Here is a 72089-nt window from a genome sequence, read left to right as displayed (position 1 = left end):
GGTATTCACCCACGAAAGCTCATGCTGCAAAACGTCTGTTAGTCTATAAGGTGCCACAGGATTCTTTGCTGCTTTTACAGAACCAGACTAACACGGCTACCCCTCTGATACTTGTTTTTACTACAGTACTTTTATGATTCAATATTGGTTGTGATTTAGACAATTATAACAATAAGTTACTGGGCACATATGTGACTAAGTTTTTCATTACAGGATATCATAATTTAAATCCCCAGAGTTTACTAGTATATGGTTTAGAGCACTGGAGACTAGAAATTACTGTATGGATTAATGGGATGAACATTGGTGAGTATAATTGTTGGAATCCACATGTTAAGGAACATATTTGACTGTAGATGTAAGTTGGCTTTGCAGACTTACATCCATCTATCCAGATACTTAAATGGTTCTTCTCTATATCCCTCTCATCATTGTATCTCAGGCTGAGATCCACAAAGGTACGTAGGTGCCTAAACCCCAGATTTAGGCACCTAATCCTAGTTTTAGGCACCACTGCAATCCATAGAACTCCTGCGCAGCTGCTGCTGAGCTCTATAAGGGCCTAAACTCACATGGCACCTATGTTTTCAGAGTAAAAGTTCCCTATGTGCCTAAGTTTCTGCCTCTTGGCATCTGCACTGCTGCCCCACTCTAGGTGACTGGACACCTATCTCCTGCCTAAGCCCAAGAGCGATCCATGAACTTGGGTAAGATAGGTGCTCCTCTGCCTAGCTCACCTGTGGGGCCCGATCAGTAAGTGTGCACAGAAACTACCTACCGGATCAGGTCCCATTCATAATCTGGCCAGGGGAGGTAGTGGTGCCACCCACCTTATAACTTTTAGCATTCATCTGGGATGTAGAAGACCCAGGTTCAGTTTCACCCTCCAGCAGAGAGGGAGACAGGATTTGAACAGGGGTCTCCCATCTTTTCAGAGGATGCGCTAATGACTGAGCTATGAGATATTCTAATGGGGTGGGGAGTAGGGCAGGAGCTGTCTCAGTCTCTCCTGTTGAAGCTGTTTCATAGAATCATAGAACTTAAGATCAGAAGGGACCATTATGATCGTCTAGTCTGACCTCCCGCAAAATGAAGGCCACAAAAGCTGACCCACCCACTCCTGAAATAATTCTCTCCCTTGACTCAGCTGTTGAAGTCCCCAAATCCTGATTTAAAGACTTCAAGTAGCAGATAATCCTCCAGCAAGCGACCCCTGCCCCATGCTGCGGAGGAAGGCGAAAAACCTCCAGGGCCACTGCCAATCTACCCTGGAGGAAAATTCCTTCCCGACCCCACATATGGTGATCAGCTGAACCCTGAGCATGCGGGCAAGACTCTCCAGCCAGACACTCGGGAAAAAGACTTTCAATATCCCAATGTTGACCCTCGGTACTAATTACCAGTGGCGGCACGTTATTGACCTATTGACTAAATCACGTTATCCTATCAAACCATTCCCTCCATAAACTTATCAAGCTTAATCTTAAAGCCAGAGAGGTCCTTCACCCCCACTGTTTCCCTCGGTAGGCTGTTCCAGAATTTCACTCCCCTGATGGTTAGAAACCTTCGTCTAATTTCAAGCCTAAACTTCCTGACTGCCAATTTATATCCATTTGTTCTCGTGTCCACATTAGTACTGAGCTGAAATAATTCCTCTCCCTCCCTGATATTTATCCCTCTGATATATTTAAAGAGAGCAATCATATCTCTTCTCAACCTTCTTTTGGTTAAGGAAAACAAACCGAGCTCCTCAAGTTTCTTTTCATATGACAGGCTTTCCATTCCTCGGATCATTCTAGTGGCCCTTCTTTGTACCCGTTCCAGTTTGAATTCATCCTTCTTATACATGGGAGACCAAAACTGCACACAGTACTCCAAATGAGGTCTCACCAATGCCTTGTATAACGGGACTAGCACCTCCTTATCTCTACTAGAAATACCTCGCCTAATGCATCCCAAGACCGCATTAGCTTTTTTAACGGCCACATCACATTGCCGACTCATAGTCATCCTGCGATCAACCAGGACTCCGAGGTCCTTCCCCTCTTCCGTTACTTCCAACTGGTGCGTCCCCAGCTTATAACTAAAATTCCTGTTAGTCATCCCTAAATGCATAACCTTACACTTCTCACTATTGAATTTCATCCTATTACTAATACTCCAGTTTACAAGGTCATCCAAATCTCCCTGGAGGATATCCCGATCCTTCTCTGAATTGGCAATACCTCCCAACTTTGTGTCATCCGCAAACTTTATCAGCCCACTCCTACTTTTGGTTCCGAGGTCAGTGATAAATAGATTGAATAAGATCGGACCCAAAACCGAACTTTGAGGAACTCCACTGGTAACCTCCCTCCAACCTGACAGATCACCTTTCAATACGACCCGCTGCAGTCTCCCCTTTAACCAGTTCCTTATCCACCTCTGGATTTTCATTTCAATCCCCATCTTTTCCAATTTAACCAGTAATTCTTCATGCGGTACCATATCAAACGCCTTACTGAAATCAAGATATATTAGATCCACCGCATTTCCCTTGTCTAAAAAATCTGTTACTTTCTCAAAGAAGGAGATCACTGTCTATAAATAATTAGATAGACATTGAATCAGGGGGATTGGGCCCTGGGTAGGGTGACCAGATAGCAAGTGTGAAAAATAAGGATGCGGGGAGGGAGAGGACTTGACTTTGGTCAATTCACTTCTTAACCTTCTCTTGGATAAAACGAAGTATCTCACTATAAGGCATGAGTTTTTTTCAGATTGTGAATAACTTTTATAGCATTTTTCTGATCCCTTCTGATTTTTCAACATTATTTGGACACGTAGCAGTCAGGACTATATTCTGCTTGCACATAACAAATGAACCTGGATAATGAGCACTGGCACCTTGCTAGCCATCAGTTTTTAGTGCCTTGAACAATACGTCTTTATCTGTTAGAATGAGATCTATTATAGAATTGCCCCAAGTTGGCTGCAATATTTTTTGTCTTAGAAAGTTATCTATAATTTTTAGAAAGTGCAAGGATGTTTTACTAATGGAAGCTTGAGACCTCCAACATGTGTCCCTCAGATTGAAATCCTCCATAATGCAATTTTTCTTTCTACACATTATAGATTGATGTTTAAGATGTTACTCATCCTGTTTCATTATCTGAGTTGGTGGCCTATAACACACCTCCACCAGTAGTGCATCTTGTGACTTATCACTTTAAACACTGATGAATAAGCGTTTCCAGTTCTCTTCTGAATTGTCAGCAACTCGAAAGCAATTCATTGTGTCTTGAATGTAGTGTGTCACCCATCACCCCCCTTCTGCCCACTCTCTTCCCTAAACAGAGTGGGGTATCCAGAGACTTTAACAGACTTCCCAGACGTATGACATATCCCACTAGGTTTCAACAAAGTCAATCCTATCAAATTTCCTTTAATAGATGAAATTCTTTTGAAATTCCTCATGTCTATTCCCCAGGCTTCGAGCTTTGGTATATAGCAACTGAAGAAATTCTTCTAATCTCATCCTTTAACATTCATGCTACCTTGAATCTGAATTTTATGTTTAAGCATATGTAGTGTGTTTGTCCCCTCCTTTAGATGCTAGTTTTAAACCCTCTGGTCACCCAGAATTGGTGACCCTTCTACTGAGATGGAGGTGGTCCAAACCACATCCTCCTTCCTCATAGAAGGTCTCCAGATGTTCCACAGAACCAAACCCCTCAACTTTATACCACTTATCTAGCTAACAACTTACCTCCAGTATCTATCTTCTCTCTTGTGTGGGACAGGAAGTATATCTAAGAAGATCAACTGTATTTTTCTTTCATCTCCCTTCTGAGATCCCTGAAGACTTTGCTCTCCAAAGAGTCTTCTGAAGCAATCTCATTTGTGCCAATCTATATCAAAACCAATGGATCCTTTCCCATAGTCTTTAGAATCCTGACCAGTCTTTTTGTGACATGTCTTGTCTTCACTCCAGGAAGACAGCACACAGTTCTGTTGTCCTTTTGTCCCCTGCAGAATGTTTTGTCCACTCTTCTTAAAATTTGATTACCCGGTGAAGATTGGCTGTCATCTTTGGACTCTGTGGGGTTTTTTTTGGTTGTGCTTGACATTTTGAAGGATTCGTCTGAACTTCAATCCTGAGGCGTGTCCTGTGTAGATCCCTTTTCCTTCCTTTCAGCTGAACCTTCCAAAGCATTCTCTGTAGCTGCTGCAACAAACACCTGAAAGTAATAGGATACATCCAGATGTATATACTATTTCCTGATTCTTTTTCCTTGTTTAGTCATGTATTACCAGTCCTCTATTTTTCACCATCTCTTGTTTGCTTGAAACTAATATATCCTCTGGTTGGATCTGGGGTGGTGCTGCTCAGATCTGATTGTCCAAGAACTCTTCAGACTCTGATGCTACACAAGGCCAATAGCTGTCCTTTGAGACTACAGATCTTTCCTTCAGTACTTGTACTTCATACACAGGAAGTCTCTCCTCTCGGGCAGGAAAGAGAATATGGCACATGCTGGAATGATAACTGTTCCATCACTGGCCATCATATTTGGTTGTGTAGAACTGTACCTACAGACAAAGCTCTCCCTCTTGCAAATTCTTTCAGAAACTCTGTTAGCCTCTACTGGCTGCCTGCTAAGGACTGTGTTTCTGAATGGGTGCTTATAGTTAGCCTCACTGGTGATCACAGCCCCTCACTGATAAGGAATGGATAACCAAGCAGTGACTTCAAACCTCAGGCCTGATCAAAGGCTAAAGAGTCTCACAGTGACTCAACACTCACAGAGACATAAACAGATACAGAACAATCATACAAGAAAGGATTCACCCATGGTTTATCCCTAAGTCCTTCAGCATAAACAAAGCTGCTGATGTAAAGGTATTGCAATCTACCCTCCACTGGGAGGTCTGCAAGAGCCTAAAAAGATAGGTGGTGGCTGGCACGAGGGCATGGCTTGGGTGGCCAATGATGCTCTGATTCAGGGCATCACTTTGGTAGTCTCCACATGTGAACCCCAGGTGGATACTAAAGCTCCCTTCCTGACAGAACCAGAGTGAGTCTCTTTCCTCATGTGGCAGGCATTGTTGGCACCAGGAAATGCAGTTTGCACATCATTGTGCCAGTAGGTGAATCTGGCAGGGACACCCGTGGGGGGGGGAAGTGGGGCAATTTGCCCCAGGCCCCGGGCCCCGCAGGGGCCCCCCACAAGAGTTTTTGGGGCCCCTGGAGCAGGGTCCTTCACTCGCTCCAGGGGACCCGGAAAACTCTCGTGGGGCCCGGGCCCCCGGAGCGTCTTCCGCTCCGGGTCTTCGGCGGTAATTTGGCGGCGGGGGGTCCTTCCGCTCTGGGACCTGCCACCGAAGTGCCACGAGGCCCCGCGGTGGAGCGTCCTTCCACCCTGGGACCCACTGCCGAAGTGCTGGGTCTTTGGCAGAAGACCCCAGGCCCCTATAATCCTCTGGGCGGCCCTGGAATCTGGCCCTATAGAGCAGGGGTCCCCAACGTGGTGCCTAAATGCGCCCATGTCCTAGCCCGAATTTCTTCGGCATTTCGGCGGTGCCGCCTCTGGATGACGTCGCTTGTCGGCGGCAAGCAGCGTCATCAAGAGGCGTCGCCGCCGAAATACTGCAGAAATTCGGCGGCGACACCTCTCGATGACGCCGCTTGCCACTGACAAGCAACGTTATCGTGAGGCGTTGCCACAGAAATGCTGCGGAAATTCGGCGGCATTTCAGCGGATGCTCCAGCGCCGCCACGGGACCACTGCAGGCATAGAGTAAGCAACATTCCATGCCACAGAAAGCTTACAGTACAGTCTGTCTGAAATGGAATGCTTATCAGACGAAGCAAGTGTTCAAACAGCAGCAACGTAAGAACCATGAAGTTGTGGTAATAATGCTGGTTCACTCTCTTTTTTTCTCATTCCATGAAGGGAACTATGGCAATCTGCTCTAACCCTTCAAGCAGACAAAATCTTACCCAAAAAAAAAAAAAAAAAAAAAAAAAAGCCTGTCCTGAAGGTGCAGTATTTTCAATTTGGACCCCAGTGGTGACAGCACTGAGTTTCTAAGCCAAAAGGGGATAATTGCAGCCTGCAACAGCTCTACAGAGATAAGATAAAAGAGCTGGTGTCAGTCAGAGAAAGGTTATATAATTATATGAAAACCTGGGGAAAGCTTTCCTCTGGTATAATTTAGATCAATGAGGCATGACAGATATATGGAGACTTGCAGACAACTCTATTTTGAATTAGAAATATAGATATGAAGATAAGCAGTGATTAATCTTATTTTTTGTAGCAGCAGTAACACTGAAGTAAGTCATGTGGATGGAGGGAGTTTATTTTCATGAGAAATATTACTTCGTATGTTGTCATTACTCCGGATAGTATAAAAAAAGAGAGATGAACACAAAAATTACCATACTGAATTAGACCAATGACTAATCTAGCCCAGTAGCTTGTTTCTGAGAGTGGCCAGTGCTTCAAAGGAAGGTGTAATCCCCCACCCCCACCAAAACAAACAAACAAACAAACCTAAGTGGGCAATTATGACATAACCTGTCCCTCAGGGGAACTTCTTTCCAGTGTTCCCAGGGAGTTAGTGTTTGGATTATATCCAGTACATATCCCTTTCATTTTTTTTTGCCAATTTAATGTAACTTTGGATGTCCTTGGTATCCCTATAAATATCTAATCCACTTTTAAACCTTGACTGGTGATTGGATTGCATGCTGCCTAGAGGCAGTGAGATGGATACCATCAGGTTATGGGCTATTCTGGAGCATATTGTTCTCAATCTCTCTTGTTGAAGCTTTTCCACTTTTACAAATACTTAAATATTTATTGGGGCAAAGAGAGAAAGAGAGAATGAGACCGACTTTATGGCCTGTGATTAAGCTGTTCACCTGGGAGGTGAGAGATGTGGATTCAAATCCTCATGCTGATGCAGGCAGAGCAAAGATTTTATAGCCTGATGGTTAGGATGCTCAATTGGGAAGCAGGGAGATCTGAGTTCAAATCCTTGCTCCTAAGTAAGGATTCAAATCTGGGTCTACCACATCTGAAGCTGGCCCTCAAAACATTGTTCCCAGTCAAAACTAGTCAGGCCAAATTAATGAATATTTTCGGATCGACTGAAACAGATTTTTTTTGGTCCATTCTTTATACATCCCCACATTTTGTTTTCTTTTTTGACCACTGCTGAACACCAAGTGGAGATTTTGATCGAGATGTGCACATGATCCCTCAGGCCTCTTCCTGAGTGGCTGCATTTAATTTAGTGCCCTGTGGTGTGTTTGAGCAATTCTAATGTTATTCCTTTCCAGCGTACATTACCTTGCATTGGTCAGCAAATGTAACCTAGCTGGCAAGCTAGCTCCCTTGCTATTTTTAAAGTTTTAAGGAGGATGTTTCATTCCACCTTATATGCATCAAAAATGTAAAAAGGGCTTTTCTTTGTTGTCATACCTTTAAATATCACTAGCTAAACATGTACAGAAAATACCACAGCTTTGAACACTCCAAAGGTCTCCTTTTAAATTCCCGCTTTCCCAGAAGAAGAGACCGTTGTGGCGTTAGACTGGGCCATATTCTGGCTTTTGACGCACACATGGAGGTCCCATTTCACTTTAATGGCAGCTATGCACACAAATCCCAAACCGCCTTATGGCCACTTTAAGTGATATTTTTAAAGTGTTACAGAGAGGACGAAAAAACATTATTACTTTCTTTTTAATGTTTTACTATACTGTCTGCATAATTGTAATGGGGAGATTGTTAAATAGTCACAGTGAGGTTTGAGAACCTCCAAAAAGGATTCATAGAATGGAACACACAGACAGGGGATATTTATACATACAGAGAACATGAAAAGGTGGAAGTATGCATACCAACAGGCAGAGTCTAATCAATTGAGATGAGCTATCATTAGCAGGAGGAAAAAAACTTTTTGAAGTGATAATTAAGATGGCCCATAGAAGGTGTGAGGAGAACTTAACAAAGGGAAATAGATTCAATTGGTGTAATGACCCAACCATTCCATTACACCAATTGAATCTATTTCCCTATGTTAAGTTCTCCTCATACCTTCTATGGGCCATCTTAATTATCACTTCAAAAAGTTTTTTTCCTCCTGCTAAAGATAGCTCATCTCAATTGATTAGACTCTGCCTGTTGGTATGCATACTTCCACCTTTTCATGTTCTCTGTATGTATAAATATCCCCTGTCTGTGTGTTCCATTCTATGCATCCGAAGAAGTGAGCTGTAGCTCACGAAAGCTCATGCTTAAATAAATTTGTTAGTCTTTAAGGTGCCACAAGTACTCCTGTTTTTTTTGCGGATACAGACTAACATGGCTGCTACTCTGAAATCCATCCAAAAAGGATGTTTTCTTACTTTGATTGTGATTCATATTCACAAAAGTATTGAAGTTTTGAAGACAAACGCACAAATAGGACCAATTTTTAAAAAGATTTCTACATTTTTTGAAATTTGAAATTCTGAAACTTAGAATTTTGGTCAAAGTTCCATTCTTTTATCCAAAGATGAAGACATTTGAAATGTTTCATTCAGTGCAAAAAATTATATTGTGAAATTTCCAGTGGAAATCAATGGGGTTTCCAGATGGATCCTATGGCAGGACTGGGGCCTGCATGACAATGGCAGATTTCTTCTTTATGATGTGCCAGGTTCTCCGCCCTGCTGGCATGTGGCGAGTTGTGTAAAATAGCTGAAAAAGATTTCTGTAAGAAAGAGGTATCCCCAGGTAGCCATGCCAGCTCTGTGGATCTGACTTCTCCCATCTCTCCCTGTAACTGTATGCTGGGGACAGGAGAGTATGGGGTAGAACACATGGCATTCTGCCTGACCCTTGGACCATGCAGTAGTCCCTGCAGCTCATTTAATTTAAAATAGCCCTTAGGACCGAGGTCTGGGGCACAGAAAGGTGGCTTACATTCACTTTTTCTCCCTAGGCTCTCCTCATTTTCACTGAATCCCAACTCTGGACAGCTGAGAATCTGGTCCAATGTCTCAGTATACAGGCCTGATCCTGGAAACTCTCACTACTACAGACATTCCCATTCAAATTAATCAGACTACCTGTGTGAGTAAGAACTTCTTACTTGAGTAAGGATCTGTCCAATCATTTCATGACTTTTTGGAAACATTTTGCTAACTGCCTTTTTTAATATTCCCCAAGGAAATTCTCTCCATGAAAAGAAGTACACGTATAATATGTTCACTGTATATTTGAATAAGTTCCTTTTTTTCTATAGTCCATTTTCTTCTCCTTGTTTACACATATAGTAAAGTGTCTATCTGACTTTCTAGGTGTCCTGATGACACACCAGATATTATTTTTCTGCATTCTTCTTTAAAATAAATCAAATTGTTTAAGTGATTGTGCATGAGTATTTAAATTTGGGTTATATTGCCTTAGAAGTGAAGAAAAATTTTAGGCTCTGTTTGGACTTGATCAAAGAATTTCAAGTTTTCTTTGTGAATTAATTCACAAAGACCTCCCTGCAGCCACAGTCGATCTTTACTGCACAACCTGGCTTGTACCATGGGTCCACAGAAAAATCAATTGATCTTGAGAGAGAGAAAAATCACCTCTTTTTACTCTGTTCCTCCCAAATGTTCAGTTTAATTTTCACCTAAGGGCAAACCATTTTTATTTCATTTAACTTGTCTTTTCTAATAAATTGACACGTTAACAATGCCCACTAATAGATTATCATTTTTTCTATTTTAATCTGAGCGGCTTCTTGGCAATTTATTCTCTAATCAGAAATCAATTTTAAAGAGGGCATGTAGTAATTTCATTGGGAGTTTGATAGTTTCAGTTTTTTCCAAAATTCTGTGTTCTGTCTTCAGGGATAAAATCATTGGAGCACAAACACTGTAGGAGTCAGGGTGAAACATTAGTTTTTAACATGTCTGTTCTTTCTGCTAAGAATACTAGTAAGATGCAACATTTATCCAAAATGTTTTTCAAACACCTTTAATAATAATAATTTACACTCTTCCTCTGAAGCTCTCAAAGTGTTAGCAGTGTTTGAATGCAAGACCTCACCCTGTTAGCAAGTGTGCATCCTGCTGAGAAAGTGTTACATGGATTTTGCTGACTCATTGGTGCAACTGGTTCATTACCCAACTCATATATAAAGGAGGGGGGAGTAGCCCAGAGGATGTCAGGTCCCAAATGATGGAATGAGAACGCTAGGACTTTAGGCTAGTATAAAGTAACTGTGGGGGCAGCCATGTCTGAGAATGCTTAGGTTGGGGTTTCATAGAGTACAAATTTTAAATTATCTGTGGTTATAATCCAGACCTATGGAAATATTATTATTAATACAGGATACCACCATGACACAAATTCAACCATAAATTCCCTTATTAAATCTGAGGACCAGATGGCCTTTATATAGCTGCTCCAAATATGCCTTAAATGCCTGGGCAATCATCACACCCATAGAGTAACATACAATCCAAAGTAGTGATCAAACACTTACAACAGTACTAGGCCCGGGACACTCACACCCATGTTGGCTGGCTCCAGATTGGGTAGGCAGGCACTAGCAATGAACCTTCAAAGAGATTTGCCTTTTATTTCTTGTCTATAGGCAGGGGGTGGGGTGGAGTGTGACAGGGAGCGTGCGGGAGAGAGAGAGAGTGGATTTTTGGAGCCAACACTGTGTCAGCTCCCTGCCTTGCAAATTCTGACCACTTCTCCGACCCCTCATTCACTCTTAAATGCAAATAGCCTGCAGACCAGATAAGCAGCTGCTCCGACGGACTCCCTGCCCCCCTCCCCCGCCGTGCTGTTTCTCTCCTCAAGCAAACACTAGGCTGTGGACATTCATCCCCCTGCCTGCCTCATTCACAGCAAACAGTAGCTGTGTTTGTTTTTTAGATAAGCAGCTCCGGGAGCCCCGAGTTCACAACAAAACAAAGAGAGGCATCATAACAAAACAAAGAGAGTTTTTTAGTTAAAAGCATTATGGGAAAATTCCAGAGGTCAGTTACAGCGTAGTAAGATTAATCACTGTTTACACTGGCACTCCAGCACTGCAGCACCAGCGCTGCAGTCGTTATTCCCCAGGCCAAGGTGGAGTACAGCCAGCGCTGTAGCCAGGGAGATACAGCGCTGTATGTGCCTTGCAAGGGTGGATGGTGAGTGAGTTGCAGTGCTGTAAAGCTACCACCAGCGCTGCAACTCTCCACTGTAGCCAAGCCCTTAATCTTTTCTTTCTGAATGAAAGGCCATTTCTAGTACTCCTTTCTTATTACCTGATATGATCCATGTCTCCTACTTATACATCCAATTTGATATGGGTATATTAAGTGTCCCTTTTAGAAATTCTTTTTGCTGTAATTTTTGTGACTAATTAATAATCTCTATTACTTGTGAAATAGTTCTAATATAAACTGCACTGGTGGGACTCTTATCACTCATATCAGTCAAGGTGAGATTACTACTCTGATTTATCAGTGATAACAATGCCATTTGCTATGCACTGGGCAGGATTTTTGTTCAAATGTTTGGCCTGTTTGTCTACATACATTTTGTGGATAAAATGCTTAAAGAGCAAGAGATTTAAAAAACTAAATATTTAACCTGGAGAGGAGCGTGATGCCAGGGGACTGAACTAAGGTATTAAAAATTATGAAGGTCACATAGAAAACTGCCCAGTCCACTCTTTTCCACCTGTTCCATAATATAAGGAGTCATTCAATGAAATAAATGGCTGGTAAAATTAGACCAGATAAAAAGCAGTGCTTTCTATAACTTGACAAGGAGGATGAGCCAGAGATTACAAAACTCCACTAGGGACTTTGCATTGCCAGTCTATTTTATGTGGAAGTGATGAGTGGCAGAACAAACCCAGAAATCTGGTAGAACTAGAGGGGTAGGAACTGTTATAGCTGAAATATTCTGTTTTGTCAAAGTTGAAATGTTTCATAGAGGCGTATCTGTTTTGATGAACATTTCACCAAGAAGCTTTGTACGAGCAAGGAAGAGACGCTATAGGCTGGTGGTCAGGGCACTTGCATGGTTCAAGTTTCTGCTTTGCCTGATTTGGCATTATCTGGGATGAAAAACTCTTGAACCTGGCCCCGCCACATCCCAACCACCAGGCTATCGAACAAAGAACTTTCCATTTTTGTTCAAAGGTTTGTTCTTTTTTTTTCTCCCCAGTGTGGAATGAAAACAAAATTCTAAACCTGGAAGTTGCTGTGAAATGGAATTGTTGCTCTCTGGACAGCTGTAAGAAGGTGTTCCGTAATTTGCAATGATGTTTCGAAGACCCAGATTTAAAGATCTGAATATGAATGATGCAAGTACCTAAGATACTTTGTCCCCTTCCTTCTTTCCTAGTGTAAGTGATGTTCTACACCAGAAAGGCAGGCAGGCTACTGGAGACTCATGCTGACACGCTGCTCCATTGAGGGCCCATGGCATGTAGCTGCAGAGAAGTTAACAAGAATCATAGAAATGTAGGGCTGGAAGGGACCTTGAGAAGTCATCAAGTCTAGCCTCCTGTGCTGTGGCAGAACCAAAATAAACCTAGACCATACCAGACAGGTATTTGTTCAACTTGTTTTTAAAAGCTTCAAATGATGGGAACTTCCCTTGTAAGCCTAGTCCAGAGCTTATCTACCCTTATAGTTAGAAAGTTTTTCCTAACATCTAACCAAAATCTCCCTGGCTGCAGATTAAGACCATTACTTCTTGTCCTACCTTCAGTCGACACAGAGAACAATTGATCACAATCCTCTTTATAACAGCCCTTAACATATTGGAAGGCCGTTATCAGGTACCCCCTCAGTCTTCTTTTCTCAAGACTAAACATGCCCAGTTTTTCTAACCTTTCTGCATATGTCAGGTGTTCTAAACCTTTTATCATTTTTGTTGCTCTCCTCTGAACTCTTTCCAATTTGTCCACATCCTTCCTAAATTACGGTGCCCAGAATTGGACCCAGTACTTCAGTTGAGGCCTCAGCAATGCCAAGTAGACTTGTACAATTGCTCCCTGTGTCTTAACTGCAACACTCTTGTTAATACACCCCAGAATCATATTAGCCTTTTTGCAGCTGCATTACATTGATGACTTACATTTAATTTATGATCCACTATCACGCCTGGATCCTTTTCAGTTGTACTACCACCTAGACAGTAATTCCTGATTTTGTAGTTGTCTATTTGATTTTTCCTTCCTAAGTGAAGTACTTTGCACTTGTCTTTATTGAATTTCATCTTGTTGATTTCTGACCAATCCTCTAATTTGTCAAAGTCATTTTGAATTTTAAACCTGTCCTCCACAGTGTTTGCAATCCCTCCCATCTTGGTAAATATTATAAGCATACTCTCCACTCTATTATCCAAGTCATTAATGAAAATATTGAATAGTACTGGACCCAAAACTGACCCCTGCAGGGCTCCACTAGGTACATCTTCACAAGTAGATATTGGACAAGACATTTGCCTTGTTTATGAAATAGTATGCTTTCTTAGCAGTACCACAGTTTTTCTATTTGGCAGTTCCCTACTGTTTCTTGTTTTTGTCATTCCAGTTATTCCAGTAAACTGGAGTTAAAATGGCAGTCTAATGCTTTCCATGGTTTTATTGTTAGTGAATAATCTATTGTTAAATGGTCAGAGATGGCTCTCGATAAAATGACAGATATCCATTGTATACTACTGACCAATTCCTAGAGACTACAAATAAATCTATGCAGGAATGGGAATTATCTGAGTCAAAGTAGAACACTGAATTTATGCCAAAGCTGCTCTTTTACATTCTGAAACTGCTATCCCTCCACAATACCTCCCAAGCGGATATATAAATAGAGTATACAAACTGGCTATGAGCTGTGTAATTGTTCATGTTCTTCTTTCTTACATAAGTTCTTCTTTTTAAGAGGGTCACGTCACAATTCTAGGTTTTTAAGGAATTCAGGACTCTCTTTAAGAGGCAAAACTATCCCTTTTCTGGCTATCAAAGTCAAAACCTGGGAGATATGTAGTTGAGGGCATGGTAGAGGAAGCAATGTCACCTCCATGGAACCTTTCCTCCACTCTCCAGAACACCATCCTCCACTGATCTTGCAGATATTCTTATGGAAATCAAAGTAGGAGTTAACACAGCTTACAACAGCATTAAGTCTTGCTCTAACCTTTCTGTGGCTAGTACTGCATGAGTTGAGAGGAGGAAGTTTTGTTTTGGTAGGATTATTTTCCCCCAAACTTCTTCCTGCGGGGAGAGCATGAGAACAAGCAACATGTTAGTAATGTCACTTAATTCACTACTGGAAGGTACTCAGATAGTATGGTGATGAGGGTAATATAAGAACATATATAGGCTAGAATAGATATTGCCAATGGTTCCTGTAGAAGCAGCATTGGTAGGGTGTACAGGAACCCAGAGGAGCCACATAGGTGAACAGGCCCACTACTGAACAAGATGTTCCCTTCCCAAGGATAGAAAGTTTGTCTAGCTCATGAGTAAATGGAGAACTAGAAACACTGACCTGTATTCCTTTCCAGTGTTCTTTGCAGGCCAAGCTCCAAAACTTTACAATCCATTTTGGGTGCTCAGTTCATCTGTCCAACCATCTAATTACTTATAGGTTACAGAGTATTTTTTTAAAAAAGTCTGTTCCAATTGGGTTTGCAGTGTACAATAGAAGCATCAAATGGGGGAAAAATATATTTTTGTAGTTATTCAGGCATACTATGGTCCTAGACAGCTGAGCTAAGAAAGACCACCTCCTGGGCTTTAAAGTGTTCTCATTTCTTTTATAGTTTTGGGGGGGTTAAAACGTCTGTTAAACTAAAGGTGATTTTTAAACCCCTTCAATCCTGCTGTTACTATAGGGTGGACACTGGTCATATGTGCACTAGGAAAATTAGATAATTCCAAGAAGAATTCATGTTTGCTTGGGGGAGAGATTATGAAACAAAAAACTCTGTCATCTAAATTAGTAGCCCAAATTAGATGGCCAGCATCCTAGATTGTGGCTACTCAGCTCCCTAAATATAATGGGGATCTAAATATCTAATGGGCATTTGGGCACCTGCCTTAGGTGGACAAGTTTGAAAAGAGACTTTGGGTTCCCTTGATCCAAAACCCTTTTGAAATGGCTTTTCAAATTTAAACATTTTTACTGTGCTTCCAATCAGCACTTTTTGGAACTGCAGAATCAGTAGCAGCAGGAGGACTTAGCATTAGAAACATTTTATTTGAGGTTTCTGTTCAAGTGAGACAGAAAGGTTCTTTACATTAGATTGTATTTCTGTTCTCTCTGGGAAATCTTTTACCTTTCATTTATCTTTTCATCCCCATGAGTTTTTACATTGCTCCCCCAATAATGAAACAGCTAGACCACCCCTCTACAAAAAAGAAATGAAACATTTAAACGATATTGAGCACTGAAGTTTCACAGTGGATCAGTAAAAAGTCATTTGTCATGTTTCTGTAATTGTGATACATTGGGGAAAGTGCATATGTTCCAGGTCTTTCAGCCTCATATTTGTAGTTGTATAGTGGCCTTGTGACCAGCACCACTCTGGGCTCTAAATTAAACATGGAGGAAAAGTGATTTGATCAAGACTAGTTCACTGTTTTCCATTACTTTGACTGGGTTCCTGGTTTATCTAGATGTGTTTCTTTGCTTGTGGAAAATAAAACACATCAAAAAGAGATGAAGTTTTATGAGGACTGCTTTAACCCTACTCACTCTAAATGTATTGGCAGAAATCAGATGTTTGCACTGTGGACCTGATCCAGCATTCATTAAAATCGATGGGACGTCTTTCACTGATTTCAGTAAACATTGGATCCAAGTCTACACGAGCTGATGAAAATGTAATTTATTTGTTCAATATGTGTTCCACTCAAGGTAACCTTGTACATCCGATACATATTTTAAAGAAGTTAATGTTTTAACTAATAGTTCCAAAGGTATTTAAAATGGTTAAAACAATTACCCCCTACCCCCCAAGTAGAATGGGATAATTAGATTTATGTGTGCTTACCGGAAATTAGAGAGGATTATTTAGTTGTTTAAGAACATCTCTGAAATATATAGATTCCCTGAAGTCACAGGTTTGACTTCCAGGAGGGCTGACTCATCCCTTTCCATCCATCTAAATAAATAAATTGACTTCTATATAGTTGATGGTGCAGAGGTGTTTCAGATAATTGAATCTGCCAGCTATTCATGGATGTTAAAGATTCTACAGTAATTTTTGTTAGAATATTGATTGTTCCTGGTGGCCTGGTTGCCAAAAAGTTCCTTATTTCCCCAAGTCTTGCCCCACTGCTGCACGGCAATTGTCTGCTGAGATGGAGGCCACTTTGCTCTGCTGTGTTTGTGTGTTTTAGAATCCGTGCAATATCATTCCTTAAGCATAATACATTTAAGGAATGATATACATTAAAATGGTGAGGATGAAGAAGAAGAAGAATGAAAGTGGTGTATAAGTGGTTCCAGTACTGAATGAAGTGAGAGGCTACAAAGATATTTATTCAACAAAGGGCCAATCATCACAATTCATTACAAGGGCAGATGCTTAATTATTTGACCTCACTGAGAGTTTTGCTTAACCACAGAATTTGTTGGGGGGTAGGCAGGCAACTATTCGTACAGCGGTATCTAAACTTCTTTGATTCTGATTGATCCCAAAAAATTCTGTAGTCCTCAGAGTGTCTGTAAGATACATTACAATGATAAAATAGTTTTACAATTGGTCCCATTAATTTTTGTCAAATCTTTTCTTTCACAGATTGAATGCAAATGAAATCATAGCTCCCTAATCTGATTTATAGCACGCTGTGCTTTTTATGCACAAAAAAACCTATTTTGTTTTTCTCTTTGTGTGTCAGACATAGATGACAAATGAAACTTTAAAACTCTCAGTTGAAGCATAAAGCTAATGAATAAGGTTAAATGATTGCAAAATAGAAAATGCACAACAGATCTTTAGAAAGTCAAGTTTATGGCAATTGTCTAATTTACAACATAATAGTATCTTAAGGGGTCAAATTCTGCATTGACTTGTATATCCTTATTACATCCTCCAGTTATGTTAGTGCAAGGCATTGACTTCCATTAGGTTAATTTCTCCAGCATGACTGAGAAGAAAATATCATATAGAGAGCAAATATGATGTATATCAGAACAAACGTCTGGCCTATAATCATTATTCTGATGTAAAACATCAAGTCTCATTTTCATAATTTGTGTTACTGGACATGCACGTTGTTTGCGTGTGTGAGTGTGTGTGTCTGTACCGAGGGAATCACTGTGTATGTATATACACACACTTTTTGTGTATACACATGCATACACAAACAACTCTATATGTTAAAGATAGCTAAACAAGGTGGGATAAATTCTGCCCAGTGTAAATCCATTAATTTCACTTCAGTTAGGCTAAGGATGAATCCAGAAGGGCACCCTCTGGCATTACTTATGCAAGTAGATGTAATGGATTCACACTGGTGTAAATGAGAACAAAACTTGACCTGTAATCAGTGCTTCTATCTTTCACAAATAACTACAAAGACAGTTACACTTACTATAGGACTATCCTCTCCCATTCACCTTTGCATAAATACCCAGCTGATACTATGGTTTCCTATCTTTGAAAAGCAAAGGTTACTCACTTCTTCAATCTAGATTACTTTCATTTCAGCTACATAGCCAAAAAAGATTGTTCATTCTCTCTCTGGGCTTTATAGTCAATCACAGTGATTTTCCATCTGTAAACTGAAACACAATATGGCAACTGCCTCATACATGCTTCTTGAGGGAGGAGAGAGAGTCTTTGTTTAAAGGCGCAGTGCACCAAAAATGGAGGAACAATTCTTTCCCTCTACACAAGGACAGACTCCACAGATAGCAGCAGGAGTTCCACAAGCTGACTGAGGGAAGAATATGGTGCTTTGATACTAACTCACTCATGATTTAACATTGTTATTGTAATGAATCAGTAAAAGGGGTTTACATTTAGAAACCTAAAAAGTGATCAAGAATGGCCAACAGTAGCATATAATTCCTTTGTCTTTGTTTTGTTTTTAGTGTATACTTTGGTGCAATGTTTGAATTCAGAAAAGGTATAAAGTATTATTCTCCCCAGCCCCAAAATGTGATAGTATATTACAGTTCCCCTCCTGTGGCTACTTTATCCTCACTTTTCAAGAAACAAAAGGCAAAACTATGGACCACATCCTCAGCTGGTGTAAATCAGATTAGCTGAGATGAAACCAATTTAATATTCCAATTGATACCAGCTGAGGTTCTGGCCAATAAGTGTGGTGGGTTATATGGCATAATCGCTTAGGCCTAGTTAACATTCACAGTGGTGTGTAGGGTACATGTAGCTACATGCCACAATGAAAAGCATGCTGTGTCCACATTGCGCTATGTAACTACATGTGGCAGTGAAAGGCTCTGGCAGTGGGGAGGCAGCAGGGAAAGGCTTCAGCAGCTCCACGCTGTTGGAGCCTTTGCCCACTGCCTCCTTGCTGCCAGAGCCTTTGCCTGTGGTGGGGAATGGTTCTGGCAGCGGGGAGGCAGTGGTGCATTATACTGCTCAAAACACCAGTGTAAACATGGGAGGCACTTATGGGTGTGTAGAGAGCCATGTTGGGGACATATCCCAAGGTTCTGGTATGTCTTTACTCTACTCACCTAAGCAATGCCTTACCAATACTGCTATTTATACCCACGCTAGAAGAGCATACAGTGTAGGCACTCTACATGCCATTGTAAATGTAGACATAGCCTTAGATTCTCTGCTCCTGTATTTAAGTACCGCTGCTTTGGTAAGTTAATTCCTGAAAAATTACATGGATTACTCACAAAAATTAATTTACACTTCCATGATTTAGAACAATTATATGTAAGAAGCTAGAGGTTATTTAAGCTTAATGAAATCTTTACAAGGCAGTTGATACTTGCTTTGCTCTTCTAGCCAAAGGTATTACAATTAAAATGAATTTTTCTTCATTGCCATTATAAGAAAATTGTAAAGCCTTGCCAAATTTGCAGAATACAGCTATGGGATATTATTCAATGTAAGACTTAATTCTAAAATTTAATGAACTGCATTTGCATTTTTCATTAGCTACAGTTCTTGTATTTCTTCAGCGATGGCTTAAGATTGTTCTTGAAGTATAAAGTCCAGCTCTGAATTACAACATCATAGTATTTTGGATTTTTTAATGAACCCACCATGTCTACACATTTGGTTGGAAAAAATACATGCCTAGCTAGTTCACTCTGTTGTGTAGTTCATAGGGATGACAAACATAGCTGGAAAATTTGAACCAGCTAACCAGAGTTCTGTATCACCCAATCTGGATAGTAGAAATCAGGTCTGGACTAAAAAAACTGGACCCAAACATGAGAAAAAATTACTGGAGGTTTAAAATTGAGGCCTTGGGTCTGGTCCACTTTCTGTGGTCTTGGTTCTGTGTCAGATTCTGCAGAGTGTTCCATTTCTGGATTCTGTATGGCTGACCCTAATATGAGGCAGTGAAGCACCCCCTTGCTGTTCCTGTTCCTAATGAGGCACTGATGGACTCCTTCTTGTTCCAAAGTACTCTCCCCAAGTTCTTTCAGGCCCCCGAGAATAAAAGGGAGAATAAAAGGAGAGAATCTGGCCCAGTTCAGGGCTGATTGAGGAGAAAACAGGATGGAGCTCAGTCTCTCTGTGTGAAGGAAGATTTGAGGGTGGAGAAACAGGACCAATAGCCAGGGCAGCTACTGAGGGAAAAGCACTTAGCCCATCCCAGGACAGAATGATGCTCAGCTAAGAAGCTGTTTCAGAGATTGGTGATGACCCAATTCCAAAAAATCAACCCAAAAGTTGATTTTACTTTTTTCTTGGGAACATTTCGGGGCTAACCCCTTCCAGCATCCCAAAAACACAGGGAGCTGAGACTTCCTCCCCTTCCTCCAAGGGAGATCCACGGCCATGTCAGGACACCAGGAAGGTCCAAAAAGGGGTGCTACTCCAGCCACACCATTACAGCCATCTTTGTCACATCTTTTTCCAGACTGTGCCCCCAGTGCTGGTTATAGGCAGAGGTGCCACTATACAGTCTTTGTACTATCAGAGATTTCTCCCAAAGCCGGGGAGAATCTCCCATGGGCAGCTAAACTGTCTTTCCACCCAGAAAGCCCCTGTGGTGTGGTACAAAATGTCCACCCTATAGTGAAGAATCAGAGCCTATTATTTTGGTTAGGAATGGCTAATTGACATCAGTGTGTTTGCACTGTGATGGTTCCATTGTACTCTCAGTATCTACAGGTAGCTCCATTCTTAGTACCAGGTCCTGGTTTAAAGGAAATGCTAGACACTGCACTTTAAAAAATTAGTAAGGGCCCTGACATGATGGAGTGGCTGTAAGTTCTCATATTGACTTGTCTTAAGTCAAGCAAAGGAAACTGAACTCAGGCTGATGTGGCTAATCTCAAGACTAGATTAAAATTGATAGTAAGAAATAAACCAGTCATGGCAGGAAGACAGCACAGAATTTAACTCACCATTAAATTAGCCTCATTTTATTATTATTTTGGTTTAATTGAAGTGAATGTGGCCCTAGACCTTATAGAAGCATGTCCTTTTGTACGGAAAAATATGCATTCTGCTGTTAGTATTGGTAATTTATTTCTGCTTGTTTTGGAAGGTAGGTAATGAATAAAGTAATTGAAGGATTCCTATCAGGTCTGGATAATATGCTTTAGTCCCAGGAATAAGAAGTGTGGTAGATAAATAAGCTTAGAGAGAATTTTCTAAGCAAAGTTGACAGCTTAAAGAGATAAGCTGGCACAATTAAAGAGAGCATAGATAAGATTTTATATTACAAGGTAATAACACAGCATGTGCTAAGATTTTCAAATTTGTACTCAAGGATAAAAAAGATACAAAATGACATGTAACTGAGGGACCTGAAATCATTCAGGCAGACAGCTGCTTCCACCTAAATATAGTGGCTTATACCGTTCTCAGAACTAGAGCAAACAGCACCTAAACACAAATATAACATTTGTAATGCCTGTTTTATTGGCATAGCATAGTAATTTATTTAGGTGATTTGTTGAATTTTATTATGTTGAAATTTCATTTTGGCTATTTGTCTCATTTAAATATTTACTAGATATGTGGAGTGATAGATAACACTGGCACACACAGTGGTGTTGCTTGTTTGATTTGTATCCTGTTTCCACAGAGGACCAATGCTTTTCTTTGACTAGCATGAAATGATTTTGTTTACATTAATGAGTTCCTCATTTTGTGCTTATGTACTAACCTCCAGTACCCTGTTCCATCTGGGGTTAGGCTAATGCCTAGGCCCAATAGTTTATTTTAAAAAGTAGCAGACCATTGTACTTCTCTCTAATGTATGTGAAATGAGTGGTCAAATCATCTGAGTTTGAATGCCTGGTGGGATATGGAGGCCCCAAAGGAATAGAAAACCTGGGCAAATATGAAAGATCAGGTTCAGAGTTTTGAGATGTGTATAGAGTCAGCTAAAGAAAATGAAAACATTTTGAAAAAAATGAGGTGAAAATTTAATTCTGTCTCTGGTACTGCAATTTTTGGAACAGGCTACTCATGAGACTAGCTTTTACACTTTAGGAGTTAATCTTAATACACTATAAGGATAATTCATCTTCAGACAGTTTCTCCACTGATTTAGGTAACATAAGGATGTTCTCCACATCTCTTATTTTTTCAGAAAAATATATTTTACTGTGAAAATACTCCCTTTATTTGAATTTTCCTATATCTTATATAATATCCCAAGGCAATGATACAGCCAAAAAGCTTGTTGTAAATCCATATCTACCTTTTGGCACTTTCCATGAAGACTCCTTTCCTATAATGGCAATTTGTTGTGTTTTAGTAACATCCAGCCTTCCTTCCTGCTTCCTTTGTTCTTCCTCCCTCTTCTCCTCTTGGGCATTTCTCTAAGCCGTAGTGCTCACTGACAGAGGGACTAGCAAGTCCACTTTTCTCATTCTCTCTCTCTTCAGCATAGTCCAAAGCCGTCATACAATTTACAGTTCTTTCATTCACATACTTACAGGATTCTCAGAAAAAAGTTGGGAGCACATACTGTATCCAGTACAAGTACAAGGGCCCAATCCTGCAAGAAGCTGAGCTACACTCATTTCTGCTAAAGCCAATGGCATTCATCACTTCACAGCAACAGGCCCAGGATGACTTAGGAGCTGTGGGTTCATCCTTAGTATGACTCTTTGCTTTTTGTCAGCTTATGACAAATGTATTTTACTGGACTCTTTTGTCTAATATAATTTTCTTTCCTTACTGGTTTAACAAAAAAATCAAACAAACCTTTTCAGGAGAAGGAGAAAACAGTGAATAAGAAACTGAAAAACAGGAAAGAAAAAAAACAATAAAGAATAAAGAAACACTGATAAGTAGATTCCATGTGTCAGTCTATGTTGTGAAGATATTAACAAGCAAATATTTGACATTAGGCTTTGTAATGGTTATTTTTGAGGCTGTTAATAAGTGGCACTTTGCCATGACACCCTTTTAATGGCTCCAGAGGGATCATTATGAGGTATCATATTAACCCCATATTATAAGTTAATATACATACAGTAGAAAGTAACTCTGTATCAGCACTGCAGATAAACACTGTGTTGTTATTAATTTGTATTGCAGTAGTGACCAGAGGCTTCAATTGGGGGCCCATTATGCTAGTCCATACGCATCTAATGAAAATATGGTCCCTGACCCAAAGAGATTGCTGCCCAAGGCCTGGATTCAGAAGAGATTTACATACATGCATAAAAATGTCTGGAGGGTAAATTTGCAAAACATCTCTCAAATTTTAGGACAAGTTCTTTTTCTTTGTGAGCTCTTTACATTTACATTTCTCCTTTCAAAAAACTGAAGATCTGTCTATGCAATTTAAACTCTGCATTTGGGTATAGAACACTCCCCTTGAACTATAACATGGTAACCTGATAGCTTGGATTTCCTGGAATATTCCCAGAATCAGGAAGAGAAGAATCTTGTTATGGATGGGACCTGAATGAATGTCAGAAAAGACAATAGGGGCATTTCAGTAGACACACCTGCTTCCACTTTGCTGAGAGTTGAGTCTGTAAAATGCAGATTTATTCTAAGTGCCACCATCTTTTTAGAGAGAAGACCCATGAGGACCAAAGTCGTGATTGGTAAATCTAAAAGAAATTTGGAGCTTTGATTTGGATAAACCAGACTTTAATCTGCAAGTTGGACTGGAGATAGCTGAACAAGACAATTTCTTTAGGGGTTGTCAGTTCTGTTTTTCCCTCAGGCAACTGCAGTGCTAGAAAATGTCATGACATTTCCTATTTCAGTCCTGCGTGGAACCAGGGAATGAAGAGAGGTGTGAATGTTTGAAATAATCAAGTTTATTTTTTCCCCACAATTGTGTACGTACGTGTGAATTTAGAGTTCCTGAAAGTTGCTGGATTGACAGCCATGCTGCTGCCAGTTCTGTATCGGATTTGTGGATAGAGGACTCCAGTCTTCAGGGTTGTCAGCTTAACACTTTTCGTGGAAACAAGAGTCACACATTATTTAAAGTGTACTGTATATACATCTAAAATACACTGTGCTTTTATCAAGACTAAAGGGCATTCAGTCTGTCAAGATGTGGCTGGATGGGAGGAAGGTTTCAAGGGCTGGAATCCTGGGATGGGAAAGATTAACAATGTATTTATTTTATTTTAATTAGTACAAATAATCATAAAAGCAACACCTTCCCCCCGCCTCTGTGCTCCCTTGAAAATACCTAAAATACAGCCCGATTAAGACAAACAGTAGCAAACCAATACTTTCTTTTCATAAAAGAAGAGCCAGTCCACAAAACCAAAATTTCAGCTCTGACAACATTCCAATCTCACTCCAAATAAAAATCCATTTTTATCATAGAATTCCCATTGAAAGCAATGGAAGCTTTGCTTGGGAAATGGAATTGTTAATTTTAAGAGGAAGGGAATGGTCCAGTGAGTAGGGCAGTAGCTAGCTAAAGACTTGGTTTACCTGACTGCACTACCTCCCAAGTGTGTTGTGAGGATAAATACATTAAAACTTGTGTGGCTCTCAAACACTATAGTAATGAGGGTCAGATAAATCCTTTGCACAGATGAATGGAGTTTTGGGGTTCTAAGTCATAGTGTCAGAGGGCCATATTCTGGCAAGTCAGTGGGGCTAGGAGTGGAGTAAGGTGCCACTCAATGTTCAGGATAACAGAATATGGGCCAAAAATGTCACAGTCAGTGAAGTTACAGTTTTCAAAGCGTTATTCACCTCACCAAATTCGTCCATTGAATAATGGCTGTTGTGCTTTCATTTTCTGCTTAGTGTTTTCAACATTTATCTCATTATTTAAAGGTCCATAGAACTATAACAGTATTTAAAAGAGAACTAGATAAATTCATGGAGGCTAAATCCATTAATGGCTATTAGCCAGGATGGGTAAGGAATGGTGTCCCTAGCCTCTTTTATCAGAGGGTGGAGATGGATGGCAGGAGAGAGATCACTTGATGATTACCTGTTAGGTTCACTCGCTGTGGGGCACCTGGCATTGGTCACTGTCGATAAACAGGATACTGGGCTGGATGGACCTTTGATCTGACCCAGTATGGCCATTCTTATGTTCTTATGTCCATCAAGGACTCTCAACTACTTTTAATGGGCCATAATAGCACAAATACCGCAGATATGTTGAAACAAAATTAGAGCTACAAATCATAATCAAAACAAGGACATTTGTTGTATAGCTTGTCACTTCGAGTGAGTGGAGTGACAGCTTTGTTTGAATGTCCTTGCTTTTGTCAGTTCCTGATAGGCTCTTAGCATTAATTTAATGTAATGTGAAGTCACTTATTTGATAATTTTATTGCTTGAATAAAACCACTTTAAAACAGATATGAGGAAAATTTAAATGAATAGAAAACTGATTATCATTTTTGAGGTGAGTTTTGCTCACAAAAATGAGGGACTGTAGACTTAATCTAAAGCCCATCTCTGAAGTCATTGGGCAGATCAGGAACTAAGTGGTCTATCTTATACCAGGAGGGCATGGGAAGAAAATGTGCAAGCGGCCCTATATAAAATTGCCTATGAATGTCCATCCTCCCTACTGGCAGTATGACACCCTGGCTTTTGTAGTAGAGGGTTTTCCTTAAAGGATGGCTGACAACCATGCCAAATGTTGTGCTGATTTTTGAAGAAGACAAACACAATTGGTTTAAAGATGTATCAGTCCATGCATCTTAGGGTGACCAGACACCAAATATGGGGGGTGGGAGGTAATAGGAGCCAATATAAGAAAAAGTCCCAAAAATCGGGACTGTCCCTATAAAATCGGGACATCTGGTCACCCTAATGCATCTACAAAGTTTGGAGCTGCAATTTAGCATTTGTATAGCAAATGGCTGTGCAAATCATACAATCACTGAAATGCAGGACTAGAAGAGACTTCAAGAGGTCATCAAGTCAAGCTGAGGCAGGACCAAGTAAACCTAGACTATCTCTGACAGTGTTTGTCCAACCTAATCTTAAAAACCTCCAATGATGGCAATTCCACCACCTCCTTTGGAAGCTATTCTAGAATATAACTACCTTTATAGTTAGAAAGTTTTTCCTAATATCTAACCTAAATCTCCCCTGCTGCAGATTAGTCCCGTTATTATTTATCCTAATTTCAGTGGACATGGAGAACAAATGATCACCATCCTCTTTATAAAAGCCTTTAGGATTAGACTTCAAAATGACCTGGATAAATTAGAGAATTGGTCTGAAATCAATAAGATGAAATTCAGTAAAGACAAGTGCAGAGTACTACACTTATGAAGGAAAAAGAAAATGCACAACTACAAAATGGGAAATGACTGGCTAGGTGATATCACCTAGCCAGTCACTTCCCATTTTCATTTTGCTGGGGATTTTGGTATTTATGAATTTGCTTTTGTTCTGATTTGGCATTAAAGCAAATTTACGGAATTTCTCAGGAAAATGGAGATCCCTGAATATTTGTTCCGGAATATGGTGTTCCTGAAATGATATGTGATACTGACATTCTTGTCACTGAATAGCAGCCATTAAAATTGACATGAATGTCAATTTCACTCAGATGCTCCTAGGGGAGCAGAGAGTCTTAAAGCCCCCAGAGCCTGGCTGCATCAAAGGATCTGGGGCTGCCAGCTTTCCTGCCAGAGCTGTGAACCCCAAAACCTGCCCGTGTTTCAGTGAAAGTTTCACTGAACCTGTAATAAGACTGGGTGAAACATTTCTGTACAAAGAATCATCATTCCTTTAAACTTCTGACCAGCTGTCGTCATAACCCCCTCTTTGAATCCATCTCTGGATCTCAGTCGTTCTGCACCAAAGCTAAGTAAGGTCTTCTCACTTCCAAAGGCCTGTACAGCTTTGTCCCTGCCTATATCTCTGCCGTCCTTTCTTCTTGCCCCTTCCTCTCTTTGAGTTCTTTTTAGCTTCCCTTTGTGTCCTCTCTGTTGAGTTTTTGTGTTTTTCTTCTATTCTTTCCTATGTGCTTGGATCCACCTCCACATTCTTGCATGTCCAAACAATTTTCTTTTCATCTTGTGATGTGACAAATTCACTTTTTCCGGATTTGCTGGAAAGTGAATACCCTCCCCGAATTATAATCAGATACCAGGTACTATACAAACTCAGCATTAAGGGATATCACGCAGGTTTTGAATACAAATTTGTCTCATTTTTTCCAGCATTGCTGTAAAAGTGGCATCAATAAAACTACTCCATAGCTATAAACTGAAACTGTAAACCTATAATCCATAACACCAGTAGTGACTTATCAATAGAGTTGGCTGACTAATGGAAACATTTATTGAGAAATAATTATGAAAATGTCAAAATTGCCAATGAATATTATTCCCCCATCTTTAATTTATGTAGAATAATCATCCATACTACTACAGAAATCATTATATCTTCTTGCAGAAGTAATCCATGAAGGTTTAAATATATTTGCAGCAAAATTCTCAGACAGCGGAAAGCTGTGATGAGCCATCAAACAAGGAGTGATCTGGAAACTGATTCATACAAGAAGGTAATATGGAGGCTACAGAATAAATTAAGATTATACTTTGTACATTTGTTCAATAAGCTATAACTCTGACAAGGAACGTTTTAAGAAAATAACACTCCAGGAAAAGATAATCAATCATCTAAAAGTTGTGAGGAAAATTAAGGTCATGCAAATTACATATTCTACTCTCAGTAGTTAAAAATGAAATACAAATCATGACATTGCAACCATTGCCTTTGTGATTGTCCCCTAGTAGTAAATAGAGCACCACTGCTGTCTCTTTGATAGTGATAACATACTAGCAAGGAAAAAAAAAGTGAAAATTACTCACATTTCATGTTGGAATATCTAAAGCACACACTTTCAGGGCTCCTGTATACTTTCACCCTTTTAATGCTTTTTTAGACTTTACTCCAAAATGGACCCCTCATTATCTCCTAGCAGATGTGCTTTTTTAGGCATTTTTTAAAAGAAGTGAACTCATACAAGTTTTTTTTTTGTTAAAGAAAAACATGACTAAAAATACTCTATGTATTATGACCCTCCCTGCCATGGAACACTTCAGAATCCTCTTTTTGGGGCATACACATGAGGGCAGATCCTCAGCTATGTGAATTGTTTTAGCTCCATTGACTTGAATTGAGCTATGTCTATTCACACCAGCCAAAGAAATACACCGGACATTCTGGTGTGCTCCTGTGTAGAATGGATAGGGAGTGCAATTGAAGCAGAGGAGAAGGAAAGCACTGAATTTAGAGTCAATAATGTAATCCTGATATTACTCAACGTTCTAAACCCATGTGTGAAAGAGAGCGCTGAATCAAGTCCTGCTTTCTGGCTGTACCAGTTATTAACTGCTAGAAAAAGAATGGTGCTGCAAACAGTGGGGGGAAAAAAAAAAGTAATCACGGCATCATTAATCAGACAAAGTGGAAAAAGATCAAATGGTAATTACTTTATATTATCTTCATTCATTTGATTCACATGATTTAGAATAGAAATAATGACCCCAAGTCAGGCATTTCCAAGTGGTTAATTCTTGAATTTTAGGGCCCAAGAAATCAGGATTCAGTTCCTCTATCTGGTCATTAACTGGCAGTAAATACCTTCCCTGTCATTTATTATTGCTTCATTATACCCTAATTGGCATGTAGAATGTTTGCACAATAATTGACAATATTTGAAAGTGTGTGTCAACTTCATTTTGAATGACATTATGTGCAATAACAGCTATGGATAACTGATGTGGATGCTAAAATATTGATCAAAGTTTTCAACGCTTCTGCTGTTTCAAAACCCTTTTTCTCAAAATAACAAAAGGCACCTGTTCAATTTTAAAGGGCTAAGGGCCTGATTCTGATCTTGTAGACTAGTGTAATACTGATGTGAGATTAGAATCAGGCTTTAATTACTTGGTTATTTTTTTTCTAAATTAACCCATTGGGGATCATAGGATATGTTAACACTGCAATGTAAGCCCAGGGTTTGATAGGCTCAGGCATAACTCCCTATCAAAGAGCCCTTAGAGGGCCAGCTGTGATCTAGTGGGTAGCACACCCAGTATCGCCTCTCAGCAGGAAGGCCTTTCAGTCAGTTCCTCACCCGAGGATTGGCTTAGCTTCACCTCAGGTTTGCAATGTCCTTGTCCTCTTTTTATCAGAGGGGAGTGAGGCTGGAATGTGGCTTATGCCTCTCCTGCAGCAGGGGCAGTTGGAAAGGGAGCTCAGGCCTTCCCGCTCCACCAGGCTCCAATCCAGAGCCCTAAGAGGGTCAACAGTGCCTGACATCCTGGAGTCCCCTCAGAGTTACCCTTCCTGTGTCACGTCTTACCATCTCTCCCCCCACAGCTCCAAGTCCAATATGAGGTAACAAAAGAAGAAGAAAATACAACTAAACCTTCATCCCCAACTGGGCTCAGCGTACAGTCCTGTTCCTCACAGGGAGGCTTCTTTGGCACCCTTGTCCAGCAGTCCTCAGGGTATGTCTGTCTTCCTCCATGTTCTGAGCTGAGTTTCTCCCTTTTAAGATTCCTTTCCACTTGGAGCATGCTCTGCAGGGCTAGGGGAGGCTAAGGCTACCTGGGCCCAATATTGTCCTTTAACTCCTTTAGGCCCAGTGTGGGGTGGGGTTTGTACACCCCATCACACCTCCCTTCCATCTATACTCAAATCCCACTAACCCAGGGCTTGGATCCAGGGTCCCAGGACCCCATGGGGTGGAGGATCTGTACTTGAGTCAAGCCAGGACCCAACATTCAAGCCCTGTAGCTTTGCAGAGTAGACACAATCTCACTGGACTTGTGCTCTGGGAGTCCATCAAAAATATTCCACAATCCCACAAGCTGATTTCTTTGTCCTCTGGACAGTCAAATTTGGTGAAAAGTCTAGTTTTCCCATACTGCACCATGAACAAAAGGCTGGAGTGGACACATTTTGGGAGGGTGCCTAGGAATTCTGGGATTAGGTGGTTGGATTTGGGCCTTCATAATGCAGTGTAGATGCTAGAGCCCCAGAGTCGGACCCAGGATTCAACAGTTTGTAACCTGGGGTTACAAATGAGTGTAGACACTCAGCCCTAGCTTAACAAACTCAGGCTATGCTAATTTGAGTTCCACTAATCCCAGGTTTACATTGCAGTTTAGACTTACCCTAAGAGGTTTTGAGTGAATGTTTGAAATCTCAAGAATGGGTGCAGCAGAGAATGATTTTAGTGATGCGGGGCCTGATTCTAATATCTTTTAAATTGGTTTTACACCAGTCTAACTCCTTTAACTTCAACTGGATTACACCAGTTTTAAATCAGTATGGCATCAGAATCAGTGATGAAGTCATTCTTGATTTACACAGCTGTGTATGAGTTCAGAATCAGACCCTTAGTTGGCAGTCCTCTGTTCTCTGGGACAGACATGCAGCCCTGCCGACGGGGGTGGAGGTGGTGGGCAAAGGGGGCAATTGCCCACGGGCCTGGGTGATTTAAAAGGGCTCAGGGGCCCCTGGCCACTGCTGCTTCTGCAGTAGCAGCGGCGGCCAGGAGCCCCGGGCCCTTTTAAATCGCCTGGGTGGGCCGCAGGGCACCTATGCACTTGAGACCACGCCGGGCCCCATGCTTTGGGTGCTCTGCAGGCTGGCATGTGCAGTCTTGGAAGTGACACATTCGTCACTTCTGCCCTGGGCCCACCCCAGGGCCGGCCATGGTCCTGGCCCTGGGGCCCGGAATTTCTGTTGATGGGCCTGCGACATGAAAATATCCCATATTGATATTTGGGACGGCATGCTGCTGAAGCTGTCATTTTTCATGTGAGACATCAAGAGGTCATAAGTATGTCTAGCCACTAAAAAACCACTGGCACCTTTCAAACTCATTTTTCAAAAGTAGTATTGGTCCCATTGTCCCAGTGAAACTCCATTTGGGTAACTGTATATAGTCATTTTGAATTCCTCCATCAGTTTCAGACACATACAGTATTCACTTTCTGTCCTAAATTGTTTGTATAACGTTGCTGTTAAACAGGTACCCTATTGCAGCTCAGAAGTGCATTTCAGATGGGTGAAATAATTTATATTTATATATTGTTATATGCTTTAGGATCCATTAGAATGAAAGGGTTTGCGTACATTTAAGTTAGTATGAAAATGTGCTGTTTTGAATAGGTTTTATTTTAAATAGGTTTTATTTAATTAAAAAAAATCATGATCACATGATTAATCACACTGTTAATAATAGGATACCATTTATTTAAATAGTTTTGAGTGTTTTCTACATTTTCAAATATATTGATTTCACTTAAAACAGAATACAAAGTGTGCAGTGCTCACATCATATTTATATTTGATTACAAATATTTGCACTGAAAAAAACAAAAGAAATAGTATTTTTCAATTCACCTCATACAAGTACAGTAGTGCAATCTCTTTATCATGAAAGTTGAACTTACAAATGTAGAATTATATACAGAAAACCCTGCATTCAAAAATAAAACAATGTAAAACTTTAGAACCTACAAGTCCACTCAGTCCTATTTCTTGTTCAGCCAATCGCTCAGACAAACAAGTCTATTTACCTTTGCAGGAGATAATGCTGCCTGCTTCTTGTTCACAATGTCACCTGGAAGTGAGAACAGGCATTTGCATGGCACTGTTGTAGCCGATGTTGCAAGATATTTATGTGCCAGATGCACTAAAGTTTCATATGTCCCTTCATGCTTCAACCACCATTGGAGAGGACATGCGTTGATGCTGTTAACAGGTTCTGCTTGATAACCATCCAAAGCAGTGTGGACTGATGCATATTCATTTTCATCATCTGAGTCAGTCAGATGCCAGCAGCAGAAAGTTGATTTTCTTCTTTGGTGATTTGGGTTCTGTAGTTTCTGCATCAGTGTTGCTCTTTTAAGACTTTTGAAAGCATGCTCTACACCTCATCCCTCTCAGATTTTTGGAAGGCACTTCAGATTCTTAAATCTTGTGGCTATCTTTAGAAATCTCACATTGGTATCTTCTTTGCATTTTGTGAAATCTGCAGTAAAAGTGTTCTTAAAATGAACATGTGCTGGGTCATCATCCGAGACTGTAACATGAAATATATGGCAGAATGTGAGTAAAACAGAGTAGGAGACATACAATTCTCCCCCAAGGAGTTTAGCCACAAATTTAATTAATGCATTATTTTTTTAACGAGCAACATCAGCATGGAAACATGTCATCTGGAATGGTGGCAAAAGCATGAAGGAGCATACGGATGTTTAGCATATCTGACAAATAAAGTCCTTGGAATGCCGGCAACAGAAGTGTCATTCATGCACCTGTTCTCACTTTCAGGTGACATTGTAAACAAGAAGCAGGCAGCATTGTCTCTCGTAAATGTAAACAAAATTGTTTGTCTTAGCAATTAACTGAACAAGAAGTAGGACTGAGAGTACTTGTAGTCTCTAAGGTTTTACATTGTTTTGTTTTTGAGTGCAGTTATGTAACAAAAAAAAATCTACATTTGTAAGTTGCACTTTCATGACAAAGAGATTGCACTACAGTACTTGTTTGCGGTGAATTGAAATATACTATTTCTTTTGTTTGCCATTTTTACAGTGCCAATGTTTGTAATCATAAATAACAATAACAAAAGTGAGCATTGTCTATTTTGTATACTGTGTTGTAATTGAAATCAATATATTTGAAAATGTAGAAAAGCATTCAAAACATTTAATAAATTTCAATTGGTATTCTATTGTTTGACAGTGCAATTAAAACTGCAATTAATCGCATTTAATTTTTTTAATTGTGATTAATTTTTTTTCATTAATTGGATGAGTTAACTGCGATTAATTGACAGCCCTATTTTTAATGGGAAAATATGCATGACAAGTTTTTAATCCAAAATTATTTGAATTATTAAATTCTGTAAAAACAGCTCAGTCAATGACAGATCTTGAAGTCTAGTACTGCTATCAGGAACTGATGTAACAATCCTGGTGCTAAATCTAGATGACATTAGAGTTCATACTGTAGTTAGATTTTTATTCATATGGAATATAGGACACTGGTAACTGGTGTTCAGTGGGTAAAAAGGACACATGTATGTATTTTGAGTGCTTTAGCAAAATTTGATATTTGATATCAATACTGTGCAGCTATAATGTCCAATCAATGTCAAGTGCTTGTTTTTGCTGCTATAAATCAATAGCAACCTTTTAGTGCATCCTACTCCAGAGTGAAAAGAAACAGTGTTTGGAATTACTGTGCATTGTTGCTCAGCGAAGGCAAGGATTACTTCTCTTTCACTTTGCGCTCTATAGCCGATTTAAAAAAATGGTTCTATTCTTTCATTTGCTTACTTTTCAATAGGTGTTTGGAAGAATAAAGGCCATATCTGGTGTAACTCTAATTACGTTGATGAGGCTTCACTATTGCAACTGAGAGCAGAACTTGGTTTCAACATAGTGATGGATGAGTAAAATGGAATTGGCACTGCAAAAGAAAAAGCTGGCTGCTGCAAAGCTTAAATTGAAATCCACATTCAGATTGACAATTCTGATACCCTAACTCACTTTGGCCCTGGTTCTCCACTATGTCCAGTGGTACAAGTAAGCCAGTATGGTCAGGTACTCTGTACCATTAAGACATTTATTGCCAGCATGCCATACCGGAAAGACACATTCTGTATCCACTGAACACCGCAGGGCTCCCCTGGGAACCAAAGCGGTAAATGGAGCAAAGCCCACACTGGCAGCTCCTCCGGCATGGCTGTGCCACCCCTAGCCCCACCTCCAGTGCTTCCCCGCAGCTGCGGCTCCTGTCTGAGGTATGTACAGAGCAGCCGGAGGACAGGGCTGGAGGTGGGGTGGGAGGAGTCACGTGGGGAGGTCACATGCCCTCCCTTTAGCTGGTCCCCCTCTTCGGGTCCCTCCATGAGTCGCTGTACCGGTAAGAATTAAAATCTACTTGCACCACTGACTATGTCCTAGCTGCACTTGTAGGTAATGGAGAATGGTGGCCACAGGGAGATGGTTGTGGCTCCCGGATCCTTGACCATGCAGTTTCAGCAGATATTAGAGCAGACTGGGCTTGCTTTAACATCCACTGCTGGCATATGGTCTGCCTTTGCACCAGTGTGGGATCAGACATAGTGAAGCTCTACTCCACCATCCTCCCTATGTCCACATCCCACTCCTGGAACACCCGTGATATATCTCTCACTCCCCTTTTGCCAGAGATGTGGGGGCAGCTGGCTCAGGAAGTGTCATAGCCACCTCCAGCAACTGTTTGCCAGCAAAGATTTCCCCTGTATAAGGGAAAATTTCCATTGGTTTTCTCCACTTGTTTTAAAACTACTTTGCATCACTTAAACAGATTCTGGCCTAGGTCATAGAACCTTATGCCACAAGTGGACCATGGACTCCAATAGTATTACTCCAGGACTGTTTGTGGAGTAAGGTGCTACTCAATGTGAGGAAAGGTATCACAATCTGACCTAAATAATAAGGGGTTATTTTAATATAACAAAAGCATTATTATTAATGATAATACTCTCTTTAATGTCCTCTGATGTGTGCTAATGGATAGTGGATATTTTTCCACATTCAGTGTATGCTATAGTATGTAAGCTTTCCTGAGTTAAGGCTAACACTTTCTCGCCACCTCTGATTTATTTTACTTATTTATTTATTTGTAGTCCCTGACTCTGTTAGATAATTATAACATCTTTCCTAGCAGTTATGCTCACCACACGAAATAAAACTGTGATACAGACTTAATCAAATTTGAATGAAAAGATCATTAGAAAGTTAAATTCCTTTTCTGATAGCACCAACATTGTCCATAGCAACAAATTATTCTCTGCTGTAAAATGACCTGTCATTCACTCATTATTTTCATTTCACTTGAGGTACCTAATTATTGAGGTGTTTAATTTCTTAAGAGCAATGGCCACTCTTTAGTATTTCATTTCTTAGTTGTTTAACATTTTTCAGAACAAATTACTATAGAGTCCACAACTAAAATTCAGTTTATTTATTTTCATTCTTGATTGAAGTACACAACATAAATATATTACAACTAACTATGTTTGTAAGGGACACCCTTTACTTCAAATATTTTATCATTAAGGCCCAAACTGTGGTGTAAGAGACAAGCAAAAATAAATAAATAATAAAGTAAACTTCACTTGGAAAGAACGAGCCAAGACAAATGCAAATTGTACCCACAGGTTTTTGCAACTTCCTAGTGTCTGCCAGACTATCCTGGGACAGGGCCAAAAAATGGAAAATGTCATTGGATGAGTAGTTTGTGTGCACAAATGTTTCCCATGAAAAGTGGCAGGCCACAGTCAGACACAAATACCTGTAAAGCAGAGGGGTAAGTTCTTTGCAGTGATGCATGACATATGGAGATATATAGGTGCATCTCCTCATAGTGATGTCCATACTAATCCCTGATAGCACAGAATCAAAACATATACCTCCAGATTCAAGTAGTACCTGCTAATAGGTGTGAGAGAATGTATGAAGTCATAGGGTGCTAGGATAGAAAATGGGAGGGTGCACCATGACACCTGCACAGACAGGTACATTCCTGGGTACCCTTTGGGTAGGGTCTTTGGGTGAAGAGTCCCCATTCCATGTTCTTTTCTCACCTGGGGATGGAATTGCCTCAGCATTGCCTCACCTTCCTAGGAGCTGGGGATCCCCTTTCTACCCTCCTGCTTATCAAGAGATGTTCTCATTAGAAGACACCAGATGGCAATAGGCCTTCCATCAATATCAGAAATGCACAGCAAGTAGGTGAGATTTCTTGTCTGCTCCTGTGTGCTTTTTGGTAATGTGGAGTCTTGGGATTTTAAATAATCTTTTGTATTTTGGTGGCTTTGATTTGGGGTTTCCAAAACCAAATCATGAGGACTGAGGTTTTGATAAAGCAAAGTTGCCTATGGCTAACTCCGATATGTAACCTATTCTTCAAAGCTGATTTCTTTGAAGATCAACACCTTGCAATTACCAAGAACACCCACATCTGATGAGACTGGATATAGTAGCTAGCAGAGGGCACTGTACCCATTCTATTACATTAGGAGGGAGAGAGAGATTAGACAGCTGTTAATGATGCAGAAATATCTAGTTAGTTTCATGCATTCTACTTTAATTTCTAATTATGCTTTATGTCTTTAACTCAATATGAGTCAAGAGAACACAAATAAAACACACCATTCACACACCCTCAAAACTCTACACTAATAGAACATTAAACATGCTGGAGATTTCCAGAGTGCAGTAAAAGCCCAGACATTCACAACTAAGAGTGAAATGTGAGGTATGTCATCCAAACCAATACTCTATAGGGCACACTAATAAATAACGTCTCACTGTACCTGTACTTTTTATTTTATATTTCTTCTTTGTTTATCATGTTTCTATTTATTTTTCACATCTGAAAAATATTTTCATATCTGGTGAGATATATTCAGCCATCTCCACGCCTGTCACAGGGGAGCCCCCTGAGTGTTTTGGAAGGAAGAATTGCTCCGTTTCACTTTGCACTTAAAGACACTATTGTGACAGAGTTATACATTAGGAGCCATGAAGTAAGCTTATAAAGATATGTGTGTGTTTTGGTAATGATCTCTGCCAAGGTTGCATAGTGTTTGCTCCTTTCATAGAATGTCTGAGATAGAGTCTTAAGGAACTTGTCTAAACAGGGACCACAGGATAAAGATAAAGCTAGCAGGAAAACATGCAGTGAGACCATTCAATGAGGTATCCAGGAGGTTCATTATTTATAGTTGCAACCCAAGTCACAAAGAAAGAGGTTTTTTTATCACATGTTCTTTTTGCAGCATGGACCTTCAGTTGTGTGAGGATGCAATTCTTCTGGTAGATTTAAAAAAGATCTTGAGTCTTCTCATTGCTCATGCATTTTTCTAATTAATATTATAATGGGGACCATTTAAAACATCCGAGTGGCAGCAGAAGGAATATAGCACGGAACCTCCTCCTCCAAAAGCACTTGCCTTTGGTACTGAGCTATAGGAGGTTTCCCATTAGCTGCTAGTGAAATAGGCCCTATGGCACAATGCAGTTTTGATTTGATACAATAGAATGTAGCGGTACATATATAAATATTTTGCCAATTTACCAGATAATGTGCAATTTTTATTTCCAGATGAATTCATAGCTGAATTCAGATGGATAAATCCCATTAAATAAATAATCTATTTTATTGGAATCCTAACCCAAGATTTTTTTTATTACTCTCAGTCATTAACAATAAAAGAGAATAATGACACAGCACTCCTCCAGCTGTGTCTTAATGCTATTCTTGGAATTTGTGTGTCCGAAAGAGATATAGTGAATGTATAAAAGATGTTCAGGACAAAAAGGTATGATGTCTTCACTGCTGATCTAGAATGGCCTTAAACTTCAGAGTTTTACAATGGAAGAGCATTGCAGTGAAGAAAAACATTAAGAAATTAGAGAAAACTAACATACTGGTTCAGATATCTTAGAAAGAAAATTCTAAAACTCACTCACTCTGCATACTTCTGTTTATTTCATGTGTCCCTTTCCTCTTTTGCATATTATTCTTAAAGAGTAAACAAGCTACCTACCTCTGGAAGCAATGCAGGATGGTGATTTAATGGGGAGAATGCTAATGAAACATTAAAGACATTTTCATTTGTGGTTACCATTTACTCAGTTTTAAATTGATTATCCATGCATCTGATTTGGAATAAAAGGATTCTTACTGAAATGCATAAATTCTCATTTAGCCTTTTCACAGTTGTGCTGCAATCTCTGTTACATGAAAGGAGAAAATATATTGCATTTCCAACTGCTGTTATCATAATGATGTGTGGTTCTTGGCAGGTCATGTTTCTCTGACTCTCTTCACATGTATTCCCAGAGAGTGTCCTTTAGTAAATTCCCCCCCACCCCGAATTTTGGTTACAACTGATCTGTGGATGCTCAGGACCTATGAAACTTAGGTCACATATTTCAATGCCATACTTTACAGATCCAAATGTGAAAATTTTGGCCATAACCAAAAAAGATTCTTTTTAATATAGGTTGTGGTACATATATCCTAGTTTTGTGGAGGCAGTTGACAATGTCTTGAACTAAAGGGGCAGATCTGCTGCCCCACATCACTCCAAAGACTGATCCTAGCCCCCAAGCTGGGGATATCCCTCACATGGAGAAGTCCCCAGCAGGTATAGAGGTCACATAGCTGGCTCCTATATCTCCCTTTCCATAGCTACCTGTGCAAGGTGCAAAGAACAGTTGGAAAGGAATTATAGTCAGCTGGCACAGACCCCAGAAGCTGGGCAGTTAATTAGGAAGACAACCATTATGGCCCCCTTTCTGGGTTGCAACCAAAATAAACCCCATGCAACAAAGAGTCTGGGTCACTGCATACCATCAGCTAAGAAGGTAACAGAGCATGACAATCTAAGACGAGTTTTTCTATGAATGAAATGCATATGTCAGACATGACCATAGCAAACTGTCTAAAATACTATATGCAATATTGTTGTAGCCATGTTGATCACAGGATATTAGCAAGACAAGGTGGGTGAGGTAATCTCTTCTATTGGATCAACTTCTGTTGGTCAGAGAGACAAGCTTTTGAGCTAATATAGAACTTGAAAGTTTGTCTCTCTGACCAACAGAAGTTGGTCCAGTAAAAGATATCACTTGCTCATCTGGTCTCTGTAAAATACTATAGTTTGATATCCCGTGTTACATCCTCTAGTCTTTTCTATATGAAAATTAATTATATACATTAAAAAAAAGGAATGCGTTTTTGCCATTGGAAAGAAAAAGTAAATGGATCCTCTTTCAAAGGGGCTAGTAAGAAAAAGCTATTCCTGTTGTGCTTGTTTATTTTCTTTTGTAACACATCATCACTTGAGAATGCTCTCACCCTAGGTGCTAGGTCATTAAATGATAACCGCCATGTGGTGGAATAGGGGCTGTCGGAGATAGGTGAGAGACAGGTATGCAACCTGTAACATGAGCTAGGCAGGGGGGAGGGGAGGTCGACACCCCTGCCCGGGAAGCTAGACAAAGGAAAGGAGTGGAGGGTGGAGTGAGTTTTTTCAGTCTTCGGTTTGGGACCTGGGTGGTGGGTTTGCAGGGGAACCTAGGCTGGAATCCAGACACCCTGAACCCCCAGAAGGGCCTGATTGAGGGGTCCTGGCTCTGAACACGAGCTCTGCTGTATCCTGTGTTCCTGTTGTCCAATAAACCTTCTGTTTTACTGGCTGGCTGAGAGTCACTGTGAGTCCCAGGAAGAGGGGTGCAGGGCCGGACACCCCCACACTCTGTGACACGCCATCATAGCTGTAAGATATATTATATACCCTAGTGAACTGAAAGACAGTGATTAAGTAACAATTAAGTCTTAACTTTACACATCTGCAGAGAAGCATGACATGGCTTTCATATTGTGAACAGTATTACAATAGCCATCAAAATCAGTGATACTGACTCCTGCCATTTGATGTGGGTATACACTTTTGTAACCTTGAACCACAACATGTGACTGGAGCTAGGGAATAATGACCAGTTGCTTACCAGCATACCTGTGTGTTGCATGTTTATTCCTACATTTTGTGTGAAAACATAACTTAACCCCCCACACTGCACTTGTCAGGAGGACTAAGAGAATACTTGGAAGGGTCAGAACAGAAACCATAAATAGATCTACTAGTCACTCTAGTGTCTTAGTCATTGCAATATGACTAGTAAAGATGAAATTTCAAACAAACAAAAGCATCCAACTATTTGCCACATAAATAATGCATTAAAATGAGGAGTCTTTTTTATATTTAGTTTCTGCAAGTTAATGTAAGTGCTGGTGTTACCCAGGGTTTTCAGAACCTGAAGCAGTAGTAGCTTAACTGTTTCTCTCTAGGCAGTGGCAGAAATTAATAAATGGGGGCACAGCTCCTCCGTCTGATATATGATTGAAACAAACCAGAGTGCTTTCACCTAAAACTACTTTTTTATTAGGTCTCCAGGGTGCGCGCACACGCATGCACACACATGCTGTAGCAGTAGGTTCAGAGCATCTTAAACCTTTATATTTACCAAGGTTAAGATGTTTCAAGGAATCAACAGCCAGGCTTCCAGGGGCCACTCCTTCCATCTAGCTGTTGGAGAACTTAGGTGTCAGATCCTTGCCCAAAGAAAAGCTTCCTTGGATTACTCCAAAGCTCACCTTTTAACTAAATGTTTTATAAATTTTCTCCGGCCAAAGCATGTAACTCATTGCAGCCCCTAATGGGCTAACAATTTCCCTAGCAACAACCAATAACAATTTATTATTCTCCTTATCAGCAAAACATAACAATAAAACTTACATGTCAGAGGGACATAAAACCAAGGGCGACTGTCCAAACATTCCTTCTGTTTTCACAGTACATTCACTTCTTATCTCATTCTGATAGCAAAATTACAAACATGCAGCTTCACTGCCTTGCCTGTCAGGGCCTAAGATTATTTCTAGCTATGGGATGTTCAGGTTTCAACATGACTGAACATACAAAATGGCTGATTGCAGTACTGTCAAATTCTGGGGTACATGTGGGAATGTCAAATTCGGAGGCTACACTCAGTGATCCAGATCAGTGAGCTTTGCAGGGGTAGTTCACTGCCCCACAAAGAGCCCCACTGACTTCAGTGGGGTTCCTTGGACAAGTGGGAGTCCAGGTGTGTGGAGTTCATGCAGGATTGGGACCCACTTGTCAAACTCCAACTGAGTTTTGTATATGGCATGCATACCACTGAGGGCTCAAATACTCTACACCACAGGATAAACAATAAATGGGGGGCTGGGCTTGCAATGCCAAAATGGCCATGTCTGTCTGTCAATAACACCAGAATAATCACAGATAATGGAGTAAGCTGACTCCTAAAAAAGGGAGAGCTGGGTATTTGATATAGTCACTCCTTGTGAGTGCCAACTTGCTAGCACTTTTTTAGATTCATACCCAGTATAAGAAAAATGTCCTTATGAGACTCTGAATCAATTCACCTGTGTGTTTTACAAAGTAGCACATTTGGGGACTGCTAAATTATCCCATTAAAGGTGAGAAACTAGAAATATTGAAGGAGCCATTGAGTTTTCCCAGTAGATGAGACCACAGCTTTTTAGCACTGCTGTTTCTGTAATTATAATGTATTTGGGGAAATCTATGTTGATTATAACATTTTTGTAGGCTAGTTTGTCATTGTTATATTCAAGACCTGTTATTTGTATTGCTATGAAATGAAAAAAACATTTGTTACAAAAGCTACCTGTGAGTCTATTGAAATGGCAATATGCAGCAAGAAAAACAAATAAGAAAAGTTGAAAAGAGCACAATGGCAGCTGAGTTCTTTCTGCTCTTATGCTAATGTACCTGCTCAGTTCTTCTCTATATTTTTGTATTGTTTATCATGTAGATATGAGACTTTGCATCTCTTGAGGATATACTGGGGAGAAGATTTTTAAATACAATTAATGGTCATCAGCACATTCAGTTATGAAATGAGGACAAATATTAATTTCCCTGCACTCAGTGTAATACCATGGTAGGTTTATCTAGCCCAGAGTGGATATCCTGCTGGGGTTTTAGTTTGTTTCCAATTAATGACTCCTTGCCTGCAAGCAAAGATAAATAATGTGATGCGCAACTAAAGTCATTTTCATAGTCCAGCATCTCCAAGAGTTTCTGATCAAAGCTCTTACCCAAATGCATTCCTGCTGCGTTGCATCTATCAAGCACTAGTACAAGTTTTTCTGTACATGTCTCAAATAGATTATTTTCTGTTAAGTGCATCTATTATCTGCAGGGAAAAACCTTGTGTTAAGATGACAGAATTTTTCCTTGCATCTCTTACTTTGTCAGTCATGATATATGCAGTATGTCCAATCTGAAAAAGAATTAGGCAGTGAAAGCAGCTTGGTCACAGTTCGTTTCCCAAATCCTGGAAAAAAAAATCACCACAACTTGTAGATTTTTTGGCATTCAAACTTCTTGAAAGGCATGGCGAATGATCTGTCCTATAACATCGAGAAGTGGTTCTTTTCAAACACAACTGAGACACATGGGAGAAGAATTGTACCCTGGATACTGCCATTTCCCATATTTTGCTTGTTGTGCAGATACCTTCAGACTTCAGGATTTTCAGAACACCTTTGATAAGCACTAAATCTGCATTAACTGTAGTGAGTGACAGAGCCCCAGCTAAGGTTGAAGCTAGCTTCCCATTATAAGCCTGAATTTTTAAACATGCCCCACACTAACATCCACCAAACAAGTCTTCCTGTAGTTCCACATATCTCATTTCAGGCTATGACTTTCCCAGGAATTTTGGTATAATAATTTTAAAAAGGAGTTCTAAAGTGATGTGGCTAGATTCAGGGCTGCAACAAGATCAAACTTTGCACAGTTAAGGGGTGTGACTGTAAAGGTGGCTTTATTCCACCTTTATGTTTCCTGCTACTACAGATGCTCGGCGCCATTATGCCTCCCAGCATAGCTGCTTAAGGGCTGTCCCACAGAAATCAATGGAAGTTCAGTCTTTTATTTCTGAGTGCCTGCTTGCTGACTACCTGGCCATTATTGAGCACCCCATGTCAGTTTACCCTTTATTAGGATGTCTTGTAACTGGCCTTTTAAAATTGGAGAGACAACCCACAACAGTTGTCACATTGCCTGGCATGTGGCTCACAACTGAGAGTGCCAATCTTAGGTCAGACTGTGTGAAAACAGGGTAGACACCCTAAACTGGTGGTATATTCTATAATTAGATCTTACCAAACCAGTAAGAAGTGTGCACTCTTGGATCACTGTATTAGCTTTACCAAGGAGCCACAGACTGTCCCTTTAGGCTCTCCAGCATATCGTGCCACTCTGACAAACTGGACTTTGCGATAAAAGGTTATTAAAACCAAAAATCACTTTACATTAAGTTCTTCCAACCCCAAAGGGTTGGTCACTTACCTCAGGTCAACGGATGCTCTGGATCTCATACCAAAAACAATGCTTTAGTAAGCTAACTAAAGATTTATTAGCTAAGAAAAAAGAAAGGAGTTATTGAGACGTTAAAGCAGGTAGAATAAATAACAGATGAGTCAAAGTTTGTAATATCTGGAGCACCCTCTGGCAGCAGCCAAATAGATGAGAGATGAAGAATCGCCCCCCAGTTTCCTTCTTATAGTTGAAAACACTCTGACAAGTGTTTTCAGCACAGCCTGGGTCTGTAGACCTCCCATTGTTGAACACACAAGGACCCACTCTTTGAAGTCTACATGTTTCATTATTTACATTTCCAAGGCTCCAATCTCCAGTGAGTAAACATAATGTGTAAACACAATATGAAAGCCAGAGACAATCCTTCACACTTAAACACTAACACACATTATTGTTCTAGGGTTAATTAAGTACAAGGACAGCAATCACAGGAAACAGACAAGTGGATACAATAACATTAGCACTTCACTAGTTTTCAAGGGCAAATGTAATAATCAGGGATATACCATGTACATACAATGTGGTAACATTCCCTTTTGTTCTATTCTAAGTGAATGGGCCTGTGCCTTTGATTTGAACTGACTCCTGGGTAGGCTGTGTCACAACACTGATCAGTGCCTTGGCTATTTACAAGTGGTAACTTCTTGCCTTCTAGATAGTTATTATTGAACTTCATTTATATTGTTGTCCCCCCCCAAAAAAGTATTTTTCATCCCAGTGGAGGTGGTACATCCCCACAAGGGTCAGAACCAAGTCCCCAAATAGCACTTTTACATGCTTGCATTTGTTTTAGAGTGTCCCAGAATATACCTGTGGGTGTGGGTGTGGGTGTGGGGTCTTTTCCTGAAGAAAAAAATAAAATAAAAAAAAAAACACATAAAAAACCTGATACACAATTTAAATCAAAGACCAGCTAAGGAAAGCCTCAAATTATACGGCGTCTACAACAATGACACAAGATCTATCTGTCAGAAAGAGAAACTTGACTGCTCAACTTGACGATGTTAAAGCTGCTTTAAGGAGGCTTTTATCAATACTGAAAGTGAAACCCCAAGATTATTGCCTGTGTTTGTGGTTCATTTGCAACAGTTTGTCAAAAAAGAACACTAGAAATTAAAGCAGCTGTCCCTGCTGTCTGTGTCTGTGTATTTTCCATAGGAACACTCTCCCTCCCAGTTTTTGAGTCCCAACTGTCAAACAGGGTAGATAATTTGTTAGGAAATGAGAATCAGGAATGGAAAGAGACCTTGGCCGCCTGTTAAAAGGAGGGACCGCTTGGGACAACAGAAGACTCGCTCTCTGGAACAAGTGTATGTAATCAAGTCTAAAATCTGGCTGGCTTGCAAGTAAAAAGCAAAGTCATATAAGTTAGTCAGAAAATCACAGCTGTGTATGTGCCACTGCCAATCCATCTGATTACATTTTTCTACTACATACTGGGCCACATTCTACTCTCAGTATCACCCGTTCAGCTTAATTTAATTTATGTCAGTAGGTGTAACTCAGAATAGATATTGGCCTGATCCACTGTGACTGTCTTTGATAGGTTTATACCCTAATCTTTGTGTGTATGTGTGGGTGGGTGTGGGTGTGTCCCCGCATGCACATTGCAATCAAACTTATCCCAGCAAACAGCCAGTAAACACCTTTTGTTTAAAAGTTTATTGAAATCAGGGGTTCTCAAACTTAATTGCACCGCGGCTCCCTTCTGCCAACAAAAATTACTACACAACCCTAGGATGAAGGACTGAAGCCTGTCCCTGCCCGAGCCCCATTGCCCTGGGGGGGAGGCCAAAGCTAAAGCCCGAGCCCCCCTGTCCGGGGCAGGGGGGTGGGAGTGCTAAGCTGAAATCCAAGGGCTTCAGCTCCAGATGGAAGGCCTGTAATCTGAGCCCCACCACCTAGGGGTGAAACCCTTGGTCTTCGGCTTTGGCCCAGGGAGGTGGGGCTCAGGCATTGGTCCTGGGCAGCAGGGATTGGGCTTTGGCTTCAGCCCCGGGCCCCAGCATGTCTAACACCAGCCCTGGTGACCCCATTAAAACAGGGTCACAAGCCACTTTAGGGTCCCGAGCCACAGTTTGAGAATCTCTGATTGAAATGATATCATATTCAGTAGTTTTTCACGTTTGCTGGCTGCTTTTTCTCCCTAAGGCTATGTCTACACTACAGCGGCACAGCTGTACTGCTGTAGCTGCACTGCTGTAAGGTCTCCTGTGTAGCCACTCTCTGTAGCCCTCTCATTGGCATAATTAAACCACTCCCAATGAGTGCCAGTTGCTATGATGTCAGGAGAGCATCTGCTGGTGAAATTATGTCTGCCAGGGGTGTGTTTTTCACACCTCAGACCAACAAAAGTTTTACTCACAGAAGTGCTAGTGAAGACAAAGCCTAAGTAAAATAGCTTAATTTGGAAAAGGAAAATTTTGTATATACTTAATTGTTTTATGGTAGTGCCAAAAATGTAAACAGTTTCCGAATATGCCCCCAAAAGGCTACAGGAAACAAAAACGGAAAGAGTGGATGAAAGAGATACAGCTTAAAAGCAAAGTTATCAAGGTGGTGGCGGACATATGTCTTGCTCACTGCAAATATAGCCCATAATGGAGTGTATAGAATTATTTATGACAAACCAGATGCATAAGCTGCTCTTTATTTCATGCATGTGTCTGTTACAGCTCCATTTTGTTTCTTAAAGCTGTTCCCTTACTCCATTTTGTTCTTGCTCTCCTCGGTGGCCGCCCCTCCCTGGCTGTTAAGTTGTTTACCAGGGCCTCTGCCCTTCTCAAAGGGAGGGCCCCTTAAGTTGTTTAACAAGAGCCATTGCCCTTCTCAAAGGGATGGCCACTTGTGCTAAGTGGGACCACTGCCCTGTTCAAAGGGTTAGTCCTGTTATCACCTTGTTAAAACCTGGGCTTGGTGTAGGGTAGGCAATGTCCAGAGCTGCAAGACCTATTGTGTTTTTAAGATCCTGGGCATGAGTCATAGACCTCATGTGCTTTTGAGTCACCTATTGCACAGGACTTGCCCAGACATGCCTGCGGCTACCCGCAGTCTCCTCCCTGCCTTCTCTCCTCCCTGTAAGAGGAGAGGCCAATCAGAGTTACTGGCGGGAAGCTGCTTGGGTTTGCCTTTATAAACAAACATTTTCTGAACAGACTTTAGAAAGGTTCCTGCATTGCTGCCTGGTCTGATCAGCCAGGGGGTTCTGGGGGGTCCTTTCTCTGCTCTCGTTTTATTTTTGAGCATACCCCTGTTTTTTGAACCCCCCCCCCCACGAAGAACGAATTGCTGCCTGAGAAATCTCCTGATTATCTAGACTGTACCGAGCCTTCTGATGTTCTTGCTGCTTCTGCCTCTGCTGCTGTCTTGGGGGGCTGGTAAGAATCCCTCTGTGAAACTTTCTGTACTTTTGTTTTATTATTTTAGCTGCTGGCTCTGTCTCCCCAGCACACAGACTCAAGCTAAACCTTGGTCTGTGTTTTAAAAAAACCTCTCTCAAACTCCGTGGCACTCTGCCACTAAAAGTAAGTTTGCGCTGCTGCTAAGCTCTGCTCCTGTGGGCTTTGCCTTGGACTCATTGTTTTCAGCTGTACCCACTGCTGCAGCCACCTCCCTTGGCTTCCTTGGGGGCTGCCTTGGGAGCTGTATTCTGGGCACATACCACTCTGCCCTCTGTAACTTCCCCATAGCATAAGGTGCACCATAGGTTTTGTTTCTTTAGTTTAATAAGTCATAGTTTGTTAAGATTATAAAGCTTGTAAGTCTCACCTGCCTTGCTATAGTTCGTTGTTTTGTTACTCCATATAGCTGCTTGTTGTAGTTTGCTTAGAATTGTGATATTTGTTTTGCCTAGTCATTGGTTAAGATAGATTTAAAAAGTCATTGCCTGATTGTATTCTGTACCTGTTTTGTCACTTTGTAGAAGCTGCTTGTCATTTTATATAAGTTTGATTAAGTTAGAGGATAGATAAGGTTCTTGCTGCTGCTTTCCCCTGTGTCCTCATCACCCTCTGAACTTCCTAAACCCCTTGCTGCTTTCTTTTCCCCTGTGTCTGCATCACCCTCTGAACTTCCCAAACCCCTTGCTGCTTTTTTCCCCCTGTGTCTGCATCACCCTCTGAACTTCCCAAACCCCTGCTGCTTTTTTCCCCCGTGTCTGCATTACCCTCTGAACTATTCTCATCGCCAATTGTGTTACATTGTGTATAAGGCCACCAACCACTTAATACATTCTATCTAAGATTGTTGACCATTCTATATAGACGCTACCATTTTATTCTGCATTTCCTTTTAGTATGTTTTACATTCCACACTGTATCTAGAGCTGTTCCTATATAAAGTTGATTTGCTTATTAGCTGTACTGTATCCCAGTGTACTAAACCCCACTTACTGTACCCCACTGTTAGAACTCCCTACACTGTTCAATAAGAACCCCCCCATCATTGTCTATACACCATCCCATTGTATTTTATTGTTAAATTCTCACCACTTCCTTTTCCCTTTAATAAAGAAATTAATTGGCACCCCACCCATGTGATAATTGCTCACCAAGAGCCCATATACCTGCTGGCAGGGACAGCATGCAGATGAGTTCTCTGATCTCTAATTAATGTGTCTTACACATTTCCTTGAAAAAACTTTATAAGCTATGATATAAAAGCTTCTGACACTTAAATAAACTTTATTAATGAGTTTAATTATTAATTAAACTTAAAAAATAAATAAAATAAAAGCCTAAAGAAATTTAAATCCTAACTAAATGTATTAGAACAGAATATTAGGGACTAAGTGTTGCTAAATTTACTTAAGGAATAGTGTGCAGCATGAACAAGATCAGCATGTGGGGTTACTTTAAGGTCAACATAGGAACAAAACCTGCTGAGTGGAGGAAGTGGCATAGCTTATGACTGCATGAACTCAAATTTGCTGAAGTAAGTGAGTTAGATGAGTTAAAATGAATTTAAAAGTTGTGTAAGGGGTGCACAAAAAAGAGGCATAATCTGGAGAACAAGACTGGGAAGCAGGAGATTTGGCTTCTGTTTTCAAATCTGCCACAGACTTCATGTGTGACCTTGGGAAGTCACTTCTCCTGCTATTTCCAACCTATAAAATGAGGATATTATGTCACAGGAGGGTTGTATGGCTAATTCAACAATGTTTGAAAAACATGGTAGATTATGAGCTACAAGGAGACATTTGAACATAAAGCAGTGATGTTAATGTGCAACCATGCACATGGTATTTTCAATGTAAACATCCACACTGATTATAAAAAACTATTGAAAAGTAAACTTTCTAGGAAGTGAAAAACAGTCATTAGAGATATAGGCCCAAATTCACTCCTAGTATATACAAATGCAGCTCCTTTAAAGCCGACAGAGTAACACCCACTTACACAGGGCTGAATTTGATCCTTTGTCTATTAACTTCTGTGACACTAGAAATGCTATAGACCTACTAAGAATCCTTAATGATGCTTGACTAGACCTGTTGAACCTGCAGTGATCTCAGGAAAGAAAATGCAGTTGCTTATATTACTTCATAGAGTTAAATTTATACAGCGCTTATGCCTACTCTCATCGAACTCCGTGATGGAACTCCACTTGCCTAGGTGGCAGTGGGTTGAGCCTAGAGTTGTTCAAGGTTACTTTAATTGCAACTGCTGTGCTGACTCTTACGTTTCCTGAAGTATTCAGAAACAAGCTCATCTAAAGAGCTGTTAAACCTGCTGTTTGGTTATTGGAAGTCAGTGCTCAAACTGTTTGTGAGTTTAGGCTCCCTCCTGCAGAGCTGTAAACAAAGGTGATGCTCAGCTATATAGGCTACATTACTTGGTGCAAGATACAGAATTTATTTTGACCTTTCCTCTTGGGGACAAGTGTTCATAACAAGCTGCCTGCCTAAAAGACTTTGCAGTTTGTTTCCTCCAAAATTGAGAGTTGTATTAATTTAAATCATCATTTGTGACTGTAAAAACATGTACGTGTCTGCACGTCACTGAATTTAGAAATATGTTTATGTTAAGAATAACATGGGTTAGGGAATACCTTTTACCTTTTCAGGTTTTACATGTTTGTTCTACTTTCAAGGGATTTTTCAAAGTGGCAGGGGAAAATGCAGAAACTATTTTCTTTAAATTTTCTCTCTCTGGCCCATGAATGGGAAAACCAAATCGAACCACAGAGCAACACCACAATACCTCTTTCATTGTCAAGGAGCTTGCACCCTTTGCAGAATCAATGATTCAATACAGCATCACAAAGCCGTTAATATGTGGCTGCCAACATGAGCTTTGAGGCACAACAGCCAACTCAGAAAGGCAGAAATAACCCACATGCAGTGTTATGAAAGGCACATCTGCTTGCAAATCTCTTAATGTAGGCTACCCAATCAACAGTGACATCATTGTTATTAGCTTCAGTTGTTAGCATTTGTGTTGATAGGATAAACCTGCTTACATTATACATTATGTACAGAGTGATTTTTAAATAGCTATCTGTGGCCCTGATCTAGCAATGCTTTACTTTATGCCCTTGAAGCAGACCCACTGAAGTCAATGGGTACTCAAACAGTACTCAAACAGTAGATCTGCACTGCTTCTCAGCATGGATACACAGATATGAGCTAGCTCCAATCCAGTTAGCGTGCTAAAAGTAGGGGTGTAGCCAGGGTAGCCCAGGTGGCAGCTCATGCTAACAGCCTGAGTATATACCCAGAGGGTCCTGGCAGGTACGTACTGAGCTCCCACCGTGAATGCTCTTGGAGCTGGGGGGGGCAGGCAGGGTTGATTCCCAGCTCAAGCAGACATACCACCGCTAGCTCTTATTGAACTAGCATACTAAAAATTGTGGGGTAGTCATGGTAGCATGGGCAGAGACAAGCAGGGAAATGGGCTAGTCACCCCAAGTACATACCTCCAGGGTCTGGGTGGGCTTGTACTTGGGGCAGCTAGCCCCTCCCGCTGCTCATCACTGCCTGTGCTAGCATGGCTACACTAGTAGTGTCAATTAGTGTGAGGATGTCTATTCAAGCCCCGGCTTCAAGTGTAGCTGAAGCCATAGTTTACCAAGTTAAGCATTTATGTCTTTGTAGGATGGGGGTGCAGGTTGTTAATCTTACTTTGATCTGTAATGCTTCCAGTAAGAACACTGTTGATGTTGAAATTGTATTTTGCAGAGATTCATCTCCAGACATTCAAATATAAATTGATTGAAGAAAAAGTTCAATTAATTTCTTAAATAAATAAAAAGCCACCCAGGACTTCACAGAACTGAATGATTATCTAACTCTATTTAGCAAGTCTCTTAATGACTGTTAATGAATCATCATTCAGTTCACAATTCTACAGTACAAACTAGCAGGATTGATGACAGCAAAAGAAATATTATCATTCTGCATTTTCCTTTTTTCTGATACTGATGTGCGGTACCCCAAGACCATTTTAAAATGATCTTTGCAGTCCTTATCTGTCATGGAAACAAATTCATTCCTTGGGTGGCTGAACATCATGAGGTGAAATAAATTTCTTAGAAACATATCCCCTGAAGGCTGCTATCCATTACTGTTACAAGTTTGCAATGGAAATGGTTTTATTGCTATGTAAAGAATATGATAGAATTTAAACCCCTGTGAATGAAGCTGTAGAAAAACAAATAATACATGTAATATATTACTCACAAAATATTGCTGGATGTGATACATTTATATATTCTGGCAATGTTTTGAGTTTATCAAAGCAAATGTGGAACAACTCAAATAAGAAAGTTAACCCAAAGAGTAATAAAAGTGAAAAATGATGCACAAATTGATGTCTGTATATAGTATGAGGATCAACACAGCCTCTTTACCTATAGTATATTTAGGTTTGCAACCTCCATGGCAGGTGTGATCATCTAAAATGAAAAGATTCATGATAGTCAGCCACCTGATTCCAGTCTACACTCCTCTGGATGTTTACTGCTTCCACTTAAAAGAGCATTATGGATCATTATCCTTTCTTCAGGAAGGGGTATCAAAGCCTGTATGTTTAGTGCAATTATAATTAAAGTCTGATCCTGCAAGGGGCCTCCCAGGCTCCAATTCAGCAAAGCAATTAACTATGTGCTTAACTTTAGATGTGTACTTAAGCCTCCCTGACTTCAATGGACATAAACTGGTGCTTAGAGTTAAGCATATGCTTATGTGCTTTGCTGAATATCAACAGACAACTGATTCAAGACACTAACGTCTCAAATAGATAATGGTGAAGAGCCCTGAGCTGGCAATGTTCTGTGTAGAGCTTATTGCAAAATTGAGGCCTTTGTTACTTTGCTTTACTATATATATATATATATGAGAGAGATTTAGATTTAGATTTATAATGTTTATTTGTTCACTTTGCTATTGTAACATATTGAAGGGTTAGAATTATAGTTTGATAAATACTTAATTGAATTAGCCCTTTGCCACTGAAACCTGTGGCAGTTTATTTTCAGTGTCACTAATATTGATTTTTACACATAAAAAGAGAGTAAAGTCTTGCTTATCTAAACAAGTTTAAAAATACTTAGATCTTAGCATGTAAACTCTTCACAATTCAGTAAAATGGTAACTAATCAAGGTTAACTATTTAATCTGAGATAGCAAAATAATATCAGTAGATATTTTTCTTGATATGAACAACCAACTATCCATTACACAATGGCAAGGGAAAGTGCTGCAGAGCTTCTGTTTGCACAGTGTCAATCTATAGAACTTTCTTGATCACACTATTACAACATGCCCTGTACCCCACTGTGTGATTACCAGTCAGTTGTGAGTAGACCAAGTCACTGGGTCCTATATGCTTCTAAGTCAACTGGGTTTGGATAGAGTCTAGTCACAGTTTCTAGCTCTGGGGCTCTAGGGAACATTCCCAGGCTCAGACCTTTATTCTGACACGCTCCTTTGGGATGCTGGGTACTGCTGCCCAGCCATCTTCAACCCCCAAATGAGTACTGAGACCTTCAAGACCCCCCCCCCCAACCCCATAGCTTACACATGCTCCCTTAGAGTTCAACCTTTTTCTGTGGCCTCTCTGGGCTTCTAGTTTAATTCATTCAGGGACAACATGGAAGGAAAGCAAGGAACATTGGTTGAGCAAAAGAATCTCTTAACCACAGTCATTTTAGTCTTACATTCTCTCAAGAATTTCAAGATCTTTGTAAAATAACAAAAGTCTTGAGATACACCTTCCCCATTCTCATCTTATCCCTTCGGTGAGTCTGTTCAGCCGAGAGGGTATCACCCAGCAGGGTGTTTTCAGGCTCCATTCCAATGGGTGCTTGCAGGCCCAGTTCTGGTTTGGGGGGTAGGGAGTGACAAATAATTCATCCCACTCACGCCAGGGTTTTAGCAGATTCACACGATAGATCTGGTATTTTCTTTTTTGGTCTGGCTGGCAAACCTCGTAATTGATGGGACCTGTTTGGCGGATGACCTTATAGGGCCCTTGCCAATGGGCCAGCAGCTTAGACTCGGGTGAAGGGAGCAGGACCAGGTCTCGATCCCTGGGTTCGAAGACCCGCTGTCTCATACCCCGATTGTATCCTCGTGCTTGGGCTTCCTGGGCTGCCACAGTACGGGCAGTGGCATTTCTTAGGGAGACAGCCTCGGGAAACCGTGTGGCATAGTCCAGCATTACTAGGATATACCAGAATCCAGCTACACTCCTTGCCAGAGGTCCCACCAAGTCCACGGCTACCCTTTCAAAAGGGTTCTCACCAGCGGGACGGGGGACCAGGGGTGCCTTGGGTGCCCCATCAGGGGCTGCTAGCTGGCATTCTGGGCACGAGGCACAGTGGTCCTTGGTGTCATGGTACATGCCCAGCCAGAAGAAATGGGACAGGACATGGGCCAGTGTCTTCTCTAGCATGAGGTGGCTGGCTACTCGGACATCGTGGGCTAGTCGTAGCACAGCACGCCAGTGTCACCGAGGGACCAGTAGCTGGGACTGGGGATTGCAGGTCTAGGTCAACACGGTAGAGCTGATCCTGGACAAGCTCGAATCGAGGCCACTGGTTGGCTCTCTGTGCATTGACCATGACAGCATCCTCACAGACTAGCTGCTTGTAGGCGTGCCTCAGAGTGGGGTCATCTCGTTGGTCTCCTCAATCTCCCTGGGGTACACTGCCAAGGATATTGGTAGTGGTTCCTCCACATCAAGAGCATCAGGTCTCCCTGGAAGCTCACGCTGGTCCCTGGGCAACAGCGGTGCTCCTTGGTGCTCCTCTCCAGCAGTGGGGAAGAAACGTCTATCTCCTCCAGTGGCTTCCTCTGAACTGAGCTGTCCCACCCCTCTGCTTCCGGCATGCAGGGCATGGCCCTCCTGGCTCCACCCACCAGGTGGCTTGTGGTGTTTCCTCCAGGTCTGAGGGAAGCCACGGCTCCTCACTACAGCTTGATTGGCATGCTTGTCCCCCTGCCCCTCGCCCCCAGTGGGAGGTTGTGTAGAAAGTCTTTTGTTCCATAGGAATGAGCCACTAGTTGAGAGCCAATCAGAATCAATGGCTCTAGATGGTAGTCTTGACTTCTCTATAGGTAGTCTTTCAATGCAGGTTTAAACACCTTTCCTGGGGTCTGTGGCTCTCTGGAATGCATTTCAATAATGTTCAGCACATAATGTGAAATGGAGTTCATAGTGACACAGACATACCTCATTGTCACACATATAGCTCTGTTTTTTATTGCAGAATGCCAATAACTACCAATGTGTGGGACAGTAGGGCCCCTAGGGGTATGTCTACACAAGGACAAAAAAGCTGCAGCTGGCCAGGGTCAACTGACTTGGGCTCACAGGATTTTTTGGACTCTGCTGAGAAATTGCTATGTAGACATTTGGGTTTGGGCTGGAACCCAAGCTCTGGGACTCTGTGAGGAGGGGGAGGGTCCCAGAGCTTGGGCTGTAGCCTGAACCCAAAATTCTATACAGCAATTTTTCAGCCCAGACCCCAACCCAAGTCAGCTGACCTGGGCCAGCTGTGGGTTTTTTATTCCTGTGTGGAGGAACCCTAGATCTCCAACGCCCTGTTTAATGCACTCAATATTGAAAAAGCTTCCATATTTGGGGCCTGATGCAATTGAAATACTCTCACTGACTTCAGCAGGCTTTGGATAAGACTTTTAGGCCTAGCTCTGTAATGGGGCTATTCTGACAAATGAAATTATGCAGTTGTTTAAGAGTTGGCAGAATCAAGACTCTAACTGACGTGTGTGTGTGTGTGTGCGCGCACTTATGGGCACATATGTGCTGTGAACAATAAGTAACATTTTCTTAAAGTTACCATACAGCTTTAGATAGATTATAGATGTCTCATGTTACTATAGGAAATATAGCAAAATGGTGGCTTTTAAAAATGAACTACATATTGAACATATTACTGATATGCAATCACACCTTCTGCTAGCAGCTCAAGAATGTAATTCTGTATGCTAATATTTGATTTTTCTAACCTTGTCTGACCTCCCCATCACATTGATTTTTTTTAACCTGTTGAATCATGATCTAACCTGCTCTTTCACTCATATAAAAGAAGCCCGTGGAAAAATGAAATAATATTGGCCCTACATTGATGTCCATAATCCCTTTGTTGATGTAAAAGGATGTGAAGACTTACACTAGCCTATTCCTAGGATCTCAGCATACCTCAAACCAACAAAAGAAAAATAACTTCAAACCTTTCATCAGGACTGAAAAAGAAAGAGTGAGTGCTTATGAAAGACTAAACCCCTAAAATTATGAATTATGACTAAGAATTCCCCAGGCATAAAGGCCTTTTAGAAAAGATAGGACATAGAGCTGGGAGAATTTAAACAACAAAATAAACAAACAAAAAAGACCCCATAGTCTAATGGCAAGGTTTCTTCAGATTGTCCGTATAGTTTGAGGAAACTCAGGCCTGGTCTATACCTGAAACGTAGGTCAACCTAGCTACAGCAGTCAGGGCTGTGAATGTTTCACAACCCCTGAATGTTTCACATATATGTAAATTGACCTAAGTCTCAGTTTAGACATCAGTAGTTTAACCAGAGAATTATTCTGTGGACTAAGCTACTGCCAAATGAGGGATTGGATTTACTACAACAACGGAAAAACCCCTTCTATCGCTGCAGCAAGCGTCTATGCTATAGTGCTACAGTGGAATAGCTGGATTGTGGTACCTATGCCACTTGAAGTGTAGACGTATCCTGAGGGTTTCTGTAGCCTTTCACAAGAATATACTGTTGGTACAGCTAAAGAGATTCCCCCTTTTCTCCTGTCTCCAAATGAACGAATTAAAATATAAATATCAAATATTAAGATACTATATTAGGTTGCTAGATATAGTAGTGGGGAAAAATAAGGAACCAGACTGAATCAATGGCTGTGTAATAAAGTTGTGTAGTAAAGGGGAAAATTGACTATAAGTGACAGCTTTGGGCAAAATATTGTAAATTTTAATGACAGCGTTTACATCACAGGCAAACCTGTTAGGGAAAGAAGGGGGTTGCAGTCATATTGATTTATTTTATTTTAGTTATAAAGTGAATAAATAAGGCTAGTAATTGCCATCAAGCATGTTTATGCTATCAAGTTAGTGAAATGCATCTATCCTGAAATAGGCAGTAAATAAAGGGACTGAAACCAAATGGTATGGCACAAGGACACAGAGTAGAATAATCAGATCGCAGAGTGGAATAATCAGAAATGAAGCTGTTTGATCAATAATGCACTGACACAGCTCAGCCATACATACAAAAATCCCACCATTGTTGTTAAAACAAGGAGTACAGAAATGGAAGATTTATACAGCTGTTATGGCCTGTTGGAGAACTACAGTTGTTGAAGTGACATTGTATTGTATAATGGATGGTTATAGTGCATTTTAAGAGCATCAGAGAATGTGGAAGGACATTGTATAAACAACATGGACTTTAAACTCAGCTAGCAAAGTGTTGATGGAGAAACCGCAACCTTAGCAAGCATAGCATGCAAAGCTGGTTAAGGGATACACCACATGGGGGGGGGGGCGCAATGAAAAGCAACTTGTGAAGATCAGTTGCTGACCAGGGCAAGCCAGCTGTTGTTCAATATATGCCCCAAGATGGTTTTACTAACAGCTATGTCCTAACCCAGGGGTCCCCAACCCCCGGTCCGCGGCCCGGTACTGGTCCGCGGCCCTCTTAGAAACCGGGCCGCGAACCGACACAGTGGAGCTTCCGCAGGCATGCCTGCGGGAGGTCCAGCTGAGCCGCGGGACGAGCGCTCCCTCCGCAGTCGTGCCTGCGGGAGGTCCGCTGCTCCCGGGGCTCAGCTGGAGCTTCCGCAGGCACGCCTGCGGAAGCTCCACTGGAGCCGGTGGACCTCCCGCAGGCGTGCCTGCGGAAGCTCCAGTTGAGCCCCGAGAGCAGCGGACCTCCCGCAGGCACGACTGCGGAGGGAGCGCTCGTCCCGCGGCTCAGCTGGACCTCCCGCAGGCACGCCTGCGGAGGGTCCAGCAAACGAAACCGGTCCCTGGACCTAAAAAGGTTGGGGACCCCTGTCCTAACCTGTCTTACATAAGCTGGAATGACAAGATGTTTTGCACAAGGAAACTGGAAAATTCCAGCCCCAGTTGCAAGAACTCATAGGTGATGCCTTGTTCCATGACTGGAAGATGAGAGAGGACACCTTGTTTTGGTTGGATATTTCAGCAGAAGTATGGGTCACCATCAGATTGGTCCACGCCAGCATCTCCAAGAAGAAGAACTAAGCTGTACTGCCAATCAGAAATAGGATTAAATGGCTTGTCTCCCTCAGTATATCACTTCCCGAAAACCAAAGTCACCTGGAAGGGAGAAGACTGAGATCCCGGGGCCAGCCACCAGGGAGTACTCCTACCTTGGATACCTCGCTTGGATAGGCACTTTTAATCATCTCTTTTTGCTTTCCAGCAATTCAGGTTGCCTGCTAGTGCTCCAAGAAAAGATTTTAGTCATGTCTGTTCTTCGCTCCACCTACATTTACAGTGTCAACTCCTTCTGGGAACAGTAACTGAGCTGAAAGCTGATGGCTGAGCAAAGATCTGCTGATAGCACACAGACTTTCTCCTGACCCAAATCAGTCAATTGACCACTTTCTGAAACTGGGTACCTAATTAGAAAGGAAGTGTACATGACTGTGTATGTGTTTTAAAGATGTGTTTACAGGGTGTTGTCCTGGTTTTGTACCAGGTTCCAATCAAGATTGTTATAAAGTAGCTTTGCAACTGAACAAGTTACTGTTGTTAACTAAGACTGTGAAACATTGTACTTTTCCATTGTAGTTAATGGTTTCAAATTCCCTTTCAAGTTTTAGGTTTATAGAGACATAAAATGCTATCAAAAGTGCAAGCCTCTAGAATTGCACTTGGTCTATAGAGTTTGTCATAAATATAGGGGTTTATTTTAGAAAGTTAGGAGTGTAATTTAAAGGATTAACTGTGGATGCACTGGTAGGGAAATCTTGGTGAACTCATGGGTAAGCAATTGACCAAATTGTCTTATGCTTTAGCTTTGGGATTGTTTTTCCTGTGTTGTGTTATCAACACTGGTCAGTTGATAACCAACTAGCACAAATATGGCCCTGTCCTGAGGGATTCTTAGTAAAAAATCTATACAAAGTAACCTTCCCAGGATAGTGATTGAGTATAAGTATTATTTTCTATTGTGGTGGTGGTGTTTGATTCTGACAACTTGGATGGTTATTGTATTAACCAATTTTCTAGTTTGTTACCAAAATCACAGTACAATAATATTTGTACCTTCTTATATCCTCTAGGGTAAGCCAGCTGTTGTTCAATATATGCCCCAAGATGGTTTTACTAACAGCTATGTCCTAACCTGTCTTACATAAGCTGGAATGACAAGATGTTTTGCACAAGGAAACTGGAAAATTCCAGCCCCAGTTGCAAGAACTCATAGGTGATGCCTTGTTCCATGACTGGAAGATGAGAGAGGACACCTTGTTTTGGTTGGATATTTCAGCAGAAGTATGGGTCACCATCAGATTGGTCCTCTAGTATTAGTAGCTGTTGTTAAGGATGGTTAATAAAATTTTATAAAATTAAATTTAACTCAAGTCCCTTTTCTTTAATTAAATCAAAATTCCAAGAACCTTAAGAAAGGTGGTATAGGTAATCAGTTAAGCAATTTGCTTAACTAAGGTTTGTTTTATACCCTATATTTCTTAGTTATTAGACCATTAATTTTTAGATATTATCTATCATTCTCCTTGTGGGATTTAATTATAAGTTAATGCTCAGTTGGAATGGAAACCCAGTGCTTCACTTAAGCAGTGAACCACAACACTTTTAGCCTAATTTTGGCTTGATTGTTAGAAAAGGAGATCTAAGGTGCTAGATTTAGATTTCAGAATGAAACTAAGCCATTCTGAGAGTTAAATAAATAAAAGCTTCACTATTAATCTACACTGGCCAAGCCACTTTTTTCTGATAGGGAGTAAAAGTCCTTTGAGCAATCACAGTTCACATAAAAACGTGATTTGGCAGCAGAGCAGAATATCATATCTGTTGATTTAGAAATGACATAGCTGAAGAAACACAGGCTCCAAAAGCATGTAATGATTAAAAACATTATTTCATGAGATTGATTATTTCCTTCAGGAAGAAGTAATATAACAGTGAGGTTTGTTACATGCATATTCATCAGAACATTGTTTCAAGTTACTTTGCATCACTATGTAGAAGATGGTATTTATTGCAATCATTTACTTTCTTCACTGAAATATTAATAGATGATGGGCCTTATACTCAGATACACTAACTCTGTGTAACATTGCTCTTAAAATGTATGTAAATATAACTTACTTTCTCTTTAGTCGTGTGGACGTCCGGTGTTGGGGCTCGGCCCTCTCAGGCGCTGCTGGGATCCAGGGCGCCTCACTACCGACAGCCAGTAGGTCACGGTCCAGACCCTCAGGCAGGGGCTGAGCAAACAAACATAAGCCCAGGCCCTTGAGCAGGGCGGGGCAGCAAGCAGTTCAGGGCTCAGGCAGGGGCTGAGCAGACACTGAGGTAAGTCCAGGCTCCTACGCCTGAGCGTTGGTGTGAGGGGGAGACTGCCACCCGTGAGTGGGGTATTAGGGGGGATGCAGGCCCACCCACTCCACTGCGTCCCAGCCCAGGGCCCTAACAGCAGCAGTCAGTCAGCTGCTGTGTCAGTGGGGATCCTGGTTGCAACACACTGACATTGGCTCGGGGTCTGCTGCAGCCGGACTAGGGTCAGCTACCCCCAGGCCACTTCCACTCTCCCCCTCCATTGGTACCTGGGTATCCCTGGCGTCTTCCGCAGTGTCCCACACCATGGGCTCCTCAGGGTACTGGGCGCTGGGTATGCCGGGCTGCTCCTCAGGATACTGAACGAGGGGAAGCTCAGGCAGCTCCTCTGGGCGGCGAGCCCGGGGCAGGCTCGGCCAGTCCTCCTCCAGGTGGCGAGCCCGGGGCAGGCTCAGCCCAGCGGGAGCTAGAGCACTAGCGTCTGTCCTCTCCGGCGGCCAGCAGTCAACTGAGCACTGGGGCCAGGCCTTTATACTTCCTGTCCCACCCCTTGACTTCCAGGGGGTGGGAACAGGCAGCGTGGCTCCTCCCACTGTGGCGTCCGTTCTGGCTCGGCCCTCTCAGGCGCCGCTGGGACCCAGGGCACCTCACTACAAGTGTCTTTAGTGTAAATAAGAATAAGGCCCATAAGTCCAATTTCATAAGTACTATATACATATTATTCAGTTATGGACTTGCTATAACAAGGACTGGTCTCCAATTCTGCAATGTATTTTGCATGGGTGGTCAATAGTGCTCCATGTGGGGGCAGGGTATGCCTGTGTAGAATGCATTGCAAGATTGGGGCCTTAGATTGCACTGATTATTACCTGTTAATTCCTAACCTAATCAATACATAGGGAAAGTACAACAAATCAGCCAAAGTTTGTGCTAACTCAAGTTACTCAAGACAAATAGCATTTTTGAAAGTTTGTGATTGAAATTTATCCTCTAAAGGAATATAATACAAACATATAAACATTAACAACAGTAAGAAATGCAAGATGAGTTAATATGATGATCATCATAGTGGCTAAAATCACCTCTTTTGTGAAACATGGCATGCTGAATCAGGAAATAGATTGACATGCAATGTACTCAAAGCACATGAAGTTATCTAAGTCTTCAATGAAAGGTCAGTGTCAAACATAAGCATGACATAAAGTTGCATAGATGCTACTGGTCTACAGTTGTTTCCTTTTGATATTATGGAGAGACGTAGCCTTGTCTCAGGTTAAAATTGCAAACTATAGTTAGAAAGCTGTACGTTTAGCCCTCCTATAATTTTAGTTTGGAAAATTGGCTTGGCCACAAATTATGATATGCATGTTGAAGGCAAAAGAGTATGGAAACTTCTGCAAAGTTTGAAGAAAATTAATCAAATTGTTTCTGAATAATAAGTTAGTTAACTCCCCCTCCTTTTAAATTTTATCATGTAATGTTTCTTTGTCTCCTTTTAGCTCAATAACATCTCATTACTGGTGGTTCAACTGCTTCACATAGTTCAATCTCCTTGAAATCTTACGCAGTGGCTGTAAGAAAGTAAATAGGTCATTTATGATTTTTGCCATGTAGTTTTGGGGCCCAGTTCTTCTCTTATTGGTTTCAATGAGATCGTAAATGGGTGGGGTCTCCTTCCACACTCCAAACAAACCTATCACTCACAGGTGTCTGGTTTACCTACACGAAGGCAATTCCAAATAATTCTATGTGAAATCCAAGTCTGAGCCTTCTCTCCTGCATCTTTTTACATGTACTACACTATGGCATAGCCCAAGACTTAAAGTTACAGTCTGTCCTGCAGCCTTTTGGTCATCCAGGACAAAGGCTGCCCTCAGTTAAATGTATGAATCTCCATTGACATTGGTGGCATTATAGACATCTGAGGGTAGAATTAGCCTCAAGCCTTTACTTTTAGTCCTTTCTCTCTGAAGCTGTTACCCCTTTAACATTTACACATTTTTGAAAACCCTATACAGCCACTGTCTCTTGACTGACATTTATTTGGAAGTGAATCCTGGAATGGACATCTGTATATGAAAAGGGTATTATGCTGTTATGTATCTCTATTTGAGCCTGGTGGCACTAATGCATGTTTAAAGAGCTTTCCGTTATATGAAGCATCTCTTTCTATTGCAGAAACTCATTTGACACAGCTTGATTTCCAGGCAATTATGCAGCTGTTTAACTTCTTCCCAGTAAATTGCCCATCCTCACATCCACCCCACAGCTTCAACACCACCTCCTATTCTCCCTCAGTCATCAGCATTTAATCTCTACCTGCCATCATACCTAGTTTTTCTATCTCTTTTAGATGTTAAGCTCATTGGAGAAGTGACTATCATTTATTATATGTTTGTACAGCATCTAGCATGATGAGGACCACCTGCTTGTAGACATTAGATCAGGGGTAGGCAACCTTTCAGAAGGGGTGTGCCAAGTTCCCTGTAATTTAAGGATTCGCGTTCCGGTAATACATTTTAACGTTTTTAGAAGGTCTCTATAAATCTATATTATATAAATAAACTATTGTTGTATTTAAAGTAAAAAAGGTTTTTAAAATATTTAAGAAGCTTCATTTAAAATGCAGATATTATCAGTTTAGTGTGATCCTCGCCCTAGCTTTTCCTTGCTGAGTTTTTCAATGTGGCCTACAGCAGGGGGTGACTGAAGAGCACTGGGTCGAGGCCAGGAGCAGAGCCCTGGGCTGGCTGCCAGTACCCCAGTCTGGCAGTGGGCTGAGCGGGGCCGGTGGCCGGAACCCCAGACCAGCAGCAGGATGAGCCGCTCAGTCCGCTGCTGGTCTGGGGTTCCAGCAGGGGTGAAAGTAACTTAAACTTCTTACAGGTACTGTCATATTGAAAACTCCCTCAGGGGGAGGAGCTCAGGTGCAGGGGATGTGTGGATGTGGGGAGCACTCAGGGCAGGGGATGGGGTGGATGATGCAAGAGTCAGGGCTGGGAGCATGGGGGGGTGCAGGAGTCAGGGTTGGGTGGCATGAGGGGCTCAGGGCAGGGGGTTGGGATGTGTGTGTAGAGGGGAAGCCCTGGGGGGGCCAGGGCTCGGGGCTGGCCTGGGACAGTCCCGGTTGTGGCTGGGTTACCTGGATGGTGGATGGGTCCCTGCCCCATGCTGTTCCTGTTCCTGCCAAGGGAGCTGTGGGCCAGCTGTGTGGGGGCACTGCATCTGCAGGCAAATGGGGGGTGGCAGCAGAAGACCCCCTGGCCTGCTGCTCCCTTCCCCTTCCCCCTGAGGGGCCACAGCTGTGCATGCTACAGGGACGGCATGTGCCTGTAGTGCCCTGGTATCCAGCCATAGTGGCGAGAGAGGGGCAGCAGGACAGGCTGGGACGCGGACACATCCACCGCGCCTCCCGCTGGCCCCTTTCACTTGCCTGACTGCCTGCTGCTTAGTCCAGTGCATGGGGCCACCAGCACCAGCCTGCCAGAGAGTTCCAGCAGCCAGCAGGACCACAGCTGGGAGCACGCCACGCGCCATGCCTCCAGCTGCAGCGGAGCGCCCCAGCATCGGCCGGCTCCGAGTATGAATGCTCCACCTTACTTTGACTTCTAGGTTCCAGCTGCCGGCCCCTTGCCAGCCAGGTCCTGGCCGCTGGAACCCCAGACCAGCGGCGAGCTGAGCGGGGCCAGTGGCCGGGACCCCAGAGTGGCAATGGGCTGAGTGGCTCAGCCCTCTGCTGGTCTGGAGTTCCATCCGCCGGCTCCTGCCAGCCAGGGTCTCAGCCGCTGGTTCCACTCAGCCCGCTACTGGCCTAGGGTTCCCTTCCCCCAGGCTGGCAGTGGGCTGAGCGGTGCCGGCGTCCGGGACCTCGGCGTGCCATTAAAAATCGGCTCGTATGCCACCATTGGACCATAGGCATCTCAAATTTTGCACTCGAAATGAAAGAACATTTTGGCATTGTCTTTGTGCTTGTTTCTTGTGTTTGTCTTTATGTCCCTAGCCTCTGTTTGTCAGAGGGTGGAGATGGATGACAGACGAGAGATCACTTGATCTTTACCTGTTAGGTTCACTCCCTCTGGCACCTGGCATTGGCCACTGTCGGTAGACAGGATACTGGGCTGGATGGACCTTTGGTCTGACCCAGTATGGCCATTCTGAAGTTCTTATGTTCCTATCTGTAAAATGGGAATAATAATAGCACCTTGCCTCACAGGGATGTTGCAAATATAAATTAATTCATGTTTGTGAAGCACTCATGTACTATAGTGATCAATGCCGTAGAAAGGCCCCTGGGGAAATTAATAATTCGGTCTCCAGAGCAGTGTTTGAATAGTGTGCAATAAATAAAGCTTACGGCCACACACTGAACAATCAGGGGACAATGAAATATAGAATAGCTGCTGATACATTGATCACCATCCATTCTGTGCACTGAATGCGGAAGAGGTCCTCCGGAAAAAAAAAAAACAGTGTGTGACCATGCAATTAAAGGCTTTATCATAATGCATACTCAAATGATGTGTGTGAAGAAATTAGAGCGGCATAGACAACCTTAATTCTGATATTTTCTAACTTTTGAGTGCTTGACTTTGCAACCTGAATAATGTTTGTTAGGTTTTTTGTGTGTAATAAAATAGAACTTACTTTACTTACTTATAGAGTCAAATCCTTTAACTTGACAGAACAAGCTTTTGAAAAAATCAGGATTTTATCTACCTTGGATGTAAGTGACGTTTGGACCCTATGGAGCCACGTCCATATTTGGAGGATTGTCAGATCTGTTCCGTGCTTCTCACATTTGAGCAAGCACTTGTGTCCAGGCAGAAGAAGTGTGCAGAGCTAATACAATATAGTGACACTCTTCATCTTATGTTGCATGCAGGTTTCAATTATTCCCCAGCCACATATAGTTCTGAGGGATATAAAGAGTGTCATCAACAAGATCCTATTCCAATACAAGGCACATGCTAACTTGCTAGAGAGTAGGCAGATTTCCAACAACATTGCAGTTGTATTGAGCAGTTTTTTAGACAACGGAATATCTCTGAAGAGAATCAGAACAGCTCGTTTTATCCTTTTTGTAGACTTTAAGAAGGATTGATAGTGTCCACTTATAAAATAACTATGGAACATGAATCATAGTGATGATAGAAGTTGTTAAGCATTTGTATAGGAAATGGCATGTTTTTGTCATCTACAGTAACCTATGTTCAGTCTGGCTTGCTACAGTCTGTCTGCTGGCAGAGAGGTATCGTATCTAGCTTTCTGTTCCCCTGGATAATATCCTGATTAGTTTGAAAATACTAATAATATTATTTTACTTATATTGTTCTTCTGATCTGAAGCTTTAAAAAGCACTTTAAAAAAGATGCCTATTATTATCTTCATGTTTTATAGACAGAGGCATAGAGTGGTTAGATGACTTGCCCCAGGTCACACAGTGAATCTATAACAGAGCTATGCCTAGAACTCAGGTTTCTCGACAACCAGTTTGGTGCACTGTTCACTAGACAACATTGCCCTTCAGAGAAGCAGAAGGAGTTATTGGAAGGATCTAGTGAAGTGGGGCCATCCTTAACTTTGCAGATTTAGAGTTCTTCTTGTTGTGATGCAAAGATGAGCTACAGGCAAAAATACCGGTAAAACATCTTTGTAGCAGTAAACAGTGCAGGTGAAAGATCAGCATGAGGGAGACTGATATATTGTATGTTTACTGCTCTAATGAGGAATTCTGCGCTACTGTTCCTAATGACACACACGATGTAACCTTAGAGGAAGTTGAAAGATCTTGTTACCTTGTATACGTGGTTTCCACAACAGGAGGCAGTTCTGCTTTAAAGAATATAAAGCAGCAGTTGAACCAAGCAAGAATAGCATTCATGAAACAGAATCAGTACAGCATTTAGAGCACTCAAATGAAGTTCAGACTTTTTAACACCATTATTAAATCAAACTAATGCTGCTCGTATTTATCCAACAGGTGAAGAAAGAGGTATGCACTGTATCAAGAACAGCTGCCTGCACAGGAGCATGGACGTTGTGAGGGATGTTTGAAAAGCCTTGAGTTTTAGAGTTGTTGCACTGAAACACGTCATCATGCCAAATGAAATTATTATTTATCATATATGTCACAATAACACATTTCACCTTATACAGGACATACACTAAGGAGAGCCCCTGCTTGGTAGAGCAAAAAGATAATGGATAAACTGGTCCGTCGAATAATATCAATGAGCAAAAATAACTGCATTGGTGTGAGAGATGTTTAATCTCCATCTCTTCATACTAATTATTCTCTGGTTTATTAACCTCTTTTCTTTCTTTAATCCTTTTCACACAGTTGGATTATGTGGAATGAAGTGTACAATCGAATACACACGTTTTTTTCCCAGGATCATTTTGAAAATTGTTAAGATATCAATGCAGTTTCTAAAATGACAATGATTCATCAAGGGCTCCACTGATGAACTCTATTGGAGTGTAGCTTTTTTTGGCATTTTTCTCACCCCCCATCGATATATTGTTCTTTATCCTTCATACAAAATATTGGATACAAACAGTGTTCTGTTCAGAAAATGATTGTGAATTGTACTGTTTAAATTTAATTGTGTCTAATATTAATGTTGCTGCCTTAGACAAATATAACAATGGTTATCATCTGATTGTTCACCTGTGATTCAGGAAAAACATTGATTATCCTTGCACTTAAGGATGAATGGCTGTGGGTGGAAGCTAGGCACTTGGTGACTCAGACAGTAATAAAATCTTTGATCGTACACTAACAATATCTAAATTCAAGCTGTAGTTATAGATGTTCTGTAGTAGGGTGGCAGGGCTATTCCTGCTACCTCATTGTGGCAGGTGGAGTTTGATAACTTCTCCCTGGAAATAAAGGTAGAGGCAATGGTTCTCTGATCTGGGACAGAGGTCCTCCAAAGAGAGCCCTGGGAGCAGCCAGATCTGAGAACAAACCTTGTCCTGAGATTCAGTTTGTGGTAGTGCTGTTATTTACAGCCTTACCCAGGAGTGTTGTGAGTGACCTTAAAAAATGTGTACCTCTTTGGTGAGGCAGGGTGTGCATTACACTTGCTTACAGACTATTTTTCAATACATTTTTATATGAGAAAGGTAAACATGTAAGTATCTGGTTGACAGGAATTCCCATACTATATCAGATCTGTGGTCCAGTTAGTCCACTATCTTGTCTCCAACACTGGCCAGCACCAAATGTTTCAGAGGAAGGTGAAAGAACCCCCAGTCTGTCCCTCATGAAGTTCTCCTCTTTATCTCCAATAGCTAGAGATTGGCTTAAATCCTGACACATGAGGTTTTATCACCCCTCCAATGCTTTTTTTTAAAATCCAGCATTAACTATAAAAATGGATATTCTTGTTATCTATAGTAACATGCAATCTCTCTTTGAATCTTGCTAAGTTTCTGGCCTCAATGACTTCCTGTGGCGATGATTTCCACAGTCTAATTATATATTGTATTAAAAAGTATTTCCTTTCATCAATTTTGAATTTGTGACCTCTCAGTTTCATTAAATGTGCTAGGAGACAGAGAGAACAGACATTTCTGATTTACCTTCTCAATACTATTCATTATTTTACCACTTGTAGATCAGAAAGTGATGATTTAATTCATTTTTCTCTTGGTAAAGTGCTGAAATTTTGTGTCTAGTGAAAAAGCCCATGACAAAATGGCTAAATGAAAATCCCTACATGAGCAAAATCCCTAAACTAAACAACCATCTAGTTTCCTTTATTTATTTCCTTGATGTTTTGTTTATTTGTTTCTCTATCACAGTGTCATGTTATGTGTCACTCTTGTAGAAATTCCACCACAGGCTGATTTTTCACCTCAGTGTCTTATTCACTTATTTCTGCCAAGAGGCAGAAACTGACCGTCACCTCCCCCTGAATTATGGATTCAAAAGTCAATACATTTCTTCAGGCCAATGTACTCAGTATATTAACCTGTTGGAAATACTTCCTCACTAATGTCACATTTCTTCACTTTAGTGTCCAGTAAATAAATAAAAAAAACTATATTAGAGTCTGTGAGGAATTGGGTATCTTCTCAAACTCAGGTTAATTGTAGTTGTCTGAGCAGGCAAGTACCAGATGATCTTGTGAGTTCAGTGTGGGTCAAATAACTGGGAGGAAATTTCAGACAATTGTATGATTGTATGTATGTTAAACTCTCAGAACAATCTTTGCAAGAGCCAGACTTGGTAATTAAAATTTCCTAGTTTTTACAACAGGAACAAAAGCCAAAATTAACCAAAAGATAATTTACCAGAATTGCACAGCATGTTTTTAAGGATAAGCTTGTGATGCTAAGATACAAATCAACAGAGCCAAGTTTTGGCAGGCTAGCTAATTTAGTCTAGCCACAAGCAGACTATTTCCCTCAGTCCTGACTCCGGGGTCAAGTTTCCATAGCACTTGACGTCCCTAGCTCCTTTTCTCAAGAACCTACTGCACCAGAGGTGATGCTGTGCTGCAGCACTTTCCTTATAAAGCCAGCCATTAGTAGCCACAACTTCCCTTTAGTGACCAAACACTCCCTGCAGCGGGACTCCAAGTGGAAGCCTCCATCCCACTGCAGACAGTAAGCATCTCAACATTTTTCCCTTTCCTGTTAAGGCTGAGAGTGCATAGGTTAGTTTATTTAACCCTGAACTAAAAGAAACTTATCGTAGTAAGGCAATCTTTCTCCTTTCCTTTCTGCCATCTGGAGACATCTAGGTATAGTCCTGAGAAGCTCTTGTAATCTGGGAAATGCAAAAGTTTCTACTGTGGCTAGTCCTTGGGTGGAGCAATAAGAGGAGAAGGTTTTATATGCGCTGTCCTCCAGCCTCACCACTTGCTCACTCATTCAAGAGCTGACTGCCTTCTGGCTTTGTGCTTTGAAATGATCAGTGAGCCTCTCCTAACAGACCCAGATGCCTTAAGGTTAGTAATAGTCATCCAGTGTTTTTAGTACGCTGTGGATGAACACAACTGATCCTATTCTCCAGGTAGGAGTTATAGGAGAAATAACATACACTTCTTATTTGTTATATTAAAAACATTCAGTCTGATAACCCCTTGCTACAATATTCCTTCTGCTTTTCAGCATTGCCAATGCATTTAAGATGTTCCACAAAGCATACATGATAAATAGTGTATCGGTGCATATGTCATCTGCCATTTCCCTGTTTTGTGTTTTTGTCTAATACTGTCAGTCTATCTCTGCAGCCTCCTCTTTCTCTGTCCATTAAAATACATTGAAAATTTGTTCCAGTCATCAGGCACTGCTAATATATCATTATTTCCCCTCCACTAAAGTAAGCAGTAACATATTAGCATATGTGCTAGTTTAGTTGCTTAGGTTAATAACTCTACCAACCCAGGAAAATTTGAAGTCAAATTGATTAAGCTATTGATAATGTGGGAGTACCTTGTTTGGCTATGTCCTGAAGTGGCATTATGTTAATAGTGGTAGAAAATGTCGTGATTGGAAATTTGTAATTATGTTCTAACGTGGTTTTCTCAAACAAATGTTATAAAGTCATCATTTGATCCTGAAATTGTTACTATGCAAACTTCCAGTATAATTCTTAGCCCTTTATAAAGTGTGATATTAACAGAATAATAATGCTAACCCCATTAATGACAATTAGGGGAGGGTGAAACATGCTGTTCATGCTAAGAAATGTATAATAAATATGAAGTGCTACACTCTGAACTGTCCTAAAAACTATTAGTAGTATTACTATTGGGCATTGCCTCCTGAGCCACTTCAGCGGTGTAAATCAAGGCAGAATTTGTTTATTCTTGTATATTTTCCTAAAGCATGGTGAAAAGAGCACTCATAACTCTCATAGCAGTAAAAATTAAAATCAATACACAACTTGGTTAAAGCTTCTGCCATCAGGTCCTCAGCAAAAGTACTTTACCATGCTTTTAGACTTCTAAAGCTATTATGATAAAGCTATTTCTTAGCCAGACTTTTGTGTAAATACATAAATCCAGGCACTAAATACCGGGAATAAAATAAACTACCATTCTAGAATGAGCACTATTAAGAAGAATTGACCTCTTCTCTGACCACTTACCACTGAGGTGACTAGGACTATGTGACTGTCTTGTTTAAGAGTACAAATTATTATTATCTGATCTACTGCCACAGCTGTGGTCGGCGTTGGCATTTGGGCTTCTTGTTAGAAAGGAACGGGTGCTGCCAGCAGGGCATTCTCAGTGAGGGGGCTGGGACTTTGGAACTGGTTCCACACTTTGATCTGAAATAGCCTGAACTTGGTGACAGTCAAGGCACACTGCAAAAGCCATTTATCTGATAGAGTTTTGGGGGAAGGAAAAGGATAAATTCTGGGTTAGGCTGGAATTTTTTTTTAATTGGCAGGTTTAGATAAATGCAGTTAGCACTAGGAGTTAATTTGCAAACTAGTATTTAATGTTGCTGGTGGTTATTGTTATTGGATGTTTTATTTATTGTTAAGGTGCACAGAATTTTGTAAATATAAGTTTTTTATGGTTGTTAAATCCAGATACTTAAATAAATTAAGACTATTGCTCACTTTGGACTGAGCATTGAGGTCCCGATGAAGCAAAGCACTTAAGCACATGCTTAATGTTAATCTTGTGCGGAGTCCTGTTAACTTCACTGATTGATTAAATGAAACAATGGGAACATTTTAGGTGCCCCAGAATAATTCCTGGGATGTTGTCTGAACAATCAGGTCAGTTCCACAACATATATGCCTTTAATAGAAGGTCATATTCAGGAGTGGCAAAATATTCAATATTTGTGAACTAGGAAGGCATGACATCTAGGGAGGATATATGTATTGTGATAATTTTACAGTTCATCTATCACAGTGCAGCAACAACTCTAGAGTCAGTGTTTAATATACATTTAGGATGTATATTTACATGTACACAAAATATTATTTGCATATTTAAATATATGTGCAATTTTCACAATTTTTTCCTAGTTCTAACTGCTGGCATTGCTAGGCTAGAAGGAAATAAACTCATAGATCTATCTTTTTCTGGTCTCTTAATCCTCAGCACTCAATCACCAGTCTTGAATGCTCCAGGCCTCTCTGATTTTGTTTTTTCCTTCAGCTTCTCATGGCTTCTTAAATCTTCCATTGGTTATTCCAATTACTGTACTCCCTGATTCTCTTTCTTCACTCCCACCCTCTCCCCTTTCAGATCTATTGCATCTGTCCCCATCACCATTTTACCTAGTGCTGGAAAATATTGATTAATTTCAGACTTTTACAACAGTCCTGGGGGCTTAGTGAATCAAAGTTCCATTTAAAAGTGTAATTCTATAGATCCACTGAAGAATTTTTAAATTAAACACAGATTGCCTGATTTAAAAGAATAATCATGAACCAGGCAAGTCAATTTTGGCAAAACAATTTGCAAGCTGACACAGCTTTGATAAATGCCACCCTTTATTACTTGTTCAAGGACAGTTTGTTTCCTGCTAATACTACTGACTTCTTAAGTTGTCACACATACAATATGTAAAGTTACTATGCCATTTGAAAGGATGGGTGAGCTGTCCTGTGCTGGTACTACAATACTACAAAAAGGCAAATGTACATGAACATGCACATCATGAAGATTTTCAAACAAGCTTGGGTAACCACAGTTCTTTCTGACATTATCTCCGACACATAAATGCAACTAATGTTAATATTACAGTGTATTATCACAGTTATGCATGTTAAATAGTCTGAGTTTTGCTCAGATTTATAACATCAAAGGCTGAATTTTCTGGTCACCAGTACCAAAGCATTGTCAAAAATGGTCATATATATTCAAAAGAAACTATGTCCTGTCTGTTGCCTCTTTGAACATCAGTTCTCCATGCTTAACAGGGGTAAAATTCATCTGAAAATATTCCATGTGAGCTCATTCATGGTTTGTCTCTAAGTTTTAATTTGACTACGTTATAGGATACAATTACAGGATACATGTACCACATTATGACAGTATATTCACCTCCATAATCTGAATATTGCCAAGTAGCATATTTTAAGAGACATTTTTTAAAGTACACCAACTACATTCATCCCTCTCTTTGAACAATAATGAAATAAAATAATTACAGTGGAAAATCTGTATCAAGATAAGGGGAGGCAGAAGCCCAGATCCACAAAGGGATTTAGGTGCCTGAACCCCAGATTTAGGCACCATTGTGATCTACAACCTCCCCACTTGGCTGTCACCTAACCCGTAGGCACGTAAACTCACTTGGTGCCTATGTCTTGCCTTTGGTCATGCACAGTGCTACCTAACCCTAGATGTCTGGTTGCCTATCTCACACTTAAGCCTCAGAGTGTTCCTCAAACTAGGTGAAGATACCTATTTTGCCTCTGGGGCCTCATTTGGTAGGGGTGTTCAAAGCATGCCTATCAGATTGGGCCCCATTCAAAATCCAGCCAGAGGAGGAAGTGATGCTGCTGCCTCCCTCATTACGTTTTGCCCATTGGTTATGTGCGAAGTAGGAGATCCAAATTCAGTTTCCCCCTCTGCTTGATGGGGTGAAAGGATCTGAACAAGACTCTCCCACCTCTCAGGGAAGTGGCCTAGCCACTGGGCTATGGGATATTCTGTGGGTGTCTCTCGATTTCTCCTGTTGCAGCTTTCACTTTGTATAGATACATACATAGTCATTGGACCTCAGAGAGCAAGAGAATGACTCTAAAGACTGGTGATTAGGGCACCAATATAAAAGGTTGGAGACCATGGTCCAGTTCCCCTGCCTTAATGACTGTTTAAGAATTTATCCACAGGTGAATGGCTTCACATTTTCCACATTCTGGGTTGGTCCTCTAATCGCTTGGCAAAAGGCTATGTGGGAGACTTCTCTTCCTCTTGCAAGAACAGCTTAGGCTCCTAAGTCATCGGTCTCCAGGAAAGTCTGTGGATCTCAAGCAGAGATAGGTGCATCCCTGCGGACTAAATTTAAGCCTCTTCCCTGTCACAGAATTACGTGCCTAGGATACATCCTCTTGTTGGCCTCTCCCATTGGCTAGCTTAGGCCACTCCCCACCTAACATGCTGGCTTTTGTATATCCTATTCTTAAGGCATCTAGCTCGCCTCATGTATTGCATAAGGAGCCAGATTGACCACTTTTGCTGACATTGTACAGTGAAATTCCCAGATCTGGCTCCCTCCTACAAATCCACAAATCTCTGGAGCAGCCTGGTGGGTGATTCCAGGTAGGGTCAAGGCATGCATCCCTTAGCACTTCTATGGAGTGTTTGAGAACAAGGCATGATGGGGTGCTTTTTGTCACATGGCTGAGGAGCATGCAGTGCCACTTTTGAATGTAGTAAGCAATCGGAAGAAGGCCAGATCTCTGCAAGATTGTGGCATTTTGCACAAAATCAAAC

The 72089-nt window shown here is 41.1% G+C and overlaps 2 long non-coding RNA genes across 3 annotated transcripts; one reads left to right on the top strand and one right to left on the bottom strand.

Moving 5' to 3' along the window:
• The first annotated feature begins 12222 nt into the window (after positions 1-12222).
• Positions 12223-55729, top strand: LOC123362020. 2 transcript variants are annotated; one of them, XR_006576314.1, is made up of 5 exons: positions 12223-12278; positions 12390-12596; positions 15769-15913; positions 27072-27147; positions 55701-55729. It is a non-coding gene; the product is annotated as an uncharacterized LOC123362020 (long non-coding RNA). The 2 variants fall into 2 exon arrangements; XR_006576315.1 differs by lacking the exon at positions 55701-55729 and adding an exon at positions 28974-29070.
• LOC123362021 lies at positions 47461-59057 on the bottom strand. Its single transcript, XR_006576316.1, has 3 exons — positions 58935-59057; positions 58477-58595; positions 47461-47737 (listed from the first exon to the last, which is right to left on the bottom strand). It is a non-coding gene; the product is annotated as an uncharacterized LOC123362021 (long non-coding RNA).
• Between the last annotated feature and the right edge of the window lie 13032 nt (positions 59058-72089).

Source organism: Mauremys mutica, chromosome 1 (genome assembly GCF_020497125.1).
Source record: "Mauremys mutica isolate MM-2020 ecotype Southern chromosome 1, ASM2049712v1, whole genome shotgun sequence".
Taxonomy (NCBI): domain Eukaryota; kingdom Metazoa; phylum Chordata; order Testudines; family Geoemydidae; genus Mauremys; species Mauremys mutica.
The sequence above is the reverse complement of the archived record's forward strand: the minus strand, read 5'-3'. Positions and strand labels throughout refer to the sequence as shown.